Consider the following 69,169-nt stretch of genomic DNA (forward strand, 5'->3'; position numbering starts at 1 on the left):
GCTCCGAGCTTACCTGGTGTTGAACAGTTCCCTATGGAGCAGGGTTCTCTCCAATCACAGACAACAGGGTGGCAGTTTGTCCCAGACATCAGAACACAATCCCTGCCCCCCCCCCCCCACCGCCTTGATCCAAGGCCTCCTGATGCAGTGTCCCCTATCCTGACGCAGCCCCACACGCTTCTCTCTCCTCGACTCCTTCCCAGTTCCACTTGACCCTCTGCTGTCCCTAGCCCACATTTTCTGTCATCTGTTGTGCTATATGTTGCCAAGCTGGGCCTTAACCCTGAGCACCTGAATCTGAGCCCCGTGTTTCCCAGAGAAGCCAGGGCTCCCTGCAATCAGGAGTGATTTCTCCTCTGCCTCCCTAATTCCCCCAGTGAGAACCGGGCATCCTCAGAGCAGAGGGGGCCTTGGTCATGCTACCATCCTGAGAGGCCTAGCCATGGCCATGGAGAGGAGGGACTACAAAGCCCTGAGTCTCTCCAGAAGCCCCTATGCCCTCCCGTCTGGGAAGGCCCAGCCATGTGTTAACAGCACACTCTTAACAGCACAGTTCCTCTTCCTAAGAGGCAGCCGAGGAGAGCAGCTGGGCTTTATAGTCTGCAGGTGTGGGGGATTAGCAGTGGGCTTTGCCAGGAAGAAGGGATTTGGGATGGGCCCTCATTAGAGCCTCACATTTCCACCCTAACTTCTTTGGAATTTGTTCTTTATGTTTAAAATGCAAACTGATTTCTCAGCATATTCAAACTGGGCCAGGTTGCTGGCAACCGTCAAAGGGTGGAAACCACTGAATTGTTCCAAAGTATCTCCCTTCGTAGCAAGGGGAGAAAATGGTAGGCAGGGGACAGGAGGATAGTGTGGGACATTTCCTCAATTGCTCCAAGGCCTCTTTTGAGGAAGGCAGGGGCCACACTGGAAAAGCACTGCTTGGATTCTGGAGTCAAGGCCAGCCTCACATGCCGGCGAGAAGAGTGGCTTTATATAAGTGTTGTTATAATGTCTTCTCCCCACAACCCCCAGTCACAAACCCACCTCCTTCCACTTTCCCCAAGCTGACCCTGTCCTTAGCATCACAGACATCAGCAGGCTGAGGTGGCGGAGGGAATGGGGCCCTTTCTCCCATTTCCATACCTCTTTGAACCCCAGGCTTCAGTAGGTCCAGTGTGAGTCCCCTGCTCGAGTCTGAAGCCCTGGATGCACAGAAAAGGAAGCTGAGGACAAGGAGACTCAGCTGGTGGCTGCGTCCAGACAGCCACTGGGCTGTGACCTCTCAGTCTGCGCCCTGACTCAGATCCACTTGTCCTGTCTTGGTTTCTCAGGTTAACAAGATGCTCTGGGCAAGAATCGGGGCCTTGAGGGAATGGGGCGGGCACCTAGAGGTGCAAGGGGGCAATGAGGGCAGTTCCCATCTGTGACACAAAGGACTTCATGGGGAAGGGGGCACGGGGCAGGGCAGTGATGAGAGAGCAGTGTGTGCGTGTGTGTGGTCTTGTGAGTATGTCTCTCTGCATGTATGTGTTAGTGGGAATGCACGCTGTGTGTGTTGTGTTTTGCTTCTCTCTCCCTGGCGGCGGGAAGTCTGGTAGTCTGAGGACATTGGATTCTCTCTTTTTTTTTTTAATGTTTTATTTATTTCTAGGGGAGAGAGAGAGACAGCGTGAGCAGGGGAGGGTCAGAGAGAGAGGGAGTCACAGACTGAAACAGGCTCCAGGCTCTGAGCTGGCAGTCAGCACAGACCCCGACGCGGGGCTTGAACCCACGAACCGCGAGATCATGACCCAAGCGAAAGTCGGACGCTTAACCGACTAAGCCACCCAGGCGCCCCCGAGGACGTTGGATTCTGAGGGAGAGGGAGCTGGATCAGGCAGAACCCTTATTTGCCTGGCCTTTCTTAGCCTACCTTCCTTGAGGATCTTTGGGACTCTCTGTGTGTGTAGGGTTTTGGAGTGGCTTGAAAGTTTGACGGGTGGCTGGTTTAAACTGCTCCTACCCAGGGTGCCTGGGAGGCTTAGTCATTTGAGTGTCTGACTTTGGCTCTGGTCATGATCTCACAGTTCATGGGTTTGAGCCCCGCATCAGACTCTCTATTGTCAGCGCAGTGCCCTCTTTGGATCCTCTGTCTCTCTCTCTGCCTCTCCCCTGCTGTGCTCTCTCTCTGTCTCAAAAATTTAAACATTTAAACAAAAACATTTAAACATTAAAAAAAAAAAAACAAACAGGTCCTCCCCGAGTGAGCTTGTAAGGGAGCAGTTTCCCTGCACTCCTGGAGTCAAGTGTCGGTGCCCAGCAGCCAGAAGTGAAAGGGGTGAACAGGGGAGAGGCTGAGATAGATGAGGGAGAGTTCTAGGGGAGCATGCATGTGAGCATGGAGGCCAGATTGGAACAGGAGAGGGGAGGCTTGCTGAAAACAGGAACAGCCTCTGTGGAGGCTCATTTTCCCTGAGAGGGCCTTAGGTTTCACTGCCAGGAGCAGAGGCATCAAGACTGGACTTCTCTGCTGAAAGGAAGTAGGAGACGAGTGTTACAAAAGTGACCTACATTCATACCGCACACAATTCACAATTTACAGAGAACTTTTCTCATACGTGATCTTCTCAACAACCTTAGGAAGAGGCATCCTTCATCTTTTTTTTTTTTTTTTAACTTTAATGGTAAGAAAAGGGAAATTGGCAGATTAGATGGGGCTTCTGTAAAATTTATAGATTTTTAGGCAGTGCGTCCTGGAAAAAGAATTCGAGATGAGAGACAATTATGCAACAGGCTGGTGGGAAATATAGATGATAGCATCCCAACAACCTGGAACACTGAGTCTGAAGGTGTCTGAAACTTCGTTTCTAGTATGGAAGCAAGAGCAATGTAAAGAATTTTAGGACAAAAATCTACTCCTCCATCATGATGTGTTGGATGTAAATAGTCCTGTAGTATATATATCATGATGATAAAAAGAAAAAGATACTTCAGGGGCGCCTGAGTAGCTCAGTTGGTTGAGCGTCCAACTTCAGCTCAAGTCATGATTTCACAGTGTGTGTGAATTCGAGCCCCGCGTTGGGCTCTGTGCTGACAGCTCCGAGCCTGGAGCCTGCTTCCGATTCTGTCCCCCTCTTTTTCTGCCCCTCCTTGCTTGTGCTCACTCCTTTCTCTCTCTCTCTCTCTCTCAAAAAAAAAAAATTCTTTAGAAAAATCATGGTGGAAAAAGGCCTTCACTGGCATATGATCTGACTCAAGTTAAGTGGCCACTGCCCAGTTGCGGAACAGGGGTGATTTTTATAGTTCTCATTTTTCTTAAAATTTTCTGGGGAGAAAATGCAACCTTCCCAGGTGGGAAGTGGTGTCTCTCACCTGAGCCAAGGGGAGGAAGCATTGGGAATCCTAACGTGAAGAGGAAAGGTTGGTAGTCTCTCAGGCCTTGATGAGGTGGTCTACACCTGCTTCCTGGCTTTCCCTTCCCAATGGGCCCCTCTCCCTGCCTGCTCTCCTCCCTCTCATTGGCCTTAGCCATGGTCTATATTTTCTCTTGGTCCACTGCACGTGCCTACCCTTCTCAGTCTGACCCTTCTCTCCTCCTCACCCCGGCTCTCCTTCCAAATCCCCTGTGGCTGAGAACTTGTCCTGTGTGTGTTTCACACACGTATTTTCTCTTCGTTGGATGGCAAGAGCCCCAAGGGCAGCTGCTGCCCCTTCCCTGACTTTGGCATCTCCTCACCTCCTCCTTAGTCTTTCTCTTCCTGGCTCTTCCCTAAGGTCCTCACTGGGGCTCTGCACCCATCTTGTAATGTCCTGATGGCTGCCAGAGTGGCCGTGGGCATGCAGGACTGGTAGGGAAATGCTGACCTGTCACTCCCCAGGTGGGAGTATAAGTCTTTTGGGGATTAGGGGCTGTGTCCAGCCCTGCAGGATGGCCTCTCTCCTTTTTTTTTTTTACAAATAGTTTATTGTCAAATTAGTTTCCACATAACACTCAGTGCTCATCCCCAAAGTGCCCTCCTCCATGCCCATCCCCCCCTCCCCCCCACATCCATCAGTCCTCAGTTTTTGTCAGCATTCAAGAGTCTCTCAGGGTTTGCCTCTCTCCCTTTCCCCCACCATTTCCGCCCTTCTTCTCTCCCTTGTTCCTCCGTCAAGTTCCTCCTAATCCTCCTATACGTGCAAACATATGATATTTGTCCTTCTCTGCCTGACTTATTTCGCTCAGCATAACACCCTCAAGGTCCATCCATGTTGCTACACATGGCCAGATTTCATTCTTTCTCACTGCCATGTAGTATTCCATGGTGTAGATAAACCACATCTTCTTGATCCGTTCATCTGTTGATGGACACTTAGGCTCTTTCCATGTTTCAGCTATTGTGGAGAGTGCTGCTATGAACATTGGGGTCCATGTGCTCCTATGCCTCAGCATTTCTGTATCCCTTGGGTAAATTCCTAGCAGTGTTATTGCTGGGTCATAGGGGAGTTCTATTGTCAGTTTCCTGAGGAAGCTCCACACTGTTTTCCAGAGGGGCTGTACCAGTTTACATTCCCACCAACAGTGTAGGAGGGTGAGGATGGCCTCTCTCCTAACTTAAGCTTATTTCAGGTGAGTAACCCTGGGAAAACAAAGCAATTTGGAAATTTGGGGTGATTACCAAGGTGTGTTATGAATTTTGGACTCAACCTCTTGCTGCCAGGCAAACCAAAGCTGATAATACCTCAATTAGTTGGCTGGCACCATAAGCTGGCCAAGCACCCTGGCCCCTTATAAGGGCCATCTCCGGCCCAGAACTTCAGAAGGTGTCTGAGTTTCCTCTAGCCTTCCCATCCATGCTTCCTTTGGAATACCTCGCTGTCCACCATGAGCTGCCAGGCCAGCCACAGCCAACAGTCTTGCAGATCTTCCAGCGGGGGCCACCACCAGGGCTTCAGTGGCCGCTCAGCTGTGGTGTCAGGCCAGAGCTGGGTCAGCTCCACCAGATCCTCCTCAACATCCCACTCAGGCTGGGGCAGTGGTGGGTCTGCAGCCTGTGCCATGATGGGAGGAGATTTCGGCAGCAGGAGCCTCTACAATCTTGGTGGGAACAAGAAGATCTCCATCAGTGTGGCTGGAGGCAGCTCCCAGGCTGGAGGGTTTGGGGGTGCCAGTGGGGGACGTTTAGGTGGCAGTGGTTTTGGAGGTGGTGGAAGAGGGATGGGAGGGGGCTTTGGTGGAAGGGCTGGGGGTTTTGGAGGAGCTGGGAATTTTGGCGGAGGAGCTGGAGGCTTTGGAGGAGGTGCTGGAGGGTTTGGTGGAGGAGCCGGTGGCTTTGGTGGCCCTGGTGGCTTTGGTGGGCCTGGTGGTCCAGGTGGCTTCCCTGGGGGAATCCAGGAAGTGACTGTGAACCAAAGCCTCCTGCAGCCCCTCAATGTGGAGATTGACCCCCAGATTGGGCAAGTAAAGGCCCAGGAGAAGGAGCAGATCAAGACTCTGAACAACAAGTTTGCCTCCTTCATTGACAAGGTGAGCCCATATTGGGACAGCTGGACAGTAAGAGAAAACCTGGCCTAACTGGTTTGGTCTCTTTTTCCTCTTCTTATTATGGATCTGAGGAAGGACTTGCGGGTTCAACCTGGGCCTCATGGCATGGCAGCAGGTGGTGGGCCTGCTTAATGTAGAAGCAGATGATGGGAATATCTCATCCCCTGTTGGATGGAGTTACTGCATCGTCCTCATGATCCATCACTGTGGTTCATCAGAGGCACTGCTGGGATTGTTGCTGCCATCATGGATGTCCCCTCACTGTTGCCCTCTGAAACCCCAGCACAGAACTCCTCTGTGCCAGGAGAATTGTGAGCTGCTTCCTTGTGAAAGAGAGGGCAACTCTGCCTAACCTGGCTTTGTCTGAGAGAAAAGTCCATCTGCCATCAGCCTAAGGAGAGAGATGCAGAGAGGTTTTGGGAGGTGGGATGGAGTAGGGGAGAGGGGTACCTTCTTGGTGGTTCTCACAGGAAGACTTCAGCGTGGGGAGATGGGGCTGTTGAGGCCATTTGACGTTTGAATACATGTGTACATGTGCAAGTGAGGCTGAGATGTTTCCTAGGGATTTCTGTGCTCTGGATATTCCGTGTAAGAACACTATGATAATTGTGGTGGTGACCAGATGGTATGCACATTTGGGCAGCTGCTGACTGAGGGTTTCAGCCATACTGTTGAGTATGATGTGGTGAAATCTCTTTGTGATCTTGGGACAATATTAGGCCTTAAAGAGAAGGTTTGTAGGGACTCTTTGGGGTCCCATTGCCCTACATAAGTGTCCTGGGCAAAGCTGAAGGAGGAAAAGTGTCTTAATATTGGAATACCCAAACTCTGTAGAGGTGAAACTCTTCAAAGTCCAGTGACCTGCTAGTTCCCAGCAGACACCCGGTTGTCCAGGTACATTATTCATGGAAAGGTAGAAAGGGATGTGGCAATGCTGTTCCTCTACAGAACAGAAGATGGGCTTCACCACCCAAGGGATTCTCAGCAGAAGCTCCCATCATTCTTCAGTGAGGATTCTAAGGTCTTGAGGGTCTTGAGTGTCCAGCATAAGGCCTGGCACGAGCTCGGTGCTCTGCAAATGTTGAATGGCCAATTGATTGATATTTATTCTACATGTTTGTACAGTTGGCCTTGAACCTTTAACTAGTGGTTCAGTTTAAATGCAGCTGAGCCCTGCATTTAACCAGGCTTGTCAGATGGGGCTGACTCTAGGTGTGTCTGGACCGTGTTCCTGGGACAAGGGCTGCCTGAAAGCCAGTCCCCTAGGGCTTTTGCCATTTCCCACACTAGTGCAGTGTACCTGGTGGTCCAGGAGCAAACCTCTTCCTGGGGACTCTATCTACTCTTGGATGTTGGAATCTCCTGCTACTTGTTGAATACTAAATGACTGAGGAATGAATGATTGAGGAATGAATGAATGATATAGCAGGAAGATCATCAAGCCTAAGTATCAGGAAATGTCAGTTGTGTTTTGTCATTGACTTGCCGTGTGCTCTTGGTCATCTCTGGGCTTCGGCTTCCTTACCTGCGCAGTAGGTCTCTGCCTGCCCTGCATTACCTCAGTGCTGCTGTCCACACGGGGTTAGCACTAAACTACTGCAGCATTACAAAATGCAGCCCTGCAAGAGAGAGGAGGAGACCCCTGGGACTTTGGGGACATCATGAGCTGCCATGATTGGAGCTGGCCCCAGACAGCTCCCTGGTGCTCTTCTCACTGGCTGCAGGTGCGGTTCCTGGAGCAACAGAACAAGGTCCTGGAGACCAAGTGGAGCCTCCTGCAGGAGCAGAACTCCAGTTCTAATACCAGCAACAACAACCTTGAGCCTTTTTTTGAGAACTACATCAGCAGCCTCAAGGCCTTCTTGGATGGGCTGCACACGGAGAAGGACAAGCTGCAGGGTGAGCTGAGGAGCATGGAGGAGATGGTGGAAGACTTCAAGAAGAGGTGAGTGTTGCCCCATCCCTGGGTGAGGCGGGTGGGCTGGAGGATGGGAGGGACGGAGGGGCAGGAGGCCTGGGCTCTGGCTTCACTCTATTCCAGCTGGCTGCAAGCTTGTAGAATTTACCCCATCCTCCCTGACTCTCAATAGCCCAGTCTTTAAAGGAGTGGCTTATGGCTTGCTTGAGGTGGAGGTCCTTTTGAGAATTTATTGAAAGGGTATATACATATAATTCTGGGGAGTTCCAAGATACTCTGAAGCTAACAGACTCAGCTAACATCCTCTGTCCTCCCTTGGGCTAGACTGTCATTAACTTCTCTTCTGAATAGGAATTTTATTTCCCCTGTCAATAACTTCTCAGTGAGTAGCAACTTGCTGTGCCTTGGTCAAGCCCCATTCTGCCACTCATGAGCTCTGTGATCTTGGACAAGTGCCTTAGCTTCTCTGTGCTTCAGTATCCTCACTATAAAATGGAAAGACTGTGTGTATTTACCCCGTTGGTTGTAATGAGCATTCAATGAGTTAATACAAGCATAATTCATGAAGCAGAACCTGGCACATTCTTAGCAACCCATTCTTGGGTTTCATTAATATGTTAAGTGTCTACTGGGAGTCATGGGGCTACTATACTCGCTATACACATGAGTTGCCACCACTCACCTCCCTCCCAAAAGCACCTGGAAGCTCAGCCATCTCCCTTTGGTCTTAGAAATGGATTTAAAAAATCCAAAATTTTCCAGGAAGCCTTTTGGGATGAATTAAAATAGAAATCCACTAGGAAGGGGCTTCTACTCCAGGGTCCAGTAATGACCATCACCATTATTAAGTGGTTCCTGGCACAAAGTAGAGCATCTGTTGAATGAACTCTCACTTGAATTCAGAAGGGCTGTGCATTGCAACGACACATGTCTTGAGTGAAACTGGCAGAAGCCCTGAGTCCATGTTACTTATAAAAAGTGCTCTGGGGCCATGAGGATGTCCTAGAGGAGGCGGACCAGAAAGGGACCCTTATCTCACAGGTATGAAGAGGAGATCAACAAGCGCACAGCTGCAGAGAATGACTTCGTGGTCTTGAAGAAGGTGAAGGATCCCTCCCCACCCCCACCTCCCCCTCCAAAGCCCCACCAAGCAGAATGGTTCAAAGGTTAAGGAGAAGCATGAGTTTAGTTTTGCTAAGCTGAGGGTCTCCTTTAGGCTATATGTGTGAGGGCTGGGGCCAGGGAGGGGGCCCACTGAGCAGGGCAGGCAGGGGTAGGGCTTGAAGGATCTTTGGGGCAGGCTATAAAGGGCCTGCCAGCCTTTGGCGATGCCCATCCCTGATGGCCATGTGGGGCTTATGAATCTGATTAGGCCTTGAATTTTGATTAGAAAATGGACAAAGGGAGGAAATAGGGTTTTGTGTTTTCAGGAGTACATTCCCAGGAGCCATTTAAAGAGAAACTTTGAGTGTTACACACTCACAAACCCTCCTCCCCCTGGGCCCAATGTGGTGGTCCCAGCCCTGATCTCCTTCCCCCCTCTCAGCCCCTTAGCCTCTTTTGCTCCTCTCTGTTGGGTATGCACCAGCCTAGCCTGCCAGACAGTGGTTTAGTCCTGTTAAGACATGCCTGAATGGTCCTCATTTCTCCTGAGGGGAGGGGCTTTGGTGGCCCCTTCCTCATGGCCCAGGACAGGGCCAGCCCACGGGCTGGAGGGAGCAGTGTTTGAACTGTCTCCAGGATGTCGATGCTACCTACATGACCAAAGTGGAACTGGAGGCCAAGGTGGAGAATGTGACGGATGAGATCAACTTCCTGAAGGCCCTCTATGATGCTGTAAGTGGGCTTTTCACCTTTAAGCCTCTGCCCCACTTGCCTTCCACCTCCTGGAGAGGAAGGCCCTCAGAGCTCACCAGTAGGCACCTGAGTCACATCCATGCTTCTGACAAAAGTGACACCTTCCCACCTGGCCCTCAGTCCGTCCCCACCCCTCCAGAGCTGACTCCTCATCTTCTGGGGGGCCTTGGTATGGATCTGCTCAGGAATGGGCCTGTCTGCCTGGTTCTGCAGGAGATGTCCCAGATGCAGGCAGATACCAGCGACACGTCAGTGGTCCTGTCCATGGACAACAACCGCTGCCTGGACCTGGACAGCATCATCGCCGAGGTCCATGCGCAGTATGAGGCGATCGCCCAGAGGAGCAAGGCTGAGGCTGAGGCGCTGTACCAGACCAAGGTGGGTGACACCATCGTGTAACTCATGGGAATCTTGCACCCCCATTAAGCTACCTGAGCAGGCCATCCAGGAGGGCAGACCTTGCCTCCGAGTCATTCTTTTCTCTATCTCCAGTATGGCAGTTCCCTCACTGCCTTCCTGGTCTGGTCTCATCCACATGCATCTCCCTTCCTAATAGGAGAGCTCTGATTTTGCTCTAACTTCATTCTTCTCATCAGGAGGGGAAGGCATGATTTTCTCCTAGGAGATATTTGATAGTGTCTGTAGAGACTTCTGGTCATCACATCTGGGTCTAGTGGGTAGAGGTCAGGGATGCTGCTGAACATTCTATAATGCATGACCCTGCCTCCCAACAAAAAATTATTCTTCCTAAAATGTCAGTATGCCCAGGCCAAGAAATTCTTAATCCCTCTGATTACATTCCCTTTATTGCTGGGAACACTTCCATCTCCCTCCACTAATCTGGACCTTGTCATTGTGTGCTCTGATTCAATCACACTGAGGGATTGAAGCCAGTGTCTGGAAAGAAGTGGGCGGAGGGAGAGGTAAGTGGAGCAAAGGGATTACAGGCACAAGGAGTTCTGTCCCCCTCCTTCCATTCCCAAATCTGAATGGGGGATCAGCTGGCCTGTTTACTGCTGATTCTTCTATCTTCTATCCATGGAGGGACAGCCTGCTGGTTAAGAAGATGGTTCTAGCATCTGCAATGTTTGCATTCAAATTCCAGCACTGTCACTGGATGGCTGGATGAGTCATGGGACTTAAGCAGTCTGTGCTCAGTTTTCCCGCTCATAAAATGGAGGTAACCATGCCTTTCTCATCAAGTCATTGTGAAGTAAAATGAGATCAAGCACAGGGCCTGGTGCAAAATGTCTGCTCCACAAACAGCAGCTGTTGTGCTAGAAGACAGGTGCCCTGATGCAGGGGCGCGAGCTCCTGGTTCCTCCAACTGGGTGACTTCGCACTAGTCATATGTCCGTGTGTGTTTTGGTTTCCTTGTGTGTGACATGAAGGGTTGGGTCAGGGGAACTGTGAGGCACTTGCTGGCTTTCTGAAAGGGTGACTCTTTCCTGGACACAGTTGGGGGAGCTGCAGACCACGGCCGGCAGGCATGGGGATGACCTGAAGAGCACCAAGAGTGAGATCTCCGAGCTCAACAGAATGACCCAGAAGCTGCAGGCTGAGATTGAGAGCGTCAAGAAGCAGGTGGGAAGAGGAGAAAGAGCACGTGTCCAAGACTACGGCCTTATGCTTGCCCCATATATCTCAGGGCTCAGTCCTTACCACAGTGAAATCATGTCCTAGATGCATACATGCTAAGATTGACTAGGTGCAGCTCTGGGCTGGAGCTGAGCAAAGCTTGTCATGTGGACCCAGGTCCTGTCTCCTTGGAGTCTGGCTGCTGATGTGGGTCAGAAATACTGAATACAGGCAAGGTTAGGGAAGTCGGGGAAAGAAGTGGATTGGGTGAAGAATGAATTGGGAGAGTAGCTCAGGAAGCCTACATCTAGATGGGCTAGGTCAGAGAGAAAGTGTCTGATAATTCAGGAAGACTTCTTGGAGGAGGGAAGTCTTTAGAAGATGCTCAGTCTCTTACCATGAAAAGCAAGAAAAGCAGGGCGCCTGGGTGGCTCAGTCGGTTAAGCGTCTGACTTCAGCTCAGGTCATGATCTCACTGCTCGTGGGTTTGAGCCCCACGTTGGGCTCTGTGCTGACAGCTCAGAGCCTGGAGCCTGCTTCAGATTCTGTGTCTCCCTCTCTCTGCCCCTCCCCTAGTTGCACTCTCTCTCTCTCAAAAATGAATACATGTTAAAAAAAAAAAAAAGGTCAAGAAAGGTAGAGTCTGACTCCTCCTAAGCTGGGCTAGGTCCTTGAGGCCAGGTGTCACTAACTCCACTCCTTGATGTGCCAGGACCTAGACGGAGGCCCAGGCTTTAACCTCTGTGGGCAGTAGTTTCCTCATTTGCCCAGCATGCGGTGATCCACATGCAGGCACCAAGCATACAGTGCAGGCCCTCAGTGTATGTCACTTGAATCTAAATCAGACTGCTGGCCCCCTCCACCTAGAACGCCAACCTGCAGACAGCCATCGCTGATGCAGAGCAGCGTGGGGAGCTGGCCCTCAAGGATGCCAATGCCAAGCTCCAAGACCTCAAGGCTGCCTTGCAGCAGGCCAAGAAGGACCTGGCCCGTCTGCTCCGGGAGTACCAGGAGCTGATGAACGTCAAGCTGGCCTTGGACATTGAGATCGCCACCTACCGGACCCTCTTGGAGGGTGAAGAGTGCAGGTTAGTGGGAATCGCTCTGGTTCCCCAACAGGCCATGACACCCAGTGGCTTTCCTCCTCCTTTACAGGGCTGCAAAATGCTGCCAGACCTCCCGAGAGCTGTGTTTCCTGTACAATAGTGACACCACTAGCACCTTATCTTGGGTAGACCTCCCCACCCTTCTTGTCCCATGTCTTTGCTGTAAAATGCATGTCTGCAAAGAGGAGTCATAGGCATAAATATTATTTCTAGGCCATTTCTTTATTATTGCCTTAATGTAGGGTTCTGAAGAGTTGTTTCCTATAGCCTGGCCCTTGGATACAGGACCCTGGTCCATATGGATTCAAATAATATTTACTGAATAAAGAGAGGATGGGTAGGCCAGGTGATGTCCCTCCACCGTTACTCTGGGGGCTGTTAGTAGAAAGGGCAATAATTGAAGTACAACCTTACCCATCCTTAGTCCATCCTATTTCTCATTGCCAACGTCAATTGCTGTTGACCTATGCAAGGTGCATCTAGCAAAGGGAGGAGCTGCACGAGTCACTAACACTGGTGTCTGCTTTTCCCACAGGATGTCTGGAGAGTGCCAGAGTTCCGTTAGCATCGGTGAGTACCAGTGCTTTCTCTGGGAAGGGGTTGGACGATTGGGATTAATCGTGGGCCAGCGCTGCTGTGAGATCACCCCACCTGCAGGCTGGGAAGAGCTCTTGGGTGGTGGCCAGGGTAACCCAGCGGCTCTGAGTCCCTCCTTCCTCTCTTGACTGGCTGCCCGCCCTCACGGTCCTGTGCGGAGTCTCAGTGGGCGGGACAGCGGGGAAGACCGGAGGGCCGAGGGGGTGGCCCAGGGACTGTCGGGACGCCCCACAAGGTCCCTGACCCCAAATGCTCTTTGCAGAGATGGTGCACAACAGCGGAGGCGGCAGCGGCAGCGCCCTGGGAGGCCGCGCCCAGGGAGGGGGCGTCCTGGAAGGCGGAGCTGGGGCCCGCGGAGGCCTGGGCTCTGGAGGGGGCTCTGTGGTGCGCGGGGGCTTGTCTAGTTCCCGGGGCTCGTGTCCCCCCCTCTCGCAAAGCTCCTCCCAAAGCCAGCGGTCCCACCACAAATTCTGAAGGGGGCTCCCCAGGTGTCCCAGCCCCCAACCCCCCACCCGCGCATCTGCCTGCACACCCCAGTTCTGCGTGCTGTTGCAGACCCCCGTGGGACCCTTTACCGACGCATCTTCTGACTTGTGACCTGGAGCCCCACCTTCCCAGACGACTAGCATGTTAGCCCAAAATTTGCTGCCATGGATGATTGGGTGGAAAAATCATCTATGCCCCAAAGCCAGGCTGAGGGGCACGGCCCAGGAGCCAGGATTTTTCATGGCCTCTGCCTCTCAGGTGCCCCCTTTCCAGCCCACATCCCACTGGCTTACGGGAAAGCCCCAGGCTGCCGCCACCACACACCTATCCGTGCTTTGATTTCCCGTGAGTGGTACTTGTCCCTTTTAAATGGCCCCGAGTAAAAAGCTCTCTGTCCTGTATCTTCAATAAACTGCATTGTGGTTCGCACACGGTGGTTGAATTTTCATTCTGGATTCCATTGTCCCTTGTTCTTTTTTTTTTTCTTAATGTTTATTTTTGAGAGAGACAGAGACAGAGCACAAGTTGGGGAGGGGCAGAGAGAGAGAGAGAGAGAGAGAGAGAGAAAGAGAGAGAGGGAGATATAGAATCTGAAGCAGGCTCCAGGGTCTGAGCTGTCAGCACAGAGACGGACTCCAGGCTGGAACTCGTGAACCATGAGATCATGACCTGAGCAGGGCACCTGGGTGGCTCAGTCAGTTAAGCATCTGACTTCAGCTCAGGTCATGATCTCACAGTTTCTGTGTTCGAGCCCCATGTGGGGCTCTGCGCTGACAGCTCAGAGCCTGGAACCTGCTTCAGATTCTGCATCTTCCTCTCTCTCTGCCCCTCCACTTGCACTCTATGTCTCTCTCTCTCTCAAAAAAAAAAAAAAAAAAAAATTAAAATAAAAAAAAGATCATGCATGACCTGAGCTGAAGTTGGAGGCCTAACCAACTGAGCCACCCATGCTCCCTTCCATGGTCCCTGATTCTAATCTGCATGCCCACCCATGGGTCCCTTTCACACAGAGTCTTCCTCTAGAACTTCCTAGAGTATTCCCAGGCAGCAGAGGCAGGGCCTTTTCAGCCATCAGACCGTATGGATGACACGGATCCACTTCTTTGATAAGATTTTGAATTCATAAAATTTTGTTACATTTGAAAAAAGTTGTAGGTTAGATTTGCTTGCTTTTCAGCAATTCCAAGTATGTCTGAGATTGTCCATAAATTGCTGCTAATTGTAATTGCATGAGTTGCTGGTAGACAAATATTTTCAAAAGGCAATTATAAAAACTCAAATGTTTCACAGCAAAAATGAATGTTTGATATGATGTGAGATGAAGCCTTCGGATATGAAGTTATGAGAACCAACAAAGAACTTAGAATGGCCTCATGACAGGTCTCCACCCATCCGCACCTCAGACATAGCACTCCATCGAGGAAGATCCAGGGGTACTTGGGTGGACCCAGGAGTACTTGGGGTTCAGTGTAGGGCCAGGGAGACCCCTCTCAAACCGGGGACATAGAGGTGGGAGAAGCAAAAACAAAAGATGAACAAAGGTTTGAGTATGTGCATGAATACCTTCCTTGTAAATCATGGTCCTCATTAGCATAAAAGACTGACAAAGGATGTCAGATAAACAGAAAGAGAAGACACACTTTAGAGTGATCACAGAAACTCTAAGTAAATACACATCCTCGAGAGAGCCAAATGCTTACCGTGCTAGAAAAACACAGCATACAACTGCAGCTTTGAAAGAGAATGTTCTAGCTCTAGAGTGAGAAGTTTGCCTGGAAGAGCCAGAATAGTCAGGAGAGAGGCAAGTCTGGGGACTGTCCCATTGCAGCCGGTCCCCACAGACACTGTAGCCTCACCTCTCAAAAGCAAACCCACTGTAGGCCATACCCCGTGGCCCACCCCAGGCGGTGAATGCAGTGTGGAGAGAAGTGCCTTTAGCCTAACGGCTTGTTTCGAACTTACCAGGAAATTGCCGTATTCCTTAAAGCAGGATGATTAAATTAAAAAAAGCTTTCTGAACCTTTCTTATGATTTACAAAATATCACAGGGCCATGTTTTCTTGCTCACGATGACATTCTGAATTGTTAAGGGAAGCGGGACGGAAAAGACAGTTGGGTTAATAGAAACTTCCATATAGTGGTGAAGCCAGGATTCAAACTCCGGCAGCCTAACTCCAAAGCTGTCCCGGACCTGCCCCATAAAGCAGAAAGTGAAACAACACAGGTTTTGGAGGCAGGCTGCTCTGGTGTGGTCGGGGTCACTGCCAAACTAGCTGCCAAACTATGGGCAAGCTGCTTGGTGCTCCCCCTCCCCTCTGCCGCTAAATCTCATCAATAAAATGAGTTGTTCAGGTTGAATGATGTCATCTGTTTAACTCGTGGCACATTGTGAGAGTCCAGTAAACGATCATTACTATTAATGGACAACATGTCAGGGGCCCACCTATTCTTTAAAATAAGGAATGGTAAGAAATTGTTAATTCTTTATGCTTTGTGTCTCTCCCACCGTGGGTAAGGGGAGATATGATCTGGGAGGTTCTTATAGGTCCCCCGTGCCCCATGGATTTGTGATGCTGGTCCCCAGCCTACCGCGTACTAGCCTTGTAACCTTGAGTCGATCCCACTTTTCTCCTTGGCCCGGTGTATGGAAGTACCCTCTGCCAGACAACCCCAGTCCCCTGTCAGGGCCTTGCAGTTTCTCTTGGAATTCAATCCCGGTCTAACCCATGACCTTGTTTTCCTTCGGGCCCACACCTGTGCAGCTGCTCCCTTTGCCTCAGACACCAGAGAGAGTTGGCAGCTTTATAAATGGCTGTATAAATAGTCATGGCTTCCAGCATGTTAGATGGAAGAGTTTAATACGCCTGGAACAATATTATCTCTGGACCTTGGCCATGAGAATGTGCAGGGCTGCTCTGAGACCTTGTGAGGGCTTGCGGCCCCAGATCACCTGTTGAGTTTTACGGGAAAGCGAGACACTGCCCCATCCTTAGTTTCCAGGTAGGCCCTGGGATTCTGGTCCAAAGGATATCAGAGGTGGGGGGTTTTGGCCGGTTTGGGGCCTGAGGAGAAGCTTGAAGGCTTAGTTCTTGCTGCAAACACCCACCACGACTCAGAAATCAGGAGAAAGTTTTCTGAGGGGTGTGCCTCTGTGCCCAGCACCACTTTCTCACCCCTGCAGGCAGAGCCTGTGAGAGATTGGAGGTGGGGCTCCCTGGTACCCATCTCCCCTAGGCTGCAAGAACACAGGGGCTGTGGGAATTCTTCATAGGCTCTGGTTCTTTCTGGGTTGGGGGGGAGGGTGCCCAAGCTCTAGCATCGCCAATCTTCCTTGTGACCTGGACTGAGTCCTTCCTCTCTTTGTAGCTATTTCTTTCTTGTGAAATATGAAGGCTCTGGGCTGGTGGAGAACAGCGGTCTGAGAGTGTGGGAAGCCCAGGCCAGGAACTTTGATTCAGGCCCAGGACACTGCTCTGCCTGATCTCTGTCACCTCATTGCCTTCCTCTGCTGCCCAGGGGTCCAGAAGCTCCCGTCCGAAGGAGACTAAAGGCTTCCATACCTACACCAGGGCCGTCGCTGTCCCCTCCATTCTGGGTGGGGGCTGGTGACCGAAATTCTCCCTCCCTCCCTTTCTCTGTCCCCACACCCCTGCCACACTTCTGTACCGCCTGGCGATGCCCACCTCCAGACCTGGGAGATGCAGACTGAGATGGGGAGATTTGTGGGAGCTGCCCCTGCCTGTCACACTAGCAACTCCTCTCAAACCCTGCCTCCCGCTGCTGCCTGAGACTGCGATCTGGTGGCTGATAAGTGCCTTGGGCCTCACCCTCTTGGCAGCCCTGGGTTTCAGTACTTGGGAGACAAGCAGGGCAAGCCGGAGCCCTCTACTGAATTGCCCCTTCCCTTTAAGGAGAGCGCCACTGGCAGATGGGCGGAGTGTGGTGGGGAGGAAGGGGATACCTCTAACTCCAGAGGAACCCCCCCCCCCCATCTTCTGCAGTACACGTGGGTTCTGGAGCGGGAGTGCTTGGGTTCAGATCTCCATACCATCACTGTCATCTGTGTGTGTGTGTGTTTTAATTTTTAAACGTTTCTTTATTTTTGAGAGAGAAAGAGACAGAATGTGAACAGGGGAGGGGAAGAAAGAGAGGGAAACACAGAATCTGAAGCAGGCTCCAGGCACTGAGCTGTCAGCACAGAGCCTGATGCAGGGCTTGAACCCATAAACTGTGAGATCATGACCTGAGCTGAAGTCAGACGCCTAGCTGACTGAACCACCCATGCGCCCCATGTCATCTGTGTGTTTTTGAGCAAGTTATTGATCTCTCTCAGTCTCCTTTTCCCCACCTATAAAATGAGCGTAATTATAAGAATGGCTTCCTTATAGAGGCGCCTGGGTGGCTCAGTTGGTTAGGAATCTGGTGCTTGATCTCAGCTTGGGTCATGATCTCATGGTTCATGGGACCGAGCCCCACACTGGTCTCTGTGCTGACAGCGAGGAGCCTTCTTGGGATCCTTTCTTTCCCTCTCTCCCTGCCCCCCTCCCACTTGCTCTTTTTCAATCTCTCCAAATAAATTAAAAAATTTAAAAAACAGTTTAAAAGAATGGCTTCCTTATAATGTTGCTTTGAGATCGAGACTCTCCATGTTTCAGTCCTGGCCCCATGCACAGCCCACAGAAAGCACTCCCTAAGAGGTTAACGAACATTATGTATTCTTTTGTCTTTGGCCTGAACGAATCTCAAGATTCAAGATTTCATTGGGTCTTCTGCTTCCTCCGGGCCCGTGATTCCCGAACCTTTCTGCCCATTAAAGCCCTCTGGGACCTTTACAAAATTCCAGAACCCAGACAACAACACTCCAGATCGGTGAAATCCCAGTCTGGGGGCCGGGGGGAGTACGGGGAGGCACAGTCACCAGTGGCTGTGGAAGTCCTCCAGGGGATCTCAACGAGCAGCAAATGTAGAAAGCACTGTTCTTTGTTGACCAACTGACTGGTTGAGGGGTCCCCTTTAGGGATAGCGATTTGTCCCAGAAACCTTCCTCTTTTATTTTATTATAATTTCATTCTAATATTGACCGGAAGTCAAGTATCTCCTTCAGGACTAGTAAAACGCTCTCATGCTTCACCTTAAGGCAAGTTTCTTTTATATTGAGGGAGTAGAGAATAGCCATCACCCTATATCAAAGGCTCAGGTAGTAGTATTTGCTGGGTCTCTTGCCCCCAGGACTTCACAGGTGTGACAGGGGCCATCCAGCTGATAGGAGACAGAGTGTTGGCATTGGATGCTGGTAGCTGGTCACAGCCAGAGACAAAGACACCTTCTAAATTCTGCCTGGGACTTCCTCTTTTATTTTATTATAGTTTCATACTTCTCCATATTCAGCCTGAGGGTAACTATAAACCTGGGTGAGCTTCCTATTTATTTAGTTGTACACAGGTGAAGGAGTTAACTACGTGCATTCTTCACGACAGGGCTTGAAAGTGAGTGTCACCGGAGAGCACTGTAGCAGGTGAGAGAGAGGTGGGCTTACATGCTCTGGGGTCTTCAGGGGAGGCTATGTGAGGGAACCCCCCTATCCCTGTATGACTCTTTGGAATTTCCAGTACAGTCTTCCATGTTTGATCTCCTTATAATCACCTCGTGAATCTGGTATTATTATCTTTATTTTACAGACCAGGAAAGTGAGGCTCAAGTGCTTGTCCAAGCCATGGGGGCGGGAAGGGCGGAGCCAGGATTCAAAGCTGAACCCGAGGATCTTTTCCCACACCACTGCTGCTTCCTGTCTGGGACTTACCATCCCTTCTCCACATACCCTCTGTTTTCTCTGCCTCTCCCTGACGCAGAATTCTTACCTTCAGGTACCTCTCTCACACTGACCCATTCCAGCCCCTAGCTCCACTTCCTTTCCTTCCTCTGGCTCTGCTGGGTTTCTCTCCACATCTCCCATGCCAGGGGGCCGAGCCTTGGCTCCCCTCCTCTACCCACAGCTCCCCGAGGGGGGTCGGGGTCGGGACTAGGGCTGTGCAGACCTAGTTATGAGATGCCAGAACTATGTAACTGTCCTGGCTGACCTGGGACTATCCTGGTTTATGAACTGCAAGTGCAGGCAAAGTCATCTGGCCAGGATCTGAGAGTAACTGTATCCATGCTTGTTTAGTGTATTATAGTGTTCTATGCTTTTTTTCAATGCCTTATAGCATTGGAGAAGTTTCCTTGAGAAATAGCTACTCTGGGCTAAAATGAACAAAGCAGAGGATTCCAGATGCTGGCAAGGATGTGGAGAAATGGGCACCCTCCTACACTGTTGGTGGGAATGTAAACGGGTGCAGCTCCTCTGGAAAACAGTATGGAGGTTCCTCAAAAAATTAACAACAGAACTCCCCTATGACCCAGCAATAGTCCTGCTGGGAATTTACCCAAGGGATATAGGAGTGCTGATGCATATGCATAGGGGCACATGTACCCCAATGTTCATAGCAGCACTTTCAACAATAGCCAAAACATGGAAAGAGCCTAAGTGTCCATCAACGGACGAATGGATCGAGAAGATGTGGTTTATCTCTACAATGGAATACTACACGACAATAAGAAACAATGAAGTCTGGCCATGTGTAGCAACATGGATGGACCTTGAGGGTGTTATGCTGAGTGAACTAAGTCAGGCAGAGAAGGACAAATACCATAGGTTTGCACATATAGGAGGATTAGGGGGAACTTAACGGAGGACCATGGGGGAGAAGAAGGGGAAAAATAGTTGGGGAGAGGGAGGGAAGCAAACCATGAGAGACTCTTGAATGCTGAGACAAACTGAGGACTGATGGGGGTGGGAGGGAGGGGAAGAGGGATGATGGGCATGGAGGGGGGCACTTGTGGGGATGAGCACTGGGTGTTATATGGAAACCAACTTGACAATAAACTATTAAAAAAAGAGAGAGAAATAGCTACTCTGATTCCTTTAAGTATCTTAGGCTCTGGAATAAGGGACTTGCCTAAGATCACAGGCTAGTAGAAGCAGGGCCGGGAGCAGAAACCAGTTTTTGTGACTGTAAATTTCAGGCTCACTCTCTCGTCTATCCCACAGTGTCTCCTGGAGACAATCCACTAAACAGTTGCTGAGCAAAGAAGGTGTGGAGGCCTGAAGCTGCCCACAGAGCCCCTCCCAGCCTAGGATGTCTTCCCCTCACTGCTGCTGCCAAATACCTCTCTTGCTTTTTCCCACCACCCGCCTTTCCCACCTCTGTAGCTGTTGGCAGCCGTGATCTCAGGTCCCACTTAAAAAAATTTTTTTTTAAATGTTTATTTATTTTTGAGAGACAGAGAGAGTCAGAGTGCCAGCAGGGGAGGGGCAGAGAGAGAGGGAGACACAGAATTCAAAGCAGGCTCCAGACTCCGAGCTGTCAGCACAGAGCCTGACGTGGGGCTTGAACTCATGAACCTCGAGATCATGACCTGAGCTGAAGTCGGACATTAATGGACTGAGCCACCCAGGTGCCCCTTAGCCCAAACTTTGGCAAAAATGTTTACTTTTTGCATAAATACAAAGGAAAAGGACATTTGAAATATGAGGGGAAAAATCCTCCTACAATCCTTAATAAATTGATTCACTTTTTTGTTGCATTTTAAGCCTGCTTTCTGTGCATTCTTAATTTCTGTGTGTTCATAGCACAGACAGGCTTGTGTATTAGCTTTCTTCATTTAACGTTGTATCATACGCTTTTCCAACAATCTGCTACACCTTCTCCATGATGATAAGCTACCAGTTAGCTGGTTTACTGGGTCTGGACATTTAAAGTTATTCCCCCCATATTATTATTATTATTATTATTATGAAAGTTTTGGATGAAAGCCACCATCTGAGTCCAGAGGACAAGCACACATTTTTGTCGGCTGACGCTGATGCTCATTGTATGGGCTGCACTCTGTGCCTCTGGCAGTGCTTTCCAGAATATGGGGCCATACACCCATGTTGGGCCATGGGCACTTTGTTACTGGTTTGAGAAGAGATAAATACAGAATTTGAGAATAACCTCGTAAGAACATAAATTTTTTTTCTTTTTAACAATAGAACAATTTTAGGGGTGCCTGGGTGGCTCACAGTTGGTTAAGCGTCCGACTTTGGCTCAGGTCATGATCTCACGGTCCGTGAGTTTGAGCCCTGCGTCAGGCCCTGTGCTAACAGCTCAGAGCCTGGGACCTGTTTTGGATTCTGTGTCTCCCTCTCTCTGTCCCTCCCCTGCTTGCACTCTGTCTCTGTCTCTCTCAAAAATAAATGAACATTAAAACAATTTTTTTTTTAAAAACCCCACACACCGGGCTCAGTCGGTTGGGTGACTGGCTCTTGATCTGCTCTGGTCATGATCTTGTGGTTGTGGAAACAAGCCCCTTGATGGGCTCTGTGCTGGGTGAGGAGCTTGCTTGGGATCCTCTCTCTCCCTCTCCTTCTGCCCCTCCCCTGCTTGCATGGACACACACACACACACACACACACACACACACGCACGCACAGTCCTTCTCTCAAAAAAAATTGGGGGCTTGTATTTTGTATATCTTCAGAAATTCTCCTTTTTAAAAAATATTTATGTGTTTGTTTATTTATTTTGAGAGAGAGAGCATGCAGAAGAGGGGCATAGAGAGAGAGGGAGACAGAGAATCCCAAGCAGTTCCTCATAGTCAGTGCAGAGCCTGACACAGGGCTCGATCTCACAGCTGTGAGATCATGACCTGAGTTGAAATCAAGAGTCAGACACGCAATTGACTGAGCCATCCGGGGGTCCAAAAAATCTCCTTTTAGGGGAAATGTATTTTTATTTTATTTTACAAAAGCATTGGTCTACAATACATTGGAAATTAAAAAAAGAGAGATTTCAGGATGGTTTGCCTTTTGGTCTAGAAGACCATGTTAGGTCCTGGTAGGTTCTGAGAACATCTGCAACCACATACCTTGAGCACTACAGGACCTCATCTGCTTTGTGGTGGAGGAGCTTGAGACGCATAGAGCAGTGCACGATGTACCCAGCAAAATGTGAACAGCCTTGGGCAGAGTGCCCTGGCTTTCACTTACACTCAATGACCACAGTACTGTGTTTTCATGTGATTAAAATTTAGGGCGTGCACGGTGGTGACAAGAGTGGGGAGCAGAAGCAGGGTGAAGGGAGGTTAGAACAACACTTTCATCCAACCAGGGTAATGCTATGGGAGCAGATGTCTCCACCCTTGTCCCTGCTGTGGTCGCAAGGCAGTTAGACAGCCCCTTGCTTTGCCCCAGATCTCCTGGTCACACCCCAAGACAATCAACTCAATGGTGGGAGTTTCTTAGGAAGATATCAGCTACTGATTTGGGGGAAACCATATAGGAGTTTCCGGCAACTCATCCTAAGAGATTATTTGCACTCTGATCTCTGAATGGTAAAAGATGAATGATAAATGATCAAGTCGGGGAAGTTTATCTCCAGAACGATTTCTGCAACTCGTAGGTGTGAGGTTTTAAACAGATGTTGCTGGCAGACCAACTAAACATAAATATTCCCCTCCCAGGATTCGGAAGGTGCCCAGCCCAGCCATGTATATAAAGGGACTGAGCCAGACGGCTTGTCAAAGGAGGTCATAGCTCCTTCCCTCCTGGGTCTCTGTCTCCTTCCAGCTGGGCCTTCTCTTTTGGCTGCTTCTCTTGATGCTCTAGTAACCATGAGCCGCCAATTTAGCTCTCGGTCAGCATTTAGCTCCAGGAGCAGGCGGTTTTACAGCATTGGCTCTTCCACAGTCTCTCGTGGTGGGAGTCGGGCTGTGGGGTCTGTGTGTCAGGCCCGAGGCAGGTGTGGTGGTGGTGGTGGTGGTGGTGGTGGTGGTGGTGGTTGTGGGTATGGGAACCAAGCCAGGGGGTTTGGTTCTAGGAGCCTCTACAATCTGGGAGGCAGTAAGAGCATCTCCATTAGCTTAGTGGGGAGAAGTGCCAGTGGTTTCTGCCAGGGTGGGGGAGGGAGAGGGGGATTTGGAGGGGGCAGAAGCTTTGGGGGTGGTGGCTTTGGAGGTGGTGGCTATGGGGGAGGTGGTTTTGGAGGTAGCAATTTTGGGCTTGGGGGCTTTGGTCCTTCCTGCCCCCCGGGGGGCATCCAAGAGGTGACTATTAACCAGAGCCTCCTGCAGCCGCTTCACTTGGAGGTGGACCCTGAAATTCAGAAAGTCAAGACCCGGGAGCGGGAGCAGATCATGGTCCTCAATAACAAGTTTGCCTCCTTCATCGACAAGGTGAGTGCCTCAGGGGTAGGTGGGTCTCTGGCCCCTGATCAAATTACGGAAAGGGCCTTGTGCCCTTTCACCTCTTACCACCTTGTGCTGCCTCGGTTCGGTGGTGACAATCACTTCCAGAAGCATATGTTCTGGCACCTTAAGAAAGGAAAGCATTTACCTCATTAGTCCTCAATTTGACTTACTGAGGCAATTTATTTTTATTTTTTCCTTTTGGCAGGGAAGCAGATAAGAAGTGTGAAAATACCCAGACAAAATACATAGTGTAGTGACTTCATTGTCATTCATCACTATTCTCTTTCCATCCACCTGCCCATCCATCCGTCCATCCATCTGTCCACCCACTCACCAATCCATCCATTCATCCCACAAACATTTACTAAACCTCTACTATGTGTCAGATACAGTGCCAGGTGCTACAGAGTGACTAGAACACAGGTCCTGTCCTCAAGGAGCCATGGCACAGACTAAGTGAATGCCCTGGGGAGGGGTATCGCTGGGGGTTAAGGTGAATAGCATACTAAGTAGGATTCTCTCAGAGTTCCTTGTTTTAGCTCATCTAAGGCCAAGAATGAGCCAGATGGAGCCACTGAACTCCTCTCCCTAGCTCCCTAATTAAACCTCAGAGTAGCGCTGGTCCAGACCCAAAGCAGCGATCAGAGGCTGGTAGAAGGCCTATGGTGAAGACCTTCCTCCAGCATTTCCTTTTGTCCACAGGTAGAGGCATGGCAGCCACTGGAGGCTTCCCCAGAAAGTTCTTTGCTCCTGGGGATGTAGGGGGAAGAACCCCAGGGCACAAAGTTCCCTGGATGCTCAGTGACTTTCTCTTAGTCCCAGAGGAGTTCAGCGTTGAGGCCAGAGCCTGACCTGTGGTCTGACTGTAGAATAATCATGACCAAAGTCTACCATAGTGCTGTATACCCAGCCTCTGATATCTGGGCAAATGCTGGGGACAGGACAGAGTGTGTGAGCTGGGGCAGGAAGGGTAAGAGAGGTGAGGCCCAAAGATGGCCAAACAGGGGTTCAACAGAGCAAAGTGCCTCTGGCTACTTCTGGTCACCCTGGATGGGAAATTTGGCTGCATATCACTACACCTCAGGCATGGGAAGGGACTGGGAGCACTTGGCTGGAGCAAGGAGGTGACAGGTGAAGGAGGCAACACTGGAGGTCAAGACTAGGACAAAGGAGGAGGAGGGATAGAGAGGGCTGGAGGTGAGTGAAATGGCCACGGGCTACTGGAAACTGATACCCTAGGACTCATTTAATTGGGGTTCCTGCCATTAAGATGACATTTGCTTCATCTTATGGCATGGGGCTGTGGGCAGAGGCCAAGTTGTAGGAGACTGTGGCAACCTGTCCTTCTTAAGAGGATGGCTTGTCATGACCGTGAGGAAAAGAACCCTCATCCAGGAGGGCTCTGGCGTGGCTGGAAGGGAGAAAGATTCTACTGCAGTGGATTCTGACTCTAGTTTCTGATCTGGTCTTTTCTGCTCTCACCCTTAATCCCATTTGGCCCATTCTCAGAACCACAGGAGAGCCATCCTTTAAAACATCACATCATGGGGTGGGCACCTGCGTGGCTCAGATGGTTAAGCATCTGACTTCAGCTCAGGTCCTGATCTCATGGTTTGTGGGAGCCCACTTCAGATCCTCTGTCTCGCTCTCTCTCTGCCCCTCCTCTGCTCTCTCTCTCTCGCTCTCTCTCTCAAAAAAGAATAAACATTAAAAAACCCAACAACCCATCACATCACTTCTCTGAATCCTCCACTGGATGTTTGTCTCATTTGGAATAAAAGCCAAGATCCTATAGGGCCCTTTGTGGCCTGGCCCTCCAACCCACAGCTGCTGCTAACCCCTGGCTTGCATTTGTGAGAATTAGGCAACATTGCCACCACTGGGTGGAACAGCAGTCAAGCTGCAAGTGATAGTGAACAGAAAGAGGGCTGGAGCTTAGCTCCCCAGGGTACAGACTCATGTCTGCAGTGACCCTACACTCCCTCCCTGCCTCCTTTCCTGTTTTTCTCTTGCTTACTATTCCATTCTTGCATCCTCCAGCACCACAAGCCTGCCTGGGGCCTTTGTTCTCGCCATTCCTTCTGCTTTGAACTCCTGCTTCCTGAGAGTGGTCTGGCTTCCTCCTTCATTTCTGTTGGGTCTTTTCTCGGATGCCACTATCTTAGTGAGGCCTTCCCTGATTTCCCCCACCTTTTAAAAAAATGTTAACTTATTTATTTTGAGAGAGAGAGGGAGAGAGAGAGAGCACCAGTGCCAGTGGGGGAGGGTCAGAGAGAGAGAGAGAGAGAGAGAGAATCTTGAGCAGGCCCACATTCAGTGCGGGGCTTGATCTCATGACAATTATAAGACCATGATCTGAGCCAAAATCAAGAGTCAGACACCCAACCAACTGAGCCACCCAGGTGCCCCTGATCTCTTATTGAAGTAGCCCCTCTACACTAGCATATCTGTGCAACATTCCTGTGTTACTTTTCTCCATTGTGCCTCAGGCCATTTGACACATTATAGAGTTCACGTGCCTCTGAGTGTAGACTCTCAAGGCCAGTCACCACCCTGGGGTAGAGAATTCAAGCTCAGATGAACAAAGCCAGGCCAGTATTCCCGTGGGAAGAGATGGACCTCCCTCCTTTCCCTCCTGAGTTCCCTTTTTTTGTTATTGGTACTACAACAGCCTTTCTCTCCATTTCTACTCTCAGAGGGTCCAAACTGACACCTAAATGGCTGACTCAGTTTGTTTCAACACGTATTTGTTTTGAGTACTTATCATATGCCAGGGACTCTTCTGGGTGTTGGAGATTCAATTGTAAACAAAATAGACAAAATCCCTGACTTCTAGGAGTTTCCATTCTGTTCAGAGAGATGGCTGTCTACACTCAGAGGCAATTCCAAAGCCCTTAGCATTTCATTAGTCCATGACACCTATGAGCTGTCTTCCCTGTGTTGAGCACAGACCCTGTGGATCTGAGCACCTTGTGTCCACAGGATAATGAAGCAGACATGGTCCTGCCTTCCTGAGGCTCCCCCCAGCAGGGGAGGGATGTGCTCAAACAGCACCAGGTGATGGCAATCACAATGATGCTAAGGGGAAGGAAGGGAAGGCTACGAAGGCAAGACCCCAGGGAGATGCCACCTTCATTGAGTTTAGAAGGGTACATGGGAGTTAGCCAGGCAAAGAGTTGGGGAGATCTGGGTTGCTGGAGGCAGTGAGAGGTCCCTGTGGCTAGAGTGTCACGAGCAGGAAGGAGAGGGGCATGACAGGCTGAGAGGGGTACACTTTTTCTAGTAAGTTCAGCTCAGCACGATGCTAAGTTTCATCTGTGCTGATGGGACACAGCCCAAGAGTGTTTGCAGGGAGGAAAATCGCAATGGCTTTCAGTGATTTTTCAAGTGATTAAATCCCATTAAAATTGCCTGGCACTCCCTGAAGCTGGTCTCTGCCTCTACAGTTTGGGTGGCCTGCCAGGAACCACAGTTTCTTTTGCTGGTGTGCTCCCAAGGTATCATGTGCGTAGGGGAAGAGGGTGTTACAGCTGACCTGCCTTCATTGTTTGATGTGGAGATTCCTCGTGGGCCCATGAGATTGTTTCCTTTCAGTCCCCACAATACTGAGCACAGGGCTGAGACCCCATGTCTGACTGATTTCTCCACCTCCCCGCAGAGCTGCGATAGAGTAAATTAGGCCAGGCAGCTGGCATTTCCCACTGGGGTGTTTCCAGCTGAGGCAACTTGTGTGAGCTCCCTGCCTTTCTCTAGATGGGCCATCTTGATTCTCCGAGGTCTGGATAGGCTGTGCGGTTGCCCATTTTCCTACCCGTGGGGGTGCTTCTTGGACCCGCAGCCTGGTGTGAACTTGGACATCTCTTGCTCTTAGGTGCGATTCCTGGAGCAACAGAATCAGGTGCTACAAACAAAATGGGAGCTGCTGCAACAGGTGAACACCTCTACCCGGACCAATAACCTGGAGCCCATCTTGGAGAGGTACATCGGTGAGCTGCAGAGGCAGGTGGATTTTCTCAATGCGGAGCAGATGCGCCAGAACACGGAAATCAGGAGTATGCAGGATGTCGTGGAGGACTACAAGAACAAGTGAGACCCCAGGCAGGGCGAGGGGGCCAGGGAAAAGGATGGCAGGATGGCAGGGAACTGATGCAGGGGCAAGATGTTCTTAACATTAGCGTTCATGTGCGAGGTGCGGACTGGGGTCCTCAGGTATAGAAGGGACCATCTTGCCTATGGCAACTCTGGGGGGATGGTCCTGCCAGGCAGCTCTCAACTGTGTTAGGCGATGAAGAATAGACTATCCTCATGGTGCTAGACCCAGATGAGCCAGTTTCCAGTGGACTTTGCCACTTTCTAGCTGCTTACAAGTTTTTCTTTCTAAGTTTTTAGTGTTCACCTTCATAAAGTGGGGATGGTAAGCCCCCTTCCTGTTCGGTTGCCATGACCGGTGGATCTGGGCTCTCAGATTCCAGTGTAGCAGGCTGGCTGAGTAGGCTGGAGTGAGGTGGGGCATTTGCATTCCTAGCGTGCTTCCACATGATGCTGGTGTTGGTGGACTGGGGACCACACTTTGAGAACCACTTGTGTAGATGACATTATGCTTAACAAGTTCCTAGATTATGTCTGCACATATCAGTCCTAACTATCATTCATCATAATGGTGGGGACTTGTCTGATTCCACATCAGTGGCTCCTGCACCGTGCAGACAACAGAGCAGCCTCACCCTCCCCACGCTCGGGGTGCAGGGTGTTACTCTTGACATCATCCTGAGACGCTAGTCAGAGAGTCAAGAGTATGTGACTCAAAAAGGGAAAGATAAAACTCAGCCTGAAGGTGTTGGGGGCGAAATTGTAGGTGACATATTTTCTCTTTAAAATAATTTAGAAAACGTATTTATGTTATCAACTGTAAAAAAAAAAATGAGTGAGTGTGACACATTTATAAAAGTAAAACATCAAAAGAAAAACGGACCCTTTGGGAGTGTTCTGTGTGGCTCTGCACTTTCCACGTTGGGTCGTTGTCCCTTCCGTTGACCTGGAAGGCCAGGAGCTGGCTTCAGCTGCTTGTTAGTGAGAGTGGCAGGCTCTGGCAGGGTGTAGCCCAAGTCCAGGATGGTAAAAGTCTGGGAAATTCCAAGCCTCCTGCTGTGAGGAGAAATCTCAAGGAGCCAAGGTCAGCCTCTGCAGCATTTCTGTGGTTCTTACCTCCCCCCACAGATATGAGGAAGAAATCAACCGGAGGGCCAGCACTGAGAATGACTTTGTCGTCCTGAAGAAGGTGAGGGATGAGAGTGATCCAAGGGGGGCTGTGGGCTCAGGGGGCTGAACAGAGTGAGGAAATCTTGTAGGATGCTGTGTGACCAAGGGGTGCACAGGGTGACCGGTGCAGGCAGCTTGCTGAGGGCATGGCCTGAATGTCAGGCCCTTCCCCTGAAGGGTAAATCTGCAAGTGATGTTGATAGGATTCTTGAGGTCTCCTTGGGTGCTTATCTCTCCATAGTCATGAATGTGAGGTTCAATCAACTGACTCCTTTTGAACATCAGTTATGTGTGGCCTTGGGATCTGGGGGGGTGGTGCTGGGGTGCTGTGTGCGACTGACTAGGATGAGGGGCTTGGTGGCACATTTCCTGCTGGCCTTCTGGCCAGGAAAGCCAGGGCTTTTGCAAGTTCTTCACTGGAGCAAGGTGTGGAAATTTGCAGGCAAGGAAATAAACTGAAGGAGGCTTTGCCACTTGTCTGGGTCACCCAGTGAGCTGGTGGCAGGCGACACCTGGGCAATAAAGTCAGACTCTCTTTGCTTGCCGTTCAGGATGTGGATGCTGCTTACATGAGCAAGGTGGACCTGCAGTCCAAGGCAGATGCTCTGTTTGGGGAAGTCAATTTCCTGAAATATTTATTTGATATGGTGAGTTCAGTCCTCATAAGAAACCTTCTCTTTCCTCATATCTCACAAAGGGTGTGGGCTGTTAAGGGGGAAGGTCTGAAACCCACCATGACCCACTTAGGGATTCTTCTCCCCAGTCACCTCCACTCTGTGGGACTGGAGTCAGCCCCTCAAATCCCAGTGCTCAGATTCCTGGGTGGGGGTGCTGGAGGTGGGAGGCAGGGAGAGTCCCAAGGCAGGAGATGGAGCAGCCCTTGATTCTACCTGGAAATGAGGTTAATACCTGGGACATACAGGGGCAAAACTGACCACAAATCATCAGTGCTGGGTAGCCAACACGGCTACTGGGGAATTCTGTAGGAGAGGACAGTGTGGATCCTAAAAGGAATGAACATGAAGCCCGCAGGGGTGAGGGATAATATGCTCCTACCACCTCTGGCCCTACTGTCACTCACGTCCAAGTTGTGGGCGCCTGCCCTGTCTTGGGTCTCTCCATTCAGCAGATGAGAGAGCTGAGACACTGAGAGACTCAGTCTTTAGCTCAGTGATTCAGCTTGTCTGTGGTAGAGTCCAGGCTCCAAACTGAGTGAGTGGGTACACAAGTAGAGCCTTTTCTACTGCCTCTGAGAGCTCATGTAGTTTTCAGGGAGCAAGTCTGCTCGTCAGAGGGCCCAATCCAAGATGGCAGCCAAGCCAAGTTAGGTGGGGAGAGAGGGCACAGGAGAGGGATGATGGGCAGGTACCTACCTGGGCTCGGAGTTCAGGCTCCTTTCTTTTCCCCAGGGGCTAGGTTGGGGGCCTTTACCTTTAGTTAAGGCACCTCTCAGTGCGTAACAACCATTCACAGAACTTTCCCCAAGATTCCCATCTGGCCCAAGCTTCTGGAGTCCCCAGAGAGCCTTGAGGGGAAAGTAGAGGGAAACTGAGGTTCTGGGAGGAGAGTGGAAAGACTCAGCCTGTGGTCCATGCCTCGCAGGAGCTGTCCCAGATGCAGACACACATCAGCGATACCAATGTCATCTTGTCTATGGACAATAACCGCTCCCTGGATCTGGACAGCATCATTGATGCAGTGCGGACCCAGTATGAGCTGATCGCACAGAAGAGCAAGGACGAGGCCGAGGCGCTGTACCAGACCAAGGTGACCATGCTGCTCCCCTCCCCCCAGACTTGGTACCTCAAACCAAACATACCCCACCCCCCGAACTTGTATCATCTTTCTCTTACTTCAGAGGTAATAAATGAGTATGTATATGTATCTATATACATTTTATACATATATATGAAATTTTTTTCTACTCCTTATAACAACCCTGTGAGGTAAGGATTTGATTATCCCTATTTTGAAGATAACAGAGTCTGAGATAGCCTACTTTCCCTAGGGTCTGACAGCTGGTAAGCAGCAAAGGCAGGGTGTAAATATAGGTGTCCTGTCTACAAACCCATGCTATAAACCACTATAATGTTTTTATTATTTTTTTCATAATGATATCTTAAAAATTTTTATTTATTTGAGAGAGAGAGAGAGAGCAGAGGAGAGGCAGAGAGAGAGGGGGACAGGGCATCTGAAATGGGCTCCATGCTGATAGCAGTAAGGCCAATGTGAGGCTCAAACCACGAACCATGAGATCATGACCTGAGCTGAAGGTGGACATTTAATCTGCTGAGCCACCCACACACCCTTTTTTTTTTTTTTTTGAGAGCAAAGGAGAGAGAATCTTAAGTAGGCTCCCAGGCTCAGCACGGAGCCCGATGTAAGACTCAATCTCATGACTGTGAGATCATGACCTGAGCCAAAATCAAGAGTTGGACACTTAACCAACTGAGCCACTCAGGCGCCCCCAAAATGATATCTTTGAAACTATAGTTTTGTACTTTTCTCTTTCACTTATTATTTATGAATTCTGTTCTGTGATGTTAAACATTCTACATCATTTTTAATAACAGCATGGTATTCTGCAATAAGAATATACTCTCATCAAATAAACATCTTTGTGGCTAAGTCTTCGGGCACATCTTTGATCACTTCTTTAATGTAAATTGACTCAGCCCTTTTTGGAGTGTGAAGATTGTAGTTAAGTGTCAAAGGCCACTCGCTACATTCTAAACTCCTGGCACTTGAGATCTGCCTTCTCAATTCCAACCCTGGCTAGCCTCTGTCCTGCAGACAAGTGTTCTGAGAGCCATGGATTTCGGCACCAGGTTGGGGAGGGAGATGGTCAACAGGGACGGCATCGGAATTCAGAGATTCCCTTGAGCCAACCTCCCCCTTGCTTCCTCCGGGGCCCTGTCTATGGGTTCCTATTGATGGGGCCACAAAGACACAGAAATCAGACAGGGAGGCGAATGGGAATAAACAAGGAACATGCTCAGGGCCTCTGAGGAAATGAGTCCTGGCTGTTAGGGAAATCGTCCTGGAAAAGGGTAGGAAGGAGTATGGTGTGGTAGTAAAAGTAAAGGGGTCTCAATGTGGGGAAGGGCCAGTGGTAAGGCTTAGATGAGGGAAGACAAGGTGGAAAAGGGCATCCAAGAGCAGGTTTATCTGTGCGGGGTATGGGTCTGGCCCAGAGACTGGTGAGAAGGAGGGTGGCTTGAACAAGATTGTGTGTGTGTGTGTGTGTGTGTGTGTGTGAGAGAGAGAGAGAGAGAGAGATGTCATAGCTCAGATGAGGGAGCTATGGTACAGGAGAGTGTGTATGGGGGGTATGGGGCCCTAGTGGCGGGGGTGGGGCATACTCGGGAACTATCCCAGGGACAGTAGCTTTGGGTAGGGTCTGGGAAGGCAGACTCACTCCTCTTGGAGGGCCTCCGGGTGAGCAGCAGGCTGACCATGATGCTGCCTCTGACCCTCAGTACCAGGAGCTCCAGATCTCGGCAGGAAGACACGGAGATGAGCTGAAGAGCAGCAAGATGGAGATTGTTGAGCTGAACCGCACCATCCAGAGGCTGCAAGCAGAGATCAGCAACATTAAGAAGCAGGTGAGAAGGATGCTCGGATATGGGGGAGGTGGGGGGCGGGGCTGAGCAGACCAGCCACCTCCCACAAGGCTGCCAGATGGGGCTCCTGAAACTTCACCCCCAACTTGGTCCTTCTCTGTGGTGATGGTTTCCTGAGCAGATTGAGCAGATGCACGCGGCCATTTCGGATGCAGAGGAGAGAGGAGAGCAGGCCCTGCAGGACGCGCAGCAGAAGCTGCAGGGCATGGAGGAGGCCTTGCAACAGGCCAAAGAGGAGCTGGCCCGGCTGCTGCGAGACTACCAGGCGCTGCTGGGGGCCAAGCTGTCCTTGGACGTGGAGATCGCCACCTACCGCAAGCTGCTGGAGGGCGAGGAGAGCAGGTGGGCCATACTTTGGGGCAAAATGCGGCCGCACCCCTGGAGCAGTGAGAGGAAGACCCGGCTTCTCCGGGAAGATTGGTAGCCCATCCCTTAGGGCCACAGCAGAAACATTCAAGTCAGAAGCAGAGGATGTATGAGTCCAGGGTCATTGTCATCATCCCCTGCATCCAACCACAATGTTTCTCTCCCCAACCCAAGCCATTGCGGCCAATGCGAAAAGCCTCCAAAACACCGCTTAAACCCCCTCTGTAGCCCCGCACTCCCGGACCTCCTGGGCGTGCGCACCCACCTTTCCCGAAACTTGGGGACAGCTGTCCCTGCTCGTGAGCGTCTTGGCTCCTGATGCCTCCAGGCTGCGGCCTGCCTTCCGTGGGGCTTCGTGGGTCTGGCTAACATGTGCGCTTTGGTTTTCCAGGATGTCAGGGGAGCTGCAGAGCCACGTGAGCATCTGTGAGTAGCAGAGCCCAAGCCGGGTGGTTGGGGCTGGGTGGGGGCAGGGCCCACGACGGCTGACACCAGCCGCTGGCCCTGAGCCTTGTCGTTTCGGGTTCTGCACAGCTTAACGCAGAAGTGAGCAGACAAACTGCAGCGCCCGGGTTGGGGGGGCGGGGGGGGAGGAGAAGTCGCTGAAACAAAAGGTTACAGTTTTAGTTCTTACTCATTTTACTTTTTCTGATACAATCGCCCGTAGCAGCTTGGAACTCTTTAGGGTATAGCAATAATGAAAACGGGTCTGGACATCACTGTGTCCTAGGAGAAATACTTAAGAAAAACGGGAACCCTTTCATCCGATGTATCTTTTTGCAAGTCAGATGATGCCAGCAATTAACGATGTAGGAGGGTGTCTGAGGGCGGGTGCAGGCGGGTGCTGTTGGGTCCCCCACTACCCCTCCACCCCCCTCCCCGTCCCCTCCCCCTGCCAATCCTTCTGACCCTGTTCCTTTGGTCTGCCCTCTCCCCACAGCTGTGCAGAGCAGCCAGACCACCGTCAGCGGTGGGGGAGGCGGCGGTTACAGCAGTGGCGGCTACAGTGGCGGCAGCTCTCGCAGGGGTGGCGGCGGCTACGGCGGCGGCGGCGGCGGCGGCGGGGGCTCCCGAGGGGGCAGTGGAGGTGGTTATTCGGGCGGCACCAGTGGGAGCTACGGAGGGAGCAGCAGGGGCAGCAGCAAGTACGGTGGCAGAGGCGGCGGGGGCTCTTCCCGCGTGCAGATCATCCAGACTTCCACCAACACCTCCCACAGGAGAATCGTGGAGTAGAGGAAAGGCTCACTCCAGTCCCCCCAGCCCCCATCAGCAGGGCTCTCTCCTGTGCCCTCCCCCATGCCCTTCCGGAACCCCTCTCACTTACCTTTTCCTTATGGGTCTCAGCAGTTTTGCCAATACATCCCACTCTCGCCAGGCAAGCAGGTAGATAGTGGATAACCCCCAACAGCAGATCTGTCTCCAGAGGGTGCTGGCTGCCAGGCAGAGTCACAGCCAGACACACTCTCAACTCAGACTCCACTGGGCTGGCCCCGCTCCCGCCCCTGGGAACACCCAAGCGCCCCAGTTTAGAGATGGAGAAAAGGAACCCCCCCAACACCCCCCCCCCCCCCCCCCCGTAGTGTATCTACAAAGCAGATAATAGAGCGTTAATGTCAAGGACCCCAGGTACCTCACTCCCAGGCTCCCTTCCCTTGCCCTTGGGCTGCTCTCTGCACAACAGCCCATCCCTTAGGGCCACAGAATGAGGCCTCTGGGCAAGTAGCTTGGCAAGGGGAACCTCTGTGCCTGCGGCTCATTACTGTCTGTTGCTCTGTTAACCTCCTACTTTCATTTCCTTCATCCATGGAGAGTGTGGATTTGCTCTCCTATTCAGATGCCTGTAAGTCATGTCTGCTCTTGCTTCGGAATCTCTGTCTTAAGAAGCGTTATCCTCTGGGTTAACAGCCCAAGGTAGGAGTATTTCAGAGGGCATGCGTCCTTGTTCCCCTGGGAGGACTAATTATCCCTAAATGGAGGAGTCAATGAACAAATAATCTGGTTCTGTTGTGTCCTGCTCTTCCTGAGAGCTGCATTCTTTGGAAGCCTGGCCCTTCCTAAACTCTGCTCCATAACAGCACTCCTGAGAATCGTCTAGTAGGCTGGGCACATGCAGCCCGGCTCTGTTTTGTCCGGGTGCCCAGGCCCTGGAGAGTTTGAGGATCAGACACGGGCCTTGGGAGGGTTCAGTCCTGAACCAGTTTGGAAGCTGCCTGTTATTTGTAAGGAAACTTAGTGCCCTTTCCCAGGTCTCAAAGTCCCTTCTGCCTCCTCTTCTCTGTGCCTGAGCACGTTGTGAGAATTTGATGCTTAAAATATGCTGGAGGGGACTGGGAGGGGAAACTATTGGCCAACTAGCAGGCCTTGAGAGTGGAAAGGTGGCTTTACTTCTCAAGTCACTTTCACTTGTTTGTTGAGTCCTAATATGACCAAGTCCATAATTCTCTTGGGGCATCTGATGGGCTCAGTGTGGGCTCCTTGGGGAGTGCTGTGACTTCATCACTTCATGGCTGAAGCTTATTCCTTGAAGGGCTTGACAGTTTTGGTGTTTCTACAATAAAATTTTCTGTGATCTCAAACTGCCGTTTGGTCAGAGATGAGTTATCTCCTTTTAAATTTCTACAGGCCTCTGAAATTATTCGTATTTGGGAAGTGAGGTTTATTATTTTTATTCTTTTTTAATTGCATGAGTAATACATGATCTTAAAAAGCCTTGCAGACATAATCCTACTAGTCCTGAACATGGCCGATCGCTCCAAGATCAGTTACACATTTGTTCAGCAAGCATTTATTTAGCTCCTACTGTGTGCGGGCAGTGGCCTAGGCACTGGGAATGTAATGTTGAATGAACACATTTCTGAATCTTAAGGCACTCACAACCCAGATGATAGATTATAGGTGAGGGGAGTGTCCAATGGGAGGAGGAATCAAAGCATGTGTCCCTGTGGGCCTTCTAGCCTGGGGGCAGAGACGAGGCCTCGCCTGTGGACACCGGCAGAACCTCCATGGTAGGAAAATCAGGACCTGCAGCAGGTGCCGACGTTGGGCAGGGGAAGCGTGGCCCCGAAGCTTGGCCCTCCAAGAGGGCTGGCAAGCAGAACATGACTGGGGAACAGAGTGGAAGTAGATGCGGACAAGAACTCAGGCAGGCAAGTAGCCTGCTGGAGACTCAAGGATAAGAGAGGGTGGAGTGAACGTGTGAGTGAGGGGGACAGCCTCCTGGGAGAAATGACCCCACTGACAAGAAAAGAGACAAGAGACTAACCCATTGGCCCAATGGGGGTCATGGCAGAATGTTTTTAGTCGATGCCCCTGGGGGAAGAACAGACCCAAAATTCAAGAATGTAGCAAGTTTAGCCATCACCTTATCCTACGTGATATTTCTGAGTCTGTGTAAAGGAGTCACCTAAGAGATGTGACCTACTTTCTCACTCCCCGAGGGAACAGAGATGATAATTGGGGATGGGATTCATTCACATATGACTGCAGCCCATACTGATAAGACAGTGTGTTCCCACGCACACGCCTACCCTCTCTCTGAAAAGTTTCTTCTCTTCTCACCTTGGCCACTGGGATCAGGCTGGGAAAGGAAAGGTGGGCAGAGGGGCTGCCCAAAGGCAAGGAGAGAGGGCGCAGACAGAAGCCATGTCACACTTGAAGTAAAAAACCAGGAGCACAGGACAAGGACGGGAAGAGAGAAAACAGTAGTAGGCATAAACATGATTTAGAGTATTCAGCTGACAGTGACAGCACATGAGCCAACAGCGGTTGGTGGCCCCTGGGGAAAGGTACAGGGACCAGGAAGATAGTAGTGTACCGAGCCTGCTTTGGCTCTTCTGTTGTCAGACCACTCTGAGGACATTCCTAAGTAGGAGTCCGTGCGGAGGACAGTGGCCAGGATGGCGGTGGGGGGCAATCAGACACCTGGCCATGGGAAAGCTTTCTGTGTGGGGGAATGTGACAGCTAAATGCATAGGTCTGCATGGTTCCTTGGCAAAGGATGGTCGCCTCCAGCTGATGACCCAGATGGGCAGACGGGAGCCACAGCAGATTTGGCTCAGTATAAGAAGCAGCTTTTGAATGATCCTGAGATGGAAGACACATGAGGAATTGGTGCATTTCAAGCAGAGGTTGGCAACTCTCTGGCAGGAGGTGAAGAGAGGGAGGGAAGGATGTGTGGGAATATGCATAAGGCAGTGATTCATCTGTTTGCTGTCCTAAGAGTTCACAGGATGGATCCTGAGAAGAAAGGAATTTCCTCTCTATTTTATATTTGGAAAAATTAGGGTCAGATGCCAAGGAAGGATCAAGTCATGGAGAGGCTAACGGCCAGAGGGCCAAGGATTGTAAAACAAACCTGAGTTTTCCGACGCCATCAGACCTATTTCAGGGTGTGGATTTGATTATCCCTGGGATCATGCATATGCATATGATATTCTTAGGGACTCCAAGTGGGCTCTGGAAAAAAACACAAGGGCAAGGCCGATCAAAGGTCATCTTGCCCATCCTTCTCCTTCAGGGCAGGAATTGGGATTGTCCCAGAAAACACGGCCCTGCTTTTTCTCTTCAGAACCCTTGACCTTCTCAATCATGGAGAACTGGGTAACAGAAGGAGGGAACCCTGAATCCCAGAATATTGAGGATATTGGAACAGAGATTCCATAGGGCAAAGTCATGCGAAAGGTGGGGCAAGAAGAGAGGAGTTAGCCAAGAAGGATCTTGGATTCCAAGGAGAGGCCTGGATATGATATTCCGGGCCTGAGCAAGGGGGCTGGAGCAAAATGATTCTGGAAGTGGAGAGGCTTCCTGGTATAAACAATACTCTTATTCAAGACAATGAAACCCCAATGAATAAGTGCTTCTCACTTCAGCTCACCCCAGTGACAACAAGGAGCAATTCCATAACCCTCTACCATGTACAAAATGCTGTCACATATACATACATACCAGGGTATGACTCTCACTGGCCCTGGGGGAGGGCTGGGGAGAACACCTGTGGTCCTTCTAGGGATCAGAAAGCATTCCCTCCCTGCTTGTGGTCAGTGCTACTCCCACAGGATTGATACTCACAGGGAGTCACGCACGCCCATCCACCAAGCAACAGAGGGGCGGGCGGGCGGGAGGGAACATGGGAGAGGGCAGGAGGCAACTCCCAGGGAGAGTCTGCCAGCTGCTCCTCCCTCTGGGAGGCTGGGGCCGGGCAGGGCGCTCTGGGAATCTAAATTTAATTCCACCAGCTTCTCATCTACATAGATTTTCATCTAGGAACATGGTGACAGCAGGAGCAACCTTTGGCTCAGTAAAATCCTAACTCTGTCTGACCTCAGACAAACTATGTTTCTGGGCTGGGAAAGTCCTCGATGTGAGGACGTCTGTCGAGAAGGTTGCTTCACCCTCAACTACCGGACCTTTAGCCCAGGATGCCTCTTCCACTTCTGAGCCATATGCTCCAATAGTTCCTCTTCAAGCTCGTAACTCCCATTCTTTGGTTGGACCTGCTACTCTGGGCTTATCAGCTTTCTGATCAGTACAGGAAGCTGTGTGTCTTTTGGGCTGATCAACACTCTGTTGAAGGCTGAGCTGGGAACTCGGGATGTGGGGAGGTGCTTGAGCATGGGAGGATTGGCTCTGAATGTCCCAGTGCCAAGCCTGAAGGTTTCCGGGGCCACATGTCCCGGTGTGCTCAGCCTTGGGAATTGTCCCCACCCTGCAGAGCAGGTATTCTGCAGTAACAGTAATCCCCAGTCTAGTCTAGCCCCTTCAGCTGCATTTGGCACTCCCTCCTGTATGTGATGGGGCCCTAGCTTCCCTGTTCTAGATTTATGGACTGCATCACCCCCACCCTCCCGCAAGGCTTTCACCCACAAGGTGACCTCATCGCAGGAACTTAGGCCAACTTTCCAGGTCCTTCCAGTTTCCAGTGAAAACAGGGGCTTTTTCCAAAGCTTTCCCTGATTGAATATCATCTTCTGGGGCTTTCCACATGCCAGGGTGAGACAGAATCCCTCTGCCCCGCTCTAGGTAGCATCTACTACATTTCAGTTTCCCTTTGAGGTAGAGGCAGTCCCTATTTTATTTTATTTTTTAATGTTTTATTTATTTCTAAGAGAGAGAGACAGTGTGAGCAGGGGAGGGTCAGAGAGAGAGGGAGTCACAGACTGAAACAGGCTCCAGGCTCCGAGCCGGCAGTCAGCAGAGCCCGACGCGGGGCTCGAACCCACGAACCGCGAGATGACCCAAGCGAAAGTCGGACGCCTAAGCCTAACCGACTAAGCCACCCAGGCGCCCCAAGCAGTCCCTATTTTAGACAAAACTCAGGCTCAGAGAGGGTAAGTGACCCTCCCAGAGTCACACAGCCAGAAATCTCCAGTCAAGAGCAGGACTCTGGATGACTCCGTGGCTTAGACAACCTCCACTTCCCCTGTCTTACACACTCATCTTTGGCTTCCTGGCCTCTACTCTGCTCCAGCACTGCTAGCAAGCCACTGGGGCCCTCCCTACTATCAGTTCCGACCAGACTGTCCCAGTGGGGCGCCTCTCCCTCCTGCATAAAAAGCCTTGGCCCCTCCTCAGCCAGATGCAGGCTTTCTACATCTCACCCCGCCTCCCCATTGTCTGTGATTCTCTTTTATGCCCCTCAGGCTTCGGCTTTCCCCACTCTCCTGAAATTACCTTCTCCTACATCCCTGGTGGAGTCCCACAGGCTTGGGTGGCTTGTCATTGCATGTCTCTCTCCAAAATTTTTTTCCGAGTCACATACAGCAAAAAGTTCTCAAAACCTCACCACGCCTGCCGCTGCCCACAGCCTACCTGTGGGCAGCTTCACCTCGGTGATGAGTTCCAGGGTGTCAGTGTGGGTCGTCCGGATTGGAGGTGTTCTGGCACTCTGCTATCCAGCATTAATGGGGGTACCCTTCAGGTGCAGGGGACTGGGTGAGAGGCTGGGGAAAGTGGGGGGTACCAGGAGAGCACCCAAAGACATGGAGGACTTAGTTTTGCTTTCAAAGGGCTTACAGAGCAGCTGAGGCACTAGAACACACACACACACACACACACACACACACACACACACTTGAATATGCACTTGAGTCTGGCAGCAACTGAACTTAGAAAAGAAACCAATGGAATAGCCTAGTGGTGCATTTGGGGAGATGCAGGCATTTGCTTGGAGCAGCAGGGGAGATGCAGGCATTTGCCCTCAAGGCCTGAGGGATCAAATCCAGGTTCGGGTCCAAATGCTCAGGAATTGAGATCTTGGGTGCCCCAGAGCTTGACGAGTAGAAGTTTGAAGTAAGTCATCGAGGCAACTGGAAGGCCTGTTGGGGAGAGAAGAGTATGAGTGGGCTTGGGAGAGGGAAGGGAACAGAGGAAAAGGGAAGGGGGTTGAGTAGTTAGGGCAAAGCATGGGATCAGAAAGGTGAAGGCATGAGGCTTGATGAGTGGGAGGGGTAAAAACTGTAGGTGACAGGGGCAGACCCTTGACAAGAGGAAGCCTTTGGGATGAAGGCAGGCGGGTTCTTGCAGTTTGACAGGCTTGGCTTGCTGGTTACCAGCTGGGAGCACTAGACCTCGGTTGTCTTTTCCTTGAAATGGGGCTAATCATGGTCAGCACTGTGTGGACTTTGGGTGATGTTTGGATGAGACATGGCTCCTGGTGCGTAGTCGGTGCCTGTGGATGTGAGCGCCTCTCTCTTTCATGATGTCTTTACTTTACAAATGGAGGGCATGTGAGGAAGCCAAGAAGAAGGGTGTGCGGCTCATGCCTGTAATCTACCTCCCACACACTCACCACAGTCCTCGGGCCCTAACCGGGAAGGATGAGATTGGATGGCTGGTCTCAGACATAAGCAGGAGGCGCAGAATAGGCATTTGATTCAGAAATGGAAAGATTCCCTGGAATGGATCCCATGACTTGGACACATTTTTTTGGACTTCTATGTGTCCGCCTTCTCTCTGGTTCGGTCGGCAGGTTAGACGGTGCGGTCTTTGAGTCCCTGTGGATGGGAATATTCTGTGATTCTCTGCACACTCATGTACAGGAAGCAGTTCCACTTGCCTGTCCTTGGTGCTCTTCTCCAGTTTAGAAGAATACTTGAACTGAAACCATAAGATGCGGGTTCTAGTCCCAGATGTGTGTTTTCCTAGCCAGAGGGTTTAAGCAAGTCACCGAATCTGAGCCTCAGTTTTCCATTTTGTAAAATGGGTTGGGACAGTTCGACTCCTTAGTTCTCAGGGGTCCTGTGAGGCGAGTGTCCGTGTAGGCGTTCAGTCAGGCAAAGTGTGTGCATGTCAGCTGAGGGTGATTTTCAGTCTTCCTTGTTTCCGTTTACCCTCCCTCCTCATGGTAGCAGCCACAGAAAGTTTTGCAGCTCTGTAAATGGTCCACCAATGGTCTGACTGTCCACCTCTTTGCTTTTTCTGTCAGGTTTTCAGTTTGGGGATGGAAGCCCGGCCCCTGAGAGAGCTGCTGTTGGCTGGGAGAGGTGAGAGAATAAACACACATGTACACACACATGCGTGCGTACACATACGCACGCCCCTCCAAACTGCTAGAAGGAATTAATTGTGCAAAGCGACAGGTCTCACGAGGGAGTATGCTGAGCTAAAAACATTTTGATTGCCTGTCAGAAGATGATTAGGCAACAGTCATTACCATGCCGAGACCGTCCCAGGTCCCATTATATCTTGCTAGGAACAAGATCTGAATTACTCATTCCCCAAAGAGATGGCTGGCTTAGCAGCCCAAGGATATTAGTGTTAGGACAGGGTCCCGGACAACGGTGTCACAAAGGTGTGGGGGGGTGAGGGACATCAGTGGAAAGGTGAGGAGCGCTTCCGGGGGAGGGCGTGTGCAAAAACTGTAGGAGAAGAGGAGGGGCGAGGCTCAGTTGTTGAGGGTGTTGGCATGAGGCTGTGCTGCTTCAGGAGCACAGGGCGACGGGGTGGGATCATCGTCACAGGCTGCCCCTCTCCCGTGTGTCTTGTATCCCACAGTGGAGACCCCCACACACAGGTGAGCTGCTCAGAGCCAGCTGAACTTAGCACCGATTTCTCACGGACTCTTCAGTTCTGCGTTCACGTACAGGTGTGGGGAGCGGGCCGGGCTTCTGAGAAGTCTCAGCAGGAAAGTCTATGTGCGGTTCAGGTCTTTCCGGATCTCAACACCACTTCTGTCCACTAATATCTATCAAGTGGTACTCTCCAGAAGGGACCGTGGGGCTTCCTGGCCAGTTTAGACACTCTTGCACCCAGATGGAAGCAAAATCTGCCCCCGAACTCTGTGCCTGCCATCTCCCCTTCTCAGAGTGAGTTGAAGAAACCTTTTCCAAGCACCTGCATGTGTCTGGGACCAAGGATTCAAAGGGATAGAATGGGCTTCCCGCCTTTGGAGCTCTCTGCAGCGACTGGCTGCCTATGTCATCTGGCTTAACACACCATGGGCAGCATCCCCCACATTCAGTGATGTGCTCTCACGCAGCTCGCTAGTTAGGACCTCATGCACTATAACCCGGCATCCTCTGTTCAAATCCCTGCCACGCCCATCTTTGTAAACTTGAGCTTTGGTGCCTCAGTTTTCTTGTTTTAAAAAAGGGTAGCCTATTAGCTTCTATCTCAGATTTGTGAAGATGAAGTAGGTTAATACATATAAAATATGTAGAATAGCGCCTGGTGCCTCATCAGTTTTTGATACTTCTTAGCTATTACTATTATTATTGTTACTATTACCAATAGTATTGTCCAGAAACAATTTTATCTTCTCTGGTCAAGGTTTTTCAGACCTGCATTCAGACTCCCTTCCAAATCTATATTCATCTCTCCGTATCATCTGCTGTGAGGCTCCAAGCCCCTGATAAGCCTCACCTCCACCCCTTTGCTTTGCAAAATGTATGAAGTAGGTTGGACCTGTTACCTCCCTGCTCTATAGGCCTTTCTTGCTGGCATTTGCATGCCCTAGAAAGCTGAGTGAGCCCCATTTCTATTGTCTTCATTGACCCTATGTAATTCCCAATTCAGCTCAAGAGCTGAATAAAAACATACTTCAAGGTGATGTCACATTACCCACACTTATGTAGTCCACAGACCTCTTTGTCCAGAGAAAGTGTAGTCATGCCCTCCATTTCCACCAGTTTTCTTTTACCAGTGTCTCCGTCTCCTGTCCTGGCCTGTCTTTGAGGAAAAGGAACAACTGGTAAACTTAGAACTGTCTTTCCCTCTGGTCCTTCCAGAATACCTACCCATCCATCCTGTTCTCTGCCAGCATGTCTTCTTTTACTATTAACACACATGTTTGTGAAGCTTCCATTTAACAAAAGCATGTCCTTTAAATTTTTCACTTACTAAAGTGCCAGGAGGTACGACTTGGTGAACTCTGGGCTCTAGAGAGCAAGCTCAGAAATGGGCCAGAGAATTCCTCCTCGGATTCAAGCATGGAGAATTGCACCTGTCAGGCCTGAGGGGACAGTGTGCTTCACAGCTAACAAGGGCATGGCAAGAATGGGAACATACTTATCTTTGTGACAGGAGGTGATGAAACCTTCCCAAGAAACGCCAGGTGGCAGATGCAGGGTCCTATTTTCCCAAAGCCACAAGCACTTGAAGAGAGATTTCATCTGATAAAATGATTACCACACAGGTGATCTTGCACTCACAGCAATTTTGAGAGCCATCCTGGGAGCTAGGTGTGTATTGTTTATGGTATTGTTGAGGCTCGTAAAAATCTTGTATGGCTGCAGGCAAGCCAAACCCTTGCATGGCTTTACATCCCGCTGACTTGAGGACCAAGCCCAAATGTGCTCTCTGTATAAAAGGGACAATCTCTGTGCTTGGGGTAGAGGAGTGTGAGCTCCTTTCCTTTCCTGACTTGACTCCAACTGTCTCCTAGTCAACATGAGTCGACAGTTTAGTTCTAGGTCTGGGTTCCGGAGTGGAGGGGGCTTCAGCTCTGGCTCTGCTGGAGTGGTCAGCTTCCGGCGCAGGATGACTAGCAGCTCTGTGCGCCATGGTGGGGGAGGTGGTGGGAGATTTTCAGGGGGAAGATGTGGCGGTGGCGGTGGGGGTGCTGGTGGTGGTGGTTTTGGGAGTCGAAGCCTTGTTAACCTTGGTGGCAGTAAAAGTATCTCCATAAGTGTGGCTGGAGGAGGAGGCGGACGTGGTGGTTTTGGTGGTGGTTATGGTGGTGGTGGCTTTGGGGGTGGTTTTGGCAGTGGAGGTGGTTTTGGTGGAGGTGGTTTTGGTGGAGGTGGTTTTGGTGGAGGTGGTTTTGGTGGAAGTGGTTTTGGTGGAGGTGGCTTTGGTGGAGGTAGTTTTGGGCCTGTCTGCCCTCCTGGTGGCATCCAGGAAGTCACCATCAATCAGAGTCTTCTGCAGCCCCTCAATGTGGAGATTGACCCTGAGATTCAAAAAGTAAAGTCTCGAGAAAGGGAGCAAATAAAGACACTCAACAACCAATTTGCCTCCTTCATTGACAAGGTGAGTTTATCTGCTAAGTGCGCCAGGAAAGCTGCTGTTGGTCCATCTGAGATTGGCTTTCTGCCTTAAGTTGCTGTTTGGGTATTTTGTGGACTTGTCTTCTAGGATATATGTTACAAATATTTTTGTGAATGATTCTAGTGGCTCTACTCTCTCTTGGACAAAGAGATCGGCAGTCTACATAGATGTGGGTCAATGTGACAGCACCTTGAAATATTTTTTTATTCAGTTCTTGAGCTAAATGGAGACTTAGATATGGTGGACAAAGACATTAGAAATGGGGCTAACTCAGCTTTTCAGGGTGCAAATGAGAGTTCCGGAAAGGTCTCCCTAACCATGAAAAGGGAGTTGGAGGGTGAACAGAGTACACTGTGATATTGTAGCAGAGAACATGTAATACGTGAGCCCCAACCATTTTTTGCTGTCAGACGGGGAGCTCTGCCGTCTGAAAATTTTACGCTGGTACCAGATCAGGGTGGAGTTTTTTATACTTATATTCCAAGTATCTGCTCTGGAAAAACATGTACACTATGTCTAATTATTGCTTAATCATCAATAATGTCAACTCAAAGTTTTCACAAGAGATTTCAACTTCAATTTTGGATTTCCCCAACATACTTTGGAACATGTGTGTGCTCAGGGAATTCATACCAATGTTTATGGTAATCTACCTTAAAAAAATGGAAGACAGAACTTTTAAGTATAATGTATCTATTTCAAAGTGTAATTGCAGTAATTTTACATGGGCTTTGCTGTATATGGTATTCGGTTACTCCCTTCTAAAGGTCCAGCTGCCATAGTACTATAATCGCCCTTCTTGGGGAAATGAAAGCTTCTGTGAATTAATAGTGAGTTAGGTTTTGTTATTAAAAAATCATGTTAATTTGATCCTCTTCTTTCTATTTATATGCTATGGCCAGGAAAACAGGACTTGAAAGGATGAGTTTTGTTTTGTTTTCACAAATAAGGCACAGATCTTCTTGTGTGGTAGTTCATGGCACCCAATGGCCACTGGACTCCATTTCTGCACCAGTGGTTAATGGGGTGTGTTCTTAGGTGAGGTTCCTGGAGCAACAGAACCAGGTGCTGCAAACAAAATGGGAGCTGCTGCAGCAGGTAGATACCTCCACTCGGACCCACAGCTTAGAGCCCTACTTTGAGTCCTACATCAACAGTCTTAGAAACAGAGTGGACCAGCTGAAGAATGACCAATCTCGGATGAATTCGGAATTGAAGAATATGCAAGATCTGGTGGAAGATTACCGAAACAAGTAAGGAAAACGGGCCAGGAAATTCATGACTTTTGTCCTAAAGTATTTCCAGAAAGTGGCAAGCTATGTACATGAACAGTATGTACCAATATCTTTTCTTAGGTTAGAGGCCAATTGATTTGGCATTTCCAGAATTCATCTTCTCAGAAGCTGGAAATAGCTTAGCAGTTTTATTGCTCAGAAGAAAGGGGTGGCCACGCTGTCCTAGGCTAATAGGAGGACGCCATGACAGGCGATGCCAATTTCAGCCCAGGAAGCTGAAGTTAGGGTCTCACCTGCTCCAAACATCTGAATCCCTCTGATTTCCTTGCAGGTATGAGGATGAGATCAACAAGCGGACAAATGCAGAAAATGAATTTGTGACCATCAAGAAGGTGAGCAGAGCTGTAGGACCTCACATCTGAAATAAGTAGTTGAAGAGGGTCTCCAATTATGAAGCAGAAGGAAGTCATGATGTGGAGAGCCAGGTGGTGGGCCTAATGAATAGCCTCTCGGCCACATTATCATGGACCTGGGCTTTGCCCAGGCACTCTGCTTCTCCAGCTCTCTCACACTTCATGTAGGAGGCAGGGAGGCAAGTTCTCCGTAGCTTAGGCAAGCTCTCTTGTGATTGTGATTCTGAGGGGTGGGGCAGTCTAGGGATTGTGAGCCACCTGGGCAGAAGGTGTGGAGGAGGTTCCAAACACTTGTCCTACAGCCAGTGAGAGGGACCTGCCCTGGAAAGAACATGACTTCATGATGTCCATTGTTCCTCTAGGATGTGGATGCTGCTTATATGAACAAGGTGGATCTTCAGGCCAAAGTTGACAACCTACAGCAGGAGATTGATTTCTACAGAGCACTCTACGAAGCAGTAAGTCCTCTGCTTTCAACCACCTTTACCCAAATGGAGAGCTTTTGAGCTTGCACCCACCACTAACCAGAAGAACAAAGATATATCTTCCATCCCCTGATTCCTCCCTCTGTCTAAACTGTTTTTTGTTTAGACACTGTAAAGGCCACTAAACTATTATACCTTGCAGGAGTTGGCCCAGATGCAGACTCATATCAGCGAAACCAATGTCATCCTGTCCATGGATAACAACAGGAGCCTGGACCTGGACAGCATCATCTCTGAAGTCAAGGCCCAGTATGAGGAGATTGCCCAGAAGAGCAAGGCTGAGGCCGAGGCGCTGTACCAGACCAAGGTGAATAAGCTGAATGTCTAGCCAGTTGTCCTGAAATGTCTTGTCTTCCTGTCCTGTGTTCTCTTATATTTGTATGCGTGAATCATGGTATGCTCTACCACATCTAATCAACTTGGTCCACCATCTTTAGTATGAAGAGCTCCAGATCACTGCTGGCAAACATGGAGATAGCCTGAAAAGTTCAAAGATGGAGATTTCTGAGCTGAATCGGATGGTCCAGAGACTGCGATCTGAGATCGATAGTGTCAAGAAGCAGGTATTTGCTCTCTCCTTCTCTGTACTGTTCAGCTATATGGAATTGGTGTGTGGTTTGGGCCGCAGGTAGCTGGAGGACACGTTCCTCATTTTGAATCTTGCAATCTACTCCAAGATTATGTTACCATCCCTAGTTCCTCTGGTGATTATTTTGGTTTCAACTGTCATGCTGGGTTCTCTTTAGGGAAACTTGTGAAAACAACTTGTTGGGATGAGTAGTGGGTGTTGTATGGAAACTAATTTGACAATTAATTGTATTAAAAAAAAAAAGAAAGAAAACGACCTGGTAGGGAAATGGATGTGATAGTCATGAGTAATCTAACCCATGATACAAAGATGTGGTGAATGAGAGGAAAGGCAGTCAGGAGGTTTCAGTGGAGAGAATGTCAGTTCTGTAAGGTGTGGAGAAGCCTCAGCTCAGGGCCAAGAGAGGCCACTGCATCGCCTATAATGGCTTTTAAGGAAGTCAGCACAGCGACAGGCTATCCAGAAGCAGTGATGGGTTATCCAGAGCTTGATGGGATTCTGTTGGACCCAGAGTACCAGCCTCATGGAGGTGGACAGTTGAATGTGAGATAAGAAGGCCAGGGTGGGATTAGGTGACAGCAGGGTGTATGATGTGTGAGCTTCTCTTCCTCAGATCTCTGCGCTGCAGCAGTCCATCAGCGATGCTGAGCAGCGTGGTGAGAGTGCCCTCAAAGATGCCCAGAACAAGCTGGCCGAGCTGGAGGATGCCCTGCAACAGGCCAAGGAGGACATGGCCCGGCTGCTGCGGGATTACCAGGAGCTGATGAATGTCAAGCTGGCCCTGGATATGGAGATCGCCACCTACAGAACCCTTCTGGAAGGAGAGGAAAGCAGGTGAGGACAGAACCCTGGGCAGTATGGCCACTTCTTATGGTGCTCCCTCCTTTGTAGGATGACTGCTGTTGGACATGCAGCAATGTGACTGCAGCTAGTCCTGGGTATGGGGTGGGGATAAGGTACGTGGCGCAGGAGGAAAGGCTTGGCTTCACTTTGGGACCCAGAGCGCCCAACTTCTTTTGGAAGACTCTAGCATCCCTATGAAGCATTTTGAGAAGGAACAGTTTATTCTCCATCTGGGCTGGCTCAGATGTCATCTGTTAACCTGCGTTCGCTGCCAAGAACTCTTGTCAACTTTATACAGACATTTCTTCCCGTTCGTGTTTCTGCTGAGAAAACGGCAGAGGTTCGGGAGGCCAAGGGGACTGGGTCAGGTTTCAGATCAAGTGGGTAGGAGGAACCCCAGATGCGGAGAATCTTGGAGATGGCTGAGAAGGCTTGTGCAGCTGGAGGGTCCTGAGGGATTTTCTTTTCTTCCTCCTACAGGATGTCCGGCGAGTGTACCCCGAACGTGAGTGTGTGTAAGTACAAGCCCGCTTTCTCAGGGGTGCAGGCAGATTTTGCTGGGGTGGAGAGGGAATTGGGTTGGTGATAACTGAGTGTTCCCTTGCAGCTGTGAACACCAGCCACACCACCATCAGTGGAGGTGGTGGCCGAGGAGGCGGGAGTTTCAGCTCCAGCGGTGGCGGCGGCTACAGCTCCGGAGGTGGCAGTTATGGCTCCGGAGGTGGCAGTTACAGCTCTGGAGGCGGCGGCGGCTTCGGCTCTGGTAGCAGCAGTGGGGGCCACAGAGGCGGCTCTGGAGGGGGCGGCCGGGGTTCTGGAGGGAGCTCCGGAGGCAGCTTCAGCTCCTCTGGAGGCCGGGGATCCAGCTCTGGGGGTACCAAGACCTCTAGTGGCGGTTCCAGCGTGAAGTTTGTTTCCTCCAGCTATTCCAGAGTGATCAGATAAAGAGGTGTCCTCTATCCTGTTAGCTCTCTCCCTCCATCACTACCAATTATGCTTGGCAAGACCAAGGTCAGTTGCTCCGGCCTTACTGGAGAAAAGAGCTATCATGAGTTACACCTGTTCACCCTAGTTCCCTGGCTCTTTCCTTTCTTCTCTGCTTCCCAAAGAAGTTTTTAGATCAGTGGCCATCTCAGTCCCCCTGGCTATGACCCTGCTCTGTGCTTTGCCCGAGAAAGTTCAGCAATCACCACTACATGCATTACATTTCAAAGCACCTCCTTAAGTTGGCCAGAGGACGGCTGGTTAGAACCATGGCTTCTTTGCTGTGCATGGAGCACATGCTCTGCACAATTCCTCAGTATCTGATTTCTTGGAGCAAGTTCTGTGCTGCTTTGGTTTTGTATATAAGGTGTGAGCAAGTTGATTGTCTTTTGTGGAGAGGCCTTAAACTCCCCTCTTACCTGTATTGCTGCAATAAACCGCATTTGAAATTCTCTCTGAGTCTCAATCTCCTTTGTTCACGGCACACTCTGTCCTGGATGGGTGCTTTGTGGGAGGGAAAGAAGACCTTAGAGCCACATGGCCTAGAGGGGAGCTGGGACACAGGCCAATGATGGGCAAGATGGGGAGTGCCTGTCAGGCACCACTTAACTTTAAGCATTTGACATTTAAATGCAATGCATTCTTTCCCAGAGTGTATGCATGTCAAGGAGAAATGGAAGCTTTTGTTCCTTTGAGAAGTCTTTCTTGGAAAGGGCAATGAGCAAGCAGTTTGGGAAAGAGGAGTCTGGTATGGAGAAGGGAGGAAAGTATTATGGAAAAATAATTGTTCATGTGGGACAGTAAGTGATGAGAGCGGCATGGGTAACACAGAGTCAGCAGCTACTGCAGCCAGAATGCAGATTTTGGCTAGGTGGCTCAGGAACCAAGAGTGGTGATGGAGAGATAGGTATCCATCTTTCCTCTTTTGGGCCACTGCATCTAAGAGCTCTTTAATCTAAGTTCATCTGTGCTCATACAGCATGTACTTGTAAAATTGTAAAATGGGATAGCATAGTGATCAGAAGCATGGGCATTTGGACTCAGATATGCTTGGGGTTGGATCATACTGCCACCATTTACTAGCTCTGTGATAATGTGCAAGTTACAGATTTTTCTGTACCTCAGTTTTATTATCTCTAAAATATGGATAACAATGCCCTCCTAGTGGGAATTATGTAAGGGCTGAATGAAATGATGAATGAACATGGCTTAGCACATGGTAAGAACTCATTGGATGCCATTTTTGATAACAATGCTGCTGTTGTTGATGATGATCTGGCTATTACAACATTGCTTGTTGGTCCCTAGATAGCTCAGTAGATGCTTACTCTAAAGACCAATGAACATCAGATTCCCAAGGGTTCAATGACCATGAGAAAGTCAGTCAGCTTTCCTGATGCTCAATGTTCTTAGCTTCCAATTAGGAAAAGTCTTCCTAGCTCTAGTCTCAAGCACAACTGAAGAGAATAAAGGATATAGGTCAACAAGAGTATTATGTAAATACAACTTGATGAACTTTATCTCTCTTCCCTAATCACTCCTTCACTAGAGCTTCTTCCTGTCTGGACTCATGTGAAAGTGAAGCATTAGGGTGGACAAAAAGAAAAAAATTCCATTCAGAGAAATTGGGTTTAAGCCACTGTGGTATTTAAGGGGCAGGCTAAGGGAAATAACCCACAGCCTACTGCATGTGTGGATCCTTGGACTAATCACTTGGCCATTCGGAGCTTTAGTTGTCTTGTAGGTGAAATGGGGATGAGAATATTTGCTTGGGGACATCAAGAGGATAAAATAAAAATGTGAAATACTTTGTGAACTGTGGATATGTTATCCAGAAGTAGTTAAATGAAATTAGAAGGGAGTGACTGAGAAGTAGAAGAAGATAGCAGGCAGTAATCAAGGCCACCGAGGAGGGAAGTGCCTTGGCATGGTCACAGTGGCCCAGTGACAGTTGTGTAGTGACATAGAATTGATTTTGTTAATGCAACCAATTTGAATCTGCTCCTAAGGACTAATATTTGTGAACTAAACACACAAGCAATGGATGTGTGAGCCATAATGTCCATGTATTTGCTTGTTAAATTTTCAGTGACTGCAATACCAGAACCTCCCCATCTCATTATCAAGATATCTGGGAAATTGAGTTAATCATAATAGGTGGCTTGGTGCTTGTTGATTTAGAGCAATGGGAGTTGAGTGGCTTTGAAGGAGTTGGTTTACTTTCCTCCACGGGAAAAAAGACTTCTGGGGCCACCAGATGCAGCACCTGGGAGTGAATGAACCAGTGAGAGTGTTCTAGTAATCTGGCACACATTTTCTAATTCCTTTCTTACATTACAACTTCTTTAGCTACATTTTACATTGGTCATACCCTTGTTCGTCTTGTTTGGACTTGGGTTTTCTTGGGAAGGCCAGACATAAAACAGAGATCCTACAATTTACAGTGAAATTTATCAAATCTTGTAATGTCACAGGACTAAATGAAAACCATGTGTAGGTCAGTATATAATGGAGAAATAAATTGAATAGTATGAAGTGCCAACGTGAGTACTAGAAAGACAGCAGAGGAAAAATCTGGATTCCATTCAGTTCAACAAACAGTTTCTGCACACACACTATGTGTCAAGGACAAGGCCAAACACTGGAGATGCTATGATGAATGAGACATGGTTCTTGCTGTCATAGAGGTTAGAGACTTGGGTGATGGAATGTATCCAAATGTGCCATTATAATGTACACAGCCCATGTGCATTGTAATGTTAAAGGTATAGAAATAGTACATATGGAAGTGGTATGTGGCAGAGTTTTAGAGGACAAACAGAACTTTGTCAGGTAGACAAGGCAGACGAAGACATTTAAGGCAGAGAAGGACACTCCAGACAGAAGAGATAATATAGGTAATTGTGGAAGAATGAAACTACATGAAGTATTTGATCATCTTAAGGAGCTTGAAGTTAGTGACAAGAAAGGGGGATGACGAGTTCATCAGATCCCCACAGAAAGGACCATCCTTGTAGGCATTCAAAGGAGTCTGGACACTAGTTTGTAGGTCAGAAGTTCTCAGGTGGAGTTTTGACTTACTATTGACTTACTGCAGCCTACTGTGTACAGGGACAATAGGAGATAAAGGGGTTGTTTTACTGCTGGTGGAATAAGAATGGGCATGAGCCACAGTTTTCTTGTACTTGAACATCCTGTAACAAATCTGACCTGCTTATGAGAGGTCTGCTCATGGAAATGCCATTTTTTCCAGGTATTTAGGGGCTGGAACAGCTATGATAGGTGAGAAGGAGCCAGTGAAGGGATTTAATAAGAGGCTGGCATGGTCAGATGGGCATTTTAAAGGAATCACTCAGGCCAGATTGGAGGGGACCATACGGGAGTAGGAAGACTTGATAGGGAATGATTGCAAAGGTACAGACAAAAAAGTCTCACACCTTAAGTTCAGGCCCTTAGAGGGGGATGGCTGGCCAGAAATAAGGGTGGAAATCTGAATTCCACAGATAGCTGGGATTCAAATCATCAGGACTTGGTGATGGATTGGTATGTGGGTTGGAGATGGGTGACGCAAAGGGGAGAGTTGAGAACAGCTCCACATTTCTGGCTTGGGTAATAACAGATAATGTAGCAAGAAGGCTAGTGTGCAGAAATGATGACTTAGGTCTTTTGAGGCACCTCTACTCTATCCACGGGGCTGGAGGTATAAAGTGAACTTCATCAAAATTTGAAAGTTAGAGTAAACTATGAGAGAACTCAGGAAGAAGGGGTAGAAGGAGAATTGCTGATAATACATAGTAGGAAAGAAAGTAAAAGAATGTATGGGAGAAGCTTGCTCAAAAGGGGAAAATGTAAAGGCCATGAGACCAGAGATAATTCTTCAGGAGATATCTGGCCAAGACAGCGAAATCCCCCGGATCTAATGATGACCTCTCAAAATCTTAGACTACCGTATTTCATCCTTGGGTAGGTCCAGTGCTAATTTGATGCTTGGTGCTTATGCAGTTAGTAATATTCAGAAAGATAGAAATCTACAAGAACAACTGTCTGATAAAACTTCTCCCACCCCCCACCACTGAGTTCCTTTCCTCTGTGGCAACCATAGTTTCTTAGGCATCTTTCCAAAGGCATGTACGCATGTGCAAGCAAAAATATACATATATATTCATTCTCCTTTCTCATAGGTCCTGCCACCCAGGCCTCCCTCCAAATACCCAGGAGACTTGATTCTCTCCATTGGGATTTGAACTTCATGTTCTTCAGCAGATAAGCCTTAGGGATTCTGGTTGTGACTTCTGCCTAGATGCCACAGAATATGAGCCAATTTCAGCATTTTGCCCTTACCTTAAGTTGCCTGCACGCAGCTCCTCTCCCTGGGTTTAGATCCATGTGTCTCACCCCTAGTGTCTCAGCTGGAGGGGCAGAATTCTTTCTTCTACCTTTGGGCTCCCTTTGGGCCATTTTCCTTCCTAGTATGGTCACAGTATTGTAGAGGTCATTTCAGTGGCTAGTCTTCCTTCCATAACTGGCCAGTTTCTTTCCATAACGGTGTGGTTTGAACATAGCTAAGTCCCTAATAGAGTTCTGAGATTCATCTAACTCTCAAGAAGAATGGCCTTCCCACCTTCTCCCATCTTCACACACTAAGGGCCTCTTCTCCTACAATTGCAGTCCTCAGACAACCATCTATTACCCATGGGAAAACAGCAGAATCCAGCAATTCTGCCTGCAACCTCCCAGGGCCTCATTCAGAGATGGCTCAAGTCGTCCATCTCTACTCCCTTCCCTCAGGGAAGGTCTTCACTAGCCTCAGGGCTAGTGCCCTTGGGAGAGAAAATTCAAAAGATGATCTTGAGTTAAAGCCTATGGCTTTGCATGGAGTTTTAGGAACCATAACCTCCCAGGACAGTCTTCATTGGAATGGAGACCTTCTGTTGATCCTTGGAGGGACTATGGTGAAGTCTCATACAGCTACTCTGTTCTACCAAAAACGTGTGTGGAAATTTTAACAAGTGCTTTATGGACATTGATGAAAGTTTACTTTGAAAAAGAATATTCTTTATTTAGGTCATTTATTGTAAAGATATTGCCCCTTCTTTTATAACAAAAATTAAAATAATACCCTTTTACCATAGGAAAAAGAAAAGCATAGATGGCAAACCTTGCAATTACATATAATTAAAACAAATCCACACAGTGACTTGACTGCAACATAAAGGAGACACAAAAAGGAAAAAAAAGAACTGGTAGCTATTGCTATCATCTGTATTTCACTTTGTAACTTCTCAGGCAGGACTATATTAGAAAACATAATGAAGCATCAGATGTTTGCAGTGACAGGTGGAATCACCAAGTGTTCAACCAGCTACAAATGCAGGTCAATGCAGTTCCGCTGTACTGGTAATCTAAAGGCTATGAGCAACTTTACCACTGGCCAACACAAGTTTCCTAAAAGGTGAAAATTCCTGTAAGCTTTCTAATGAAAAGAAAATATAGTCTTCTCTTGATTTACACAGCTGTTGCATTCCTCAACCACTCAGTTGTTGAGAACAGAAAGCTGAGTAAAACCACTTGGCATGTGTGTATGATATGGAGTTGGGTTCTGGGCTGAGTCATATAAATGATGGGGCATTCAAAAGTTGTTCAAGAGGTCTAGCATAATCTGGATTGTGCTCATGAAATATCAGTAACAGCCCCCCAAATCACAGTGACAAGCAAAAAATGACTCACAGATTTCCAAAGGATCTCTAGGGCAGTACTCTTTGCTTTTGGACACTTTGGGGCTGAGACATTTTTAGAGCATTCAGGGGAGAATATGAGGCATGGATTTTCAACTGAACTCTGTGTGTGTGTGTGTGTGTGTGTGTGCGTGCGTGCACATGTCTGTGTGTGTTGTGGGGGAAGAGTTGTGGAAAATCTGTATCTCTATCTCAGAGATGGACCCCCTGAATTGTGTAACTGTTTCCATTAGTTTCTGTTTCATTTTCAGTTAAAGAAACTTACTCCCTTAAAAAAAAAAAAAAAAAGGAGAGAAAGATGAGAATCAAGAACAGACCCCGCCCCTAGACCATTCTTCCTAAGGACCAGACAAAGAAAGAGAAATCAGCAGAGTGTACAAGAGCAGGATAGGAGCATGATGTCATAGAAACCAAGTCCCTCTTGGAGCACATTTCAAAAAACAGCCAGGAAGAGAAGTCATGAGTGAGCAGAAGATTCCTGGAGGAGCTAGAAGTTGAGAAGAGCCTAGAAATACGGTCAGGATTTGATCAGGTGTAAGGGATGAAACAGGGACTAACGGCCTTTCTCTTGTGAAGATGCTGCAGCTAATAGGCTGGCGATAGTGGGAGGTCAGAGAAGTGGTCTATAAAGTTGCCTCCTGGAGCCACACTTTGCTGGTGTCTTGTGCCACATGAAAGAGAGGGTAAGGATGCCCACAAGACACTTGAGTGGCTCCACCAATTTTTGGTGTTTGTTGGAAGGATGGATACCCAAGCTGCCATGGGATGCTCTGTGTCACTGTGTTGCCCCTCCCATATCTGCTAGAGGGAATGCGGCACTCCCTGACATCCATTATCAGAGAAATGGAGCAGTCTTAGTCAACTTATGACCTTCCCAGGTGCACTTTGGGTTATTCCTACCCCTCCCTCATGCCCACGCCCAGTTTCCAATCTGTCAATAGTCTCTGTTCTGTCTAAGCAGTACAGAGTGTCCTCTGCTGGTACAAAGGCTCCTTTACACATGACACTGGGACCAGTATTGGTCACCTCAAGGTAGTTGTTACCAGGGACAGTGAGGGTGAAGCTCATGTAATTTGAGTATATCAGAAAGCTCTTGAGAATGATTAAAAAAAAACAACTTTTTTTTGGGTTCTGTTCTGCTAGTCATAAGGACATAAGGAAGCAGCTAAATCCTTCTTGGTATAGAGAGTCTCTCTCCCTGTGTGTTAAGCTCAATCCTGAACATTTGAAAAGTTTGAATGACCCTCTGAAAACTAGTGTGAACTCAAGGGCAAGAACTGGGGCAAAGGCAGGACTTGAAAGGGGATAAAAAATGAACAAAGGTGGGCATGATGGCTACTTCCACTGAAGATGGGCTGCATCATTGTAAGGAAGAAGGTGAGGCCTGTTCTTGCTTGGCAGCGACAGGAGTCTCTTTGAAGAAGTTGTTTCACCCCCATCCAGTTGTCTGATGGTGGTTGGAGCTGCCCTGTGAAAGGTCAAGTTAATTTCCACAAGACACACATGAGTAGACTGGCCTTTCTTGAGACTGTGGTATTTCAGGAGAGACTCAACTGCATATGGATGCACTTCAAACCTTGAGACCTCCTATCTCCTTCCTCCATAATCTTCCCAAATCCTCCATATTCTTCTTCCTCTCTTTTCCTTCCCCAAGTCTCAGATTCAATTTCCATATATTTTGACTCATTATTTAAAGAAGTATAAAAGTGTGATCTTGGTTTGAACTGATCAGATGGGTGATTTGGAGAATATTTTTGTTTCTTCTGTTGGGAAAATGTCAAAATTCGATCCTTGAGCACAGGTTCATGACGGGTGTACATGAGGCAAGGACTGAGGTGAAATCATCTAGCCCCTCCTCTCGCTACATACAGGTCCTTAATTAGCTTAAGTTATTTGGAGGATGAGAAGGGGCATGGGGAGGGGCAGGTCTCTGGCTTAGTTTTCTGGAGCCAACAAAGTATACATTTCTACTCTCCTCATTCCTACTCCATATGCAACAGGTTAGTTGATTAGTCCCTTTTATTATCAGTCTTAAGTTTCTCCTGTTGTGAGCACTGTTGATTCCCTTTTGTCCTATAACTGGTGGAGGTGGAAGAACATTCTGGGCAAGTGGAAAACAGAGTGTGCTACCTCTGTGTCCCTGAAGAAAGTTTGAGATGTTCCTGCAGTTGAAAGCATCCTTAACCAACCTTCTTCACAGGTTGACATTTGAGCATCTTCACTCCCACTGTGCTCACTACTAGGGTGAACTTGGGATGGGAGAAACTCCCATAGGCTCCAGGAGATACTCCCTAGTCTTGGCTGTCTTCTCCTCAATTGTCTTCTCTCCTGGCTTGACAATGCATAAACAAGTTTTCCGTGGTGAAGACATCAGCCTTTGAGGTAAGGCGGTATGGTCAGAGCCTCATGCCACCTCATTGGTACTTGTGACCTGCCATGTGCCACCATGGAGAGGTGTGTGCCTGGCAAGACCAGGGCAAGAAATGCAGTCCGTCCCGTGACAGGACAATCACCAACCTGTGGTGATTGAAAGTCTGCTGGAGAGAGCGTTGTATGATCTTGCCCCTGGACCCAACCTAACAGCCTCTGCCCTGGCCATCCACAGAAATGTGAATAGGAAGGAACAGTCAGTTTGATGCCTTAACAGCCTGGGGGAGGTGTTGCAATGAAATACTTAGCAGCCTGGGAAGGACACAGCTCCTGTTTACTTCCTATGTTCCATAATTGTGGGTAATTGAGCATTGATTGTGGTATTTATTAAGCCCTTGCAGTTGGTTTGCCTTTTCTGGCTCAAAATTCCATGATGTCAGGGGTAGATGGATCAGTGGCAGAGCTACTGGGTGGGCTTCTCTTCTCTCATGTGACCTTGACAAGTCATGGAACTCTGGAACTCCATTTCTTCTTACAAATGAAGGTAGCAGTTGGGGTGGTCTCTAACATGGTTCTGAGTTGTCAATCCAGATCTTAGAATGGAGTGGAGAGAATTTCAGAGAGGCAGAGCACCCCCCTCGAACCTGTTGGGGGGGGGCAGGCATTAGGCAGAAGAGGGTGGAGTGAGCAGAAGTGGGGCTCACAGAGGGAGGTCTGCCACATTACTCATCTGGTGATCTCAGGTCAATCTCTTACTACCTTACAGGTTCAGTGTGCTCATGTGTGAAATGGGCATAATAATACCTGTCCCACTTCCTTCAGAAGGAGGCTGTGAAAATGAAATGCCCTCCGTGAGGGTGATCTGATGTGGTACATGAAGGGTACATCATTACCATTGTCTTTCTTCCTGGAGAAAGTACTCGAACATGGGGTGGGGCCAAGTGGGTAGCCACATAGCTGGGGGTTCCTGGGGAAGTCCGCTTCCTTAGGGAACAAGGCACAGTCCTGTCCCTCAATCATCCCAATGGTTTCATTCTTGTGGGTCTCGGAGCATTCAAGGGTCTTCCTTTTAAAAAGTGTGCTAAGCTAAGTGAAATAAGTCAGTCAGAGAATGACAGATACCGTATGATTTCATGCATGTAGAATTTAAGAAACAAAAAGATGAACGTAGGAAAAGGGAAGGAAAAAGGAAAAATAAAAACAGAGAGGGAGGCAAACCAGAAGAGACTCAACGAAAGAGAACAAACGGAGAGTCGATGGAGGGAGGTTTGTGGGGGATGGGCTAGGTGGGTGATGGGTATTAAGGAGGGCACTTGTTGGGATGGGCACCTGGGTGTCATATGCAAGTGATGAATCAGTGAATTCTATTCTTGAAAAGAATACTACACTATATGTTAACTAACTAGAATGTAAATAAAATCTTGGAAAAAAAAAAAAAAAACTCATCCAAGGGGGAAGTTTCAGACAATGGGAAAGTAGAAGCATTGGCTTTCTGTTGGAAACCATGCTAAGTATTATGCATATTGTTTCATTTATTTTATTTCAATTATTTCATTTATTTTTATATCATCTCTCTGAAGTAAATACTGTCAGTCTGCCTACTTTACAGATGAGGGACTAGAGGCCACGAAGAGGTAGGTAATCCTTTTAAAGTCACGAAGCTAGTGGATGGTGGGGCTGGGATTCAGTCCAGGCTTGTGACACAAATCCATGTCCTTAACCAGCAGGCAACGTGGCCTTTGTGTATTTCAAGCCACTGTGTGCGGGTAATTTATTGTTATAGCTTTTCTCCTGCTAAACACAGAATCCCTTAGAATCTTTTCTGCTGGGACACTGTGGTCATTTTTTTCCACCGAGACAGTGGAAAGGAGAGCAAGGAGAAGACCGAGGGGACAAGAAGAGTCCCCAAAGGCCCAGTTCTGGATGCCTGTGTTTCCACCGCCCAGTGAGAACAGGGCAGCTCAGCCTTGGACCCAGCCTCAGAAGCTCCCTCTCATGCCGTTTCCCCACCAGGAGCCTCACAAAGGTTGGTGAGGAGCTGTGCCCTCCCAGTCCTTTGAAAGGGCCCTGGTCTGCCTGAGGAACAGAAGAGGCTGCTTTCCCCATCGCCAGGCAGAGAACCAAGTTCTATTGCTAAAGCCCCAGCAAGTTCACCTCTGGCCTCTCCTAGCTTCCTCCGTAGCGCAGCCTAAATCCCACCCCTTCACTGCCTACCGTTGCTCTACTCCTGGCTCCCAGGAGAAGGTGGTGGAGACTGCTCACCCTGGCAGGTGGTTGTCTGAATTTAGGGCAAAGGAAGAAGCCTGCTTTTCCACGACCATCTAAGCAGCCTGAGTGCTGGACTACCATATCCTCCAAGTTGCTTCCTGGGAAGCAGTTGCTCCTGGGATGGCCAGGACACCAGACCCACACCAGAGTCTGTGGGGGGACTGGGGTTGTAGGAGCTCTCTGCAGGGGCAAAGGTTAGGAAGGAGCAGGGTAATCCTGGAGGTCAAGCCGAGCCCAATCTCCCAGCCTCTGCTCTCGGGAAGAAGGGAAGTGGAAAATACCGGAGGTGGAGGGGGGGTGGTGGCTAGTGAGTAAGAGATAAACCCCAAGGGTGTGGGAGCTATTAAATACTGTGTAGACAGACAGCCTGGCACTTCTTTCAACAGCACTGAGATTAACAGCGGGACGGGCTCCTCATTTCCTCCTCTCTTGAGGCTCCACTCCACTCCTCTCAGGGGGATTCAGCCACCGAGTCACTCCCACCCCAGCGGCTGCCACTGGCCAGCCCTCCAGAGCCCAGGACACTCCATAGCACCCGGTCTCCCTACAAGTACTGAGGCTCAGTCCCCCATGGCTGTTGGTGGCCCCCGTGTTGGGCAGGTGGCAACTTCCCCAGCTGTGAGCTTGGTTTATTCCTCATTCCCCGCTGTCCCCGGAGCAGTGTCCCCGGACCACTGCCGTGCCGACACCTCGGTGCCCAAAGCTGGAGGGCCTCTGAAACTTGTTCTCAGCCATACCCTTGGTCCTTCCCTGCCGTCTCCTGCGACAACAGGGGTTGTGAGCTGAATTCACACTCTGGGAAGGGAGGAGAAGGATGCTGAGATGTGTCCCGTCCTTTCTAGCTTGTGACACACCCATTTTCTGGGACACGAGAGGAAGGAGGAGACCACCCCTCTTTCTCACACTCTGACAATCTATCAGGCTCCTTCTCCCCCCAACACCTCTCGGGTCGACATCCATACTCCCCCTCCTTGTTCCTGTCCACCATCTCCACCATCTTGAGCGTGAACAGAAACCCTGACCATCCTACCTGGCAAAGGCTTCTTCCCACAACCCCCGTGGGCAGCTGGGAAGCGGTGGCCCAACAGGGACCAGCCAGTCAGCACATTTGAGGCAATGCTGTGTGCCAAAGCAGGTCTGGGAGTCAAGGCCTGGGGCAGGTAACAGGAGACACAAAGAAGCGAGATCAATTCAGGACAGCGGTGTGTCAACATATTTGGGTCATGGGCCCCGGGGAGACTCTGGAAGAGCTTTGCTCCATCTCCTCAGTGAAACTGCACAGCCCCACACGAGTATTTTGTAAGAACACAGTTTTGCAAGAACTGCCCGGAGCCCCGCGATGGTCTCTTTATGGACAGCTTCACAGACTTGCGTTTCAGAACCCGGCTTGGGAGTTGAGGGCTGAGACCGGCAGCATGGCTTGACCACTTGAGAGGGTGTTACACACCCTTTGCACACGTGTGAGGGTACACAGGTGCTGAGGGGGAGTGGGCACCCTTGGGGGTCAATCAGAAAAGCTTTCTAGCAGAGGGGGATCAGAGTAGGCTCTCCTTGGGGGAGGGGGATGCGTAGAGAGGAGCCTGGAGGGTGGCCCTTCCAGACTATCGGCCCTCTGGGGTCTGGAGAGACACTGGGAATCCCTGTGATGAGCAAACAACATGTGTCAGGGGGACCAGTTCTGTGTCACTACAGCAAACCCTTCCGTGCCTCGATTTCCTCGTCTCATACCAAACCTGGTGAATAGAACCAGGAACGAGAAAACAAACACATAAGGAAGGACAGACAAGTGCTGTGCAGATGGGAGGTGTTTAAAGTCCTGCCCCGGAGGCCAGACAAGGTAGATACCCTCCTCCTGTGCCCTGCATGGGTCAGTGCCTCCAGCCGCTGTGTCCACTGCCAAAGCCCTGCTTGATGACTGCCGCCCACCTCTCTGCTGTCTGTGGATAGGGTGGCTTGTGCCTGGCTAGCATCTGCATGGCAAAGGACAACAGAAAGTGTCACGGACTCCCTGAGACAACCCTACCACGGCCTTCCCATCGTAACATTCTATCATTCCCATCTCCCCTTACCAGGGATGCAGTGCTTCTGCTCCGTAGTGAACGGTGTGGAGCTAAGCTTATGGATAGAAGCACGAACATCATCCTGGTCCTCTGGGGACTTCCACTGTATGGACACAGAGTCAACTCCATGGATATAATAAAGAGTCTCCAGAGTATAGGCCTTGAGCAGAGGGCACGGCGGCCTGGGATCCTCTCCGAAAGATGGGGCCTGGGAAACTCTCAGCATCTTAGCCTCTGGTGTCTAAGGGCCAGCTGAAATGCTGACTTGGAGGCCTGGTAGGGAAGGTGGGGTCAGTACAGACTCTCCATCTTCACCCCCACCTGCAAGGAATTTCATTGAGAATTCGCATGACATTTCCATCTCTGGATTCTGCTCTGGGGTGGGAGAGAAACAGCACTGGAGCTTGAGAACCCAAGCCAATCCATGTTTAGACAAATGCCAGATATGGCAAAGTTACTTCCACGCTAAGGAGGGGAGAGAGCTGGAGACTTCACATCCCAAGGGCTCCAAATCCTGGACAGGCATTACTTAAAACTTTTCTGACTGGCTAATGTCGAGCCCCAGAAGCAGAGGCAAAGTTCTCTGCTGCTCCCAGGGGTGCTAAGTGAGCTGTGAGGCCCAAGAGAAGAGATGAATGGAGAAGCAGCAGACCTGGGTTTTAGCTGCTGTGCTCAGCATCTGAAGAAATGCTGTCTCAAAGTGACAACTACTGAGGCACCGGGGTGGCTCAGCGCATTGAGTGCCTGACTCTTCATTTCAGCTCAGATAATTATCCTGGGGTTTATGAGTTTGAGCCCCGCCATGGGCTCCATGCTGACAGTGCAGAGCCTCCTTGGGATTCTCTCTCCTTCTCTCTCTGCCCCTCCCCATCTCGTTTGCTCTCTGTCTTTCTAAAAAATAAATAAAGTAAAAAAATAAAAAAGTTCTAAGAGACAGCTATTTATTATCTATTATTTATTATTATTATTAGTTATTTCTAAGCATCTTTGAAAAACAGAGATATAAACTTTGGAAGAGCTTATGGCTGGGGTCTCAAGATGTAATGAAATCTCGCCTCTCAGATCCTGGCTGCCCAGGACTGTAGGGGCATCTCAGTTCCTGCCCGCTGGCCAAGCTCTCCCTCAGCTGAAGCCACGCCTGTCTGACCTTCTCCTTCCCCTCCCGCTTCCCTCTGTCCGCCTTGCTGCTGCCATTTTGTCCCCTTTCCTCCTGTTATTTCTTTATTTTCAGGGAGAAAATAAACAAAGATGGGGTCTGGGTCTGCACGTTTTGCTCTCCAGTTTCTTCCAGGGTTTGGCTCAGCTCTCAGGGCTTTACCTCTTCATGTCCACTTGAAGCACAAGCTGACTTCTGAACTGAAAAGATTTTTCCAGGCCAGTTTTTCTTTTTTTAATTTATTTTTTATTTTTTTATTTTTATATATTTTTTATTATTTTTTTACAAATAGTTTATTGTCAAATTAATTTCCATGTAACACCCAGTGCTCATCCCCACAAGTGTCCTCCTCCACGCCCATCTCCCCCCTCCCCCCTCACACCCATCAGTCCTCAGTTTGTTCTCAGCATTCAAGAGTCTCTCAGGGTTTGCCTCTCTCCCTTTCCCCCACCATTTCCCCCCTTCTTCTCCCCCTTGTTCCTCCGTCGAGTTCCTCCTAATCCTCCTATACGTGCAAACATATGGCATTTGTCCTTCTCTGCCTGACTTATTTCGCTCAGCATAACACCCTCAAGGTCCATCCATGTTGCCACACATGGCCAGATTTCATTGTTTCTCATTGCCATGTAGTATTCCATCGTATAGATAAACCACATCTTCTTGATCCATTCATCTGTTGATGGACACTTAGGCTCTTTCCATGTTTTAGCTACTGTGGAGAGCGCTGCTATGAACATTGGGGTACATGTGCTCCTATGCCTCAGCATTTCTGTATCCCTTGGGTAAATTCCTAGCAGTGCTATTGCTGGGTCTAGGGGAGTTCTATTGTCAGTTTCCTGAGGCAGCTCCACACTGTTTTCCAGAGGGGCTGCACCCGTTTACATTCCCACCAACAGTGTAGGAGGGTGCCCGTTTCTCCACATCTCCACATGTGCTCCTATGCATCAGCATTTCTGTATCCCTTGGGTAAATTCCTAGCAGTTCCAGGCCTGCTTTTCAATGCCTCCATTTTGCAGATGAGAAAACCAAGGCTAAGAAGGCTGAGGGCCACCCTTAGGTTCTAGAGTCAGTCTGTCACAGGGCTGCAAAGGCGATGTAGATCCCCTGACTCCACCTCCAACATTCTTCCCATTCCTGTTGGTTTCCAAGCCCCTCAGTCCACAGGAAGGGTAAGCCTGGCAAGAGGGGTGACATGCCAAGGTCACACAGTTACTTTCTGGCAGGGGGACTTGACCTTTACGACTAAATATGCTCTTCCCAGTTTATCACAAAGCTTCCTTTATAAAAGTACTGCTAAATAGAAACAAATATGCTGGCTTTAAACATCTGACATGCTATGGAGAGTGCCTCTGGCTCATAAAATATAATTCATGTCATGAATGTAATGCATCCAGAAAGAATGATGATACTAGTCCTATTAAACATTTACTGTTTCATTAGCAGTGATTTCATTTTCTTTTCTTTTCTTTTTTTTTTTTTTTTAAGTAGGCTTCATGTCTAGTGCAGAGTCCAACGAGGGGCCTGAATTCACAACCCTGAGATTGAGTCAGAAGCTCAACTGACTGGGCCACCCAGGCATCCCAAGGTTTGAAAGGTTTTTAAAGAAGAGTTTGAAGGATGCCTGGGTGGCTTAGTCCATTAAGTGTCCAACTTCAGCTCAGGTCATGATCTCATGGTTTGTGGGCTCGAGCCCCACGTCGGGCTCTGTGCTGACAGCTCAGAGCCTGGAGCCTGCTTCAGATTCTGTGTCTCCCTCTCTCTCTGCCCCTCTTCCACATGCATTCTCTCTTTCAAAAATAAGTAAATATTTTTAAAAAATTAAAAAAAAATCTCAATTGGAAAATTAGAACTCTATGTGATATCTATAGCAACAGCAGTGAGAAAGGAGGTGACATCGTTGAGTGTCTGTTGTGTGTCAGGCAAGGCGCTGGAGGCTTCATTTCTTGATTGCTGGATTGCTTCATTGGTTCAACCAACATGTGTCAAGGCCCTGCTGTGTCCTGGGCAGTGTTCCTGCCCTCACCTCGTTTCTGTTTCTGGGGTCTGTGCTGTTTCTGAGCAGAGGGCACACCCCGATCTCCCGATATGCCGATTACATAGTATGTTGCAGAGACTCTGCATTCCAAAATGGAGTCTGTACAGTGGGGTGTTGTGGGTGCCTGGGTGTTCACCAGTCCTGCTTCTCAGTGATGACCAGTTTATCTAGGACACCTTAGAATCAATAGCTGTAGTGTTCGTGGTGAAAAAAAAAAAAAGAGTCAAAAAGCAAAACGAAACCGGACACATCGGGTAAGAAAGATGGGCTCCCGTGCTGCAATGGATGGTCCTGGGGCTAGAGACTGAGTGAACAGTGTTAAGATAATCATTGACAATGAAGGGCCCTGGGTGGGGGAGGGGGGGAAGGATACTGAGCAAGCGGCGGCTCATGTTGGGAGCCTGCTGTAAGCCTTCGGTCCTACCTTCCCTTGGGCCTGGGAGCCACCAGAGAGCTCTTTGGAGAAGCGTCTATGCACTCTTGATGGAGTGTGCCCGGCTTAGCAGCCAGGAAGGGGATGCGGATGAGGTATCCGCTGCAGCTGCAGGCTGGCCTGTAGATGGCTTCTTTCTGACCTATATGTTTCCTGAACTTGATGTTATTGAGCTCCGTATGGCTGTTAGCCCCTAGAGCACCTTGAACTCAGCAGCAGGAGCAGGAAGAGGAGGGTTTGTTGTTTGATTGTTGTGTTTTTGTTTTTGAAATCCAAACACTTGGTTTCGGCAGCTTTGTTCAGGGATGCTTTGAGTCCTTAGAAGGGGAGACTAACCTGGCTGGCCTGTGGAGGGAAGCCCCTCCCTGATGGAGGTGAGTCAGAAACGTGAGACAAGGTCCAGGTGGGATCTTTAGGGAACAGGTGCATGGAAGGCAGTGAAAACTCAAACACTGCTAGTATCACATTCCCATGTCAGAGAAGACTGGCAATTCCAAACCCTAAAATGATTTTTGGATCCTAGGCTTATTCTCTGAGTGACTGCCCTATGCTGACGGGTTGGGGGTTTGGGGTAAAGATAAATGTGAGCCTGGCTCTACCTTGCAGGGGTCCAGGGACATGGCTCATTACAACACAAGGAGGACCATGAAAGGCTGGGAGGGAGGGACACACGCTGCCAAGGGAGTGTGGGGCGGGGGAATTCATTTCTACCAGGAGAATCTGAAGTCAGCATCTATATGTATGTCTCACTGGCTGAACAGTTTGCTTCACATGGGGCTTGTTTTTCTCCTCTATTGGCCAAGTTAGATGCTTTTGAAATGTGGCAAGGAAAAACATTTAGGGGTCTGGGCTTGCTGGAAGCTTGTTGAAAGAAGGATTTTGTCCTATAGGAACCCTGTTCTGTTATCAGAGACCCATGACACCAGCAGGTCAATATCCTTATGGGACAGTGGGGATCCAGCGTAAATGTTCCCATTTTATTTTTTTTTAATGTTTGTTTGTTTGCTTATTTATTTATTTATTTATTTATTTAGAGAGAAAGAGAGAGTGAGAGTGTGTGTGTAAATACAAGCAGGGGAAGCAGAGAGACAGAAAGAGAGAGAGAATCCCAAGCAGGTATGACTTGCTGACAGCATGGAGCCCATCACGGAGCTCAAAGTCATGAACCATGAGATCATGACCTAAGCTGAAATCAAGATTTCAGATGCTTAACTGACAAGCTACCGAGGTGCCCCAATGTCCCCATTTTATAGGTGAAGAAATTGAGGACCACAGTGGAGGTCAGCGGCAAAAATCATGGCTAGAACTGAGTCTTAACTCCCATTTCATTCCCTTAAAGAATGCGGAACATGTTGTCTCGACAAGCATGTTGAAGTGAAGTTTAAAAATATGGAAATAAAATGTTATACAATATTTAAGCACGTGGAGATTATGCAAAAGGTAAAGATATGGAAATAAGATGTTACATAACATTTAAGTTGCATTAATTCTGCCCTCCACATCTCAAGAGAAGAGGGCGACTCTTACACTTGACTTTCAGATGAGTCTAGAAAGTGGAGAGAATGGGAAGGAAGACTCGATGTGAAAGCAGAGCCATGGAGCAGCAAAACATGCAGATTATGTGCCCGGCACCAGCCTAACAGATGCTCCATAAATGTTCACCCCTTTCCTTCACAGATGGATCAAGCTGCTCCTGAAGCTGGCATGGCCTGGTCATGGTCTGGGCATGGTCATGGTGTTGCTCAGATATCCATACATAATGATGCATGTGACTTGGGTTTGGGGTTCTCTCTAAAGCTTTTAGCCTTAGGACTTATTTGCATGATTATGATTATATAAGCCAAATTGGGCGGGGGCGGGGGGGGATCAAGGAGATGCATGGTTTTGCTTCCTTCAGTACTCTTACTGCACGTCAAGTATCATGAAGAGCCAGCTCCCTGTTCCTCACCCTCATTTCTCACTCTGGCTGTGTAGTGAAGACACAGGATTGGAGATTTGGGTGGAGGGAATATGAGAAGGGAAATAATACTTCTTGAGTTTCTGATATTAACTAGGAACTGCGTGTATATGACCTGTTCTGTTTTTACAACAGACAAATAATTCTTTTTATAAATGAGGAAACTGAGGCTTGATGATTATGAATTATCCAGTATCATTGAACTAAAGTACAATGACACTGAGACTTAAACTCGAAACTTGTGTTGGGACCTGGGAAATCCTAGTTCTGTGGCTCATGGGGCCTAGGTGGAATGCATCGTCTTAGCACAAGATAAGTGGAGATATCTTTGCTTCACCCAAAACAATAGTGATACCTAACTTCAGAACACCTGGTGTGAATTTTCCATTTGCTAGCTAAGAGTACAGAGCCACATCGTATAATTCACAGAGCCAGGAAATCACAAACTGGGACTCAAATCCAGATGGACGTTCAATTCATGTGTCCGGCCACACAGGCAAAGGAAGGACTGTGATTGAGTTTAGGAGTGGATGCTCCGTGCATTTGGTGGCTTGATGGGCTTTCTGATATTCATCCATCCCTGGTGCTCATTGAGGTGTTGGGCTTCTGGGCTGCCCAGCAGAATCAACTGACAATACGTGGTTACCAACTTGTTAAATCAAAATACAGTTGGACCTTGGAGCTATGTAAAGCTTTTGACTGCAACCTTTTGTTGGGTGCCCAGAGTCAGACAGACCCAGGAAAAGAGACGTTTTCCATAAGCCCCTCAACTTCTGGGTTTTTGTGTCGAGAAATGACAGAGTTGGTGGCCATGAGGACTTCTGGTTACAGAAAAGAAAACTGTCCTCTCTTCAGTGCCTGGCTCTTGTGCATTCTTGGTGTGGCATAGGAAAGAGTCAAAAACAACAACTCTTTAGACACACCCTTGACTGACTTCTTTCTATAAGAATATGGATACTTCTCCATGTTCCATTTGTACTCTACAAAAGCACTGGTTGAAACTTTTCCTGGAGCAGAGGGAAAAGCGAGGACTCGAAGGCTGCTATCAAGGGGCCCCTTCAGTCTCTAAACCCTGTTGCCTCTTTCATCAGCCTCTCTGGGTGACAAGCCTGCACAGGCCCGGTGGTAGCTGCCCTCCCTTGGGTTGGTCCAGAGCAGGGAACAGCATTTTGCAGAAGGTCTCTTTTCAGATTGAGAAACCCATATCCTGATCTCCTCTTTTGATGATTTCACAAAAATCGAATTGCATGACAGATGCCCAGATAAACAGGAGAGGTTTGCAGGCGAAGCAAGTTTTGGGATGGAGCTGATTAGTAGATTTTTAATGGCTATTAGCTTGATAATCAGTAACCTGGCGTAGCTTCGAGGCAGACCAAACCCATGCATCAGTCTGCCCACGCCCATGCACATCAACACCTACTTGGCAGGTATAAAAGGGGACCCTGACAGTCTCCCAAGTCACAGTGCAGCGTCTCCAGCCTTCACTCGTCTCAGAACCTTCACTTTTCCTCGCTGGGCAAAGGCATCATGAGTTGTCAGATCTCGTGCAAATCTCGAAGAGGAGGAGGAGGAGGAGGAGGATTCCGGGGCTTCAGCAGTGGCTCAGCCGTGGTCTCCAGTAGGAGCCGGAGATCGGGCACTGGCTTCTCCTGCTTGAGCCGCCATGGCGGTGGTGGAGGGGGCTTGGGTGGAGGCGGCTTTGGCAGTCGGAGCCTTGTTGGTCTTGGAGGCACCAAGAGCATCTCCATTAGTGTGGCTGGAGGAGGTGGAGGCTTCGGCTCCGGTGGTGGATTTGGTGGCAGAGGAGGTGGCTTTGGAGGTGGCAGCGGCTTTGGTGGCGGCAGCGGCTTTGGAGGAGGTGGTTTCGGTGGAGGCGGCTTCGGTGGAGGCAGCTTCGGTGGAGGTGGCTTTGGCGGAGGCCGCTTTGGAGGTGGCGGTGGCTTTGGAGGCTTTGGGGGTCCTGGTGGCATGGGGCCTGGAGGATTCCCTGGTGGAGGCATCCACGAAGTCTCCATCAACCAGAGCCTCCTGCAGCCTCTCAACGTGAAAGTTGACCCAGAGATCCAGAACGTGAAGTCTCAGGAGCGGGAGCAGATCAAAACCCTCAACAACAAATTTGCCTCTTTCATCGACAAGGTGAGTCATGAGAAGCTGGCTCCTTCTGAAGCTCAGGATGTCCTACGTCCACTGCTACCTCACAAGCCAACAGTACAGATTTATTTCTTAGAGGAGTCACCGGTGTAGTCAAACTAGCCTGGCTTATTTCCCAAATGGGCAACGTGCTGGCTTCATGGGCTACGTCTTCTGAGATAGTCTGCAGTTAGGAATTATTGATGCCTTTGGCTTTATGGTTTCAGCCAAAATAAGCAATATTTATGGAAAATTCTGAAAATCATGGAAACACCGATATAAGCAAGTAAAATGGACGGAGAAGTTCAGGCCGCGTCGCAGCAGGTTTTGGAAGGAATTGGTAACACATCTTCTGAGATAGTCTTTCCTTCCCAAGAGGCTATTAGTCTATTGAATTCTGGGAAGCTGAGCCTGAAATATCTGCCTGGGGATGAATGAGATTCCT

At 49.3% G+C, this 69,169-nt stretch overlaps 4 protein-coding genes across 4 annotated transcripts in view; all 4 read left to right on the forward strand.

The window, feature by feature from the left end:
• Nucleotides 1–5,008: 5,008 nt before the first annotated feature.
• LOC120247258 (keratin, type II cytoskeletal 3-like) lies at nt 5,009–13,021 on the forward strand. The gene is made up of 10 exons (XM_039255102.1): nt 5,009–5,246; nt 5,319–5,473; nt 7,216–7,436; nt 8,451–8,511; nt 9,150–9,245; nt 9,480–9,644; nt 10,725–10,850; nt 11,712–11,932; nt 12,486–12,637; nt 12,810–13,021. The coding sequence occupies exons 1-10, from the start codon at nt 5,009–5,011 to the stop codon at nt 13,019–13,021; spliced, it is 1,647 nt and encodes a 548-aa protein (XP_039111033.1).
• Nucleotides 13,022–22,723: 9,702 nt separating this feature from the next.
• On the forward strand, nt 22,724–34,088 carry LOC120247244 (keratin, type II cytoskeletal 1b-like). The gene is made up of 9 exons (XM_039255075.1): nt 22,724–23,284; nt 27,171–27,385; nt 28,517–28,577; nt 29,110–29,205; nt 30,161–30,325; nt 32,038–32,163; nt 32,303–32,523; nt 32,939–32,973; nt 33,488–34,088. The coding sequence occupies exons 1-9, from the start codon at nt 22,724–22,726 to the stop codon at nt 33,778–33,780; spliced, it is 1,773 nt and encodes a 590-aa protein (XP_039111006.1). The 3' UTR covers nt 33,781–34,088.
• Nucleotides 34,089–43,431: 9,343 nt separating this feature from the next.
• KRT1 (keratin 1) lies at nt 43,432–49,032 on the forward strand. The gene is made up of 9 exons (XM_039255070.1): nt 43,432–44,013; nt 45,070–45,284; nt 45,598–45,658; nt 46,042–46,137; nt 46,307–46,471; nt 46,602–46,727; nt 47,367–47,587; nt 48,077–48,111; nt 48,204–49,032. Exons 1-9 carry the CDS (start codon nt 43,432–43,434, stop codon nt 48,539–48,541), a joined length of 1,839 nt encoding a protein of 612 aa, XP_039111001.1. The 3' UTR covers nt 48,542–49,032.
• Nucleotides 49,033–68,121: 19,089 nt separating this feature from the next.
• The window catches only part of KRT2 (keratin 2), a 7,326-nt gene continuing 6,278 nt past the window's right edge, over nt 68,122–69,169 (forward strand). Inside the window, exon 1 of the mRNA XM_039255069.1 lies at nt 68,122–68,730. Within this exon, the coding sequence (XP_039111000.1) occupies nt 68,122–68,730 (609 nt within the window). The remainder of the gene's footprint in view (nt 68,731–69,169) is intronic.

Source organism: Hyaena hyaena, unplaced genomic scaffold, assembly GCF_003009895.1.
Source record: "Hyaena hyaena isolate Hyena2069 unplaced genomic scaffold, ASM300989v1 scaffold_510, whole genome shotgun sequence".
In the NCBI taxonomy this organism is placed as follows: Eukaryota; Metazoa; Chordata; class Mammalia; order Carnivora; family Hyaenidae; genus Hyaena; species Hyaena hyaena.

Bases quoted from the DNA above. Each gene is read 5' to 3' on its own strand.
- LOC120247258 (XM_039255102.1), top strand. From the start codon at position 5,009: ATGGGAGGAGATTTCGGCAGCAGGAGCCTCTACAATCTTGGTGGGAAC. The intron at 5,247-5,318 runs GTGCTGGAGGGT...CTGGTGGTCCAG, and splicing joins AGCTGGAGGCTTTGGAGGAG to GTGGCTTCCCTGGGGGAATC. The intron at 9,246-9,479 runs GTAAGTGGGCTT...CTGGTTCTGCAG, and splicing joins TGAAGGCCCTCTATGATGCT to GAGATGTCCCAGATGCAGGC.
- KRT1 (XM_039255070.1), top strand. From the start codon at position 43,432: ATGAGTCGACAGTTTAGTTCTAGGTCTGGGTTCCGGAGTGGAGGGGGC. The intron at 44,014-45,069 runs GTGAGTTTATCT...GTGTGTTCTTAG, and splicing joins TTGCCTCCTTCATTGACAAG to GTGAGGTTCCTGGAGCAACA. The intron at 46,472-46,601 runs GTGAATAAGCTG...CACCATCTTTAG, and splicing joins AGGCGCTGTACCAGACCAAG to TATGAAGAGCTCCAGATCAC.
- LOC120247244 (XM_039255075.1), top strand. From the start codon at position 22,724: ATGAGCCGCCAATTTAGCTCTCGGTCAGCATTTAGCTCCAGGAGCAGG. The intron at 23,285-27,170 runs GTGAGTGCCTCA...TCTTGCTCTTAG, and splicing joins TTGCCTCCTTCATCGACAAG to GTGCGATTCCTGGAGCAACA. The intron at 27,386-28,516 runs GTGAGACCCCAG...CTCCCCCCACAG, and splicing joins GTGGAGGACTACAAGAACAA to ATATGAGGAAGAAATCAACC.